Genomic DNA, 60,948 nt, shown 5'->3' on the forward strand with positions numbered 1-60,948 from the left:
AGACTGTGGGTTTTTATACTCACCTGTCTGTTCATGATGATTTCAGTGGGAGGTTAGAAGAAACTACTAGTGAATTCCGTGCAGCACGACCATTCTGACTATTGCTGTTGATATTGATGTTGCATACTTTTTAAATCTACCAAAAACCTTTTCTGGAAACAGGTGAAGGATTAATTAATTATCAAGACAATAAATATTGACAGAAGGTAAGAGGGTCCTTCAATCCATTACCTTAGCTTTGCCTTGGCTATGGGGCTTTGGGGTTTAAAAGACCAGCTCCAGAAAGAAAAGGCATAAACCAGTCAATTTCCCTTCAATCTCAGAAAAGTAATAAAATAATGTGTGATTGTCAAGTGGTGTCATTTAGAATAACATACCCTTAGCATCAGAAGGTGGTCAAGGAGAGGAAATTGAAAAGAATCTGTGAAATATGCAATACACTACATCCTTGAGACATTCTTCTACACGCTGCCAGAAAAATCCATCAAAAATGCAAATCTGCTTCTTCCTTTCCCCTACTTAAACTCCTCTGATGGTACCACACTGTTTTGAGGATATCAGTCCACTCTTCTTAGCTGGGTGTTCAAGTCTCTCCATGATCTGTCCCTGCCTACCTCGCCTACTCCCCAGCACACACTCTAAGCAACAGTCACACTGGGCTATGCACATCCCCTGAATATCCCATGCTCCTTTACCCCTCTGTGCCTTTGCACATGTTTCCACACTGGCATGCCTTCTCCTCCCTCACCCATCTCCCCCTGTACTGGCAAACCCTTCCCTGGCCCTCCCAACCCGAGCTGGTCCTCTCCATCCCCAGTGCCCTGCTGTAGCCAGTGCAGGTCTCTATTTTGCACATATCCCCATCTTATGCAATGCTTTTTTCCATGGTTGACTTTTCTACTATGCAGAGAGCTCCTAGGCAGGACCAGTGTACACTATACTGGCACTACTGGTACAGTGCCCATCAGTGTTGATTGTTGAAAAGACACAAAGTTGAGCACTGACTGAACTTTTAGAGTTGCATCAGAAGCGAGAAGCAGCTTGGTTATCCACAAAGTAGAAAGTCATAGAGGTGGATAAAACCTCATAATACATGTTGAGTAGGATGTGACTACATAACTTTTTAAACTAAAAGAGAAAAGTCAAACCAGTGTGATCACACAGGCTTAAAAGGCATGCCTTTTCCAGCTTTGTGACTCCCATGCGCACCATAGCAACCAGATTTCTATTTCCGATATTATTTCCCAGTAAAAGGAACCAGGACCCCCTGGAGGACAACTGATTCCACGGCTCAGGAAAAATCACAGTGGGTCTGGTCTGCACTTACTGATAACAGAAAGCGAGGATGCTTTCAAGATGTCAGGGGGAGGGGCTCCCACTAGGGAGGATCAAAAGGCAGGATAATACTTATGTTTAATTAGCACAAGTGAAGCCTGTGAAGGGCCATGACAAGTTCATAAAATACTTAAAAGAGAAGAGTTAATATTATGTGATAAAACAGTAGTTGTAACATCAAAGAAAGATGAGTATAATAGGATTAAAACAAATTTATATTTATTTCAATAAGTATCAGAGTATTAATACAAGGGATTTTTTTCTCTTAATTATATGTTAGTAAAAAGGTTTATTTTATATATATGTAAGAATATACATCTGTATTTTTTATCTGAGTGAACAGGAAAAAAAGAACAAAATAATGTGTTCAGAGTGGAAATATACAATCTGAAGGGCAAAGTTAGAAAAATGTCTTAAAAATTCTACCACAAAGAATAATGTTTAAAAACCAAAACTTGAGATAGCTTAAGATGTTTTTAAGGAAAAACTGCCTGTGAGGAACTTTTCTCAATTAAGTGTGAAGTAAAATACAGTTTAAATAAATTTAGTTTTATTACTTCTGACTAGATATGATTTACTTACTGGAAGTCCTTAGAAGATCTTATTCAATAAATATGAAAGTTTAATAATATTTTTGTAAGAATGGATACAAACATAACACAAACACATACACACAGATGAATTGTTGTTTCTTTGAAAGTAGTCATATCAGAAAGTTATGTGTTCATTATAAGGTTACCATTACTTAAAATATTGTTATATCACTAATTTGGAAATTGTCTTCAGAGCTAATTTATAAGTTTCAAGAATATAAGTCCTATTTCTTTATTCTTTTCTTGTATCTCATCTCCTCTCCTCCCTCTCTCCCTTCCTCCTTCTTCATTGTTGGAAATGGTATTACTCCTTCCCCTTGCAAAACACACACGTTAAAGACAGGAAGGAGCCTTCTCCTCACAGCTGCCAGGCAGAGGGTAGCTAGAGCTGAGAAATTCCAATGGCAGCCCCTGAAGATCCGCCCATGGCCTCCAGATCCCTGGGGCTGCCTTGGCTCCCATCCTTCCTAAGGCCTAGTGGTTCAACTCTTTAACCATCTTCTTTTGCTGCTCTTTATTTTGCTTTAGTTAGCCAAAGTTTGTTTCAATAGCTTGTAGCCACAGAATCATAACTGAAACAACTGGTTTAATCGCCAAATTTGACTTCATTTGATAGATGAGCAGACTTAGAGTCAGAGAGGAAAAGTGATTTGCCTGAGGGCACATGGATATTCTACAGCCGACCTTGATCTAGAACTCAGAATGAATCACTCGGATTCAGAGAGCTTTCTCTTATATCACTGCCTCTTACATTCAACAACCCCCGACCTCACCCCAGATGCACCCAGCTGCTGAACACAAAGATGCTCCCATGTGTAGGCTCTGTGTCATAATTCATTTTTCTTGAAAGTGGGGAAAAGAAAAGCACCAGGAAAGGGATTAGAGGAATAACTAACAGATGAGTCATGAGTTTATGAAATGCAACGCTACTTAGGACTTGCAACTCACCAGACAAAGGAGACAAAGCACCTACACGTTGCTCTGGGACCCCCACTCCTGTTTTCTGAGACTGTTCCCAATCTCTGTCTTGCTATAGAATGCAATTGACTTTAAATTTATGTTTTAATTGTAAATATAATGCATTCACATGGTAAAAAGTTCAGCTAATTGGACGTGACCAAAGGTTCAAACCACAGAAAACAAACTGCTCTCCCAACTCTAAGGTTCTGGCCTCGGTCTCTGCAACTGTGTTCCATGCCCTGAGGGCTCCAGCCTTCCCTTTGAGCAGAGCCTTTCTCTCAATGACCTGGGCCACTGTTCTGCACATATTTTCCTGGAGAAACCTTGGAAAGAGTGTTTCTGAGCAGAACGGTGGGTGAAAGCTTGATGGGCATTGACTGGGGAGAATGCTGTAAGGAAAGGGGGAATTAGAGACAAATCTTTCAGGAAGTTGCCTGTAGAAGAAAGCGGAGAAAATAGCTATGATTTATTTAGCAAACACTTTAGATAATTTCTTTTCTTCTTCTACCAGGATAAGAAAGGGACTTACTTATCCCTCTATGCCTTATATGTTATTTAATATCTAAGTTACAGTGGAAATGGAAATGACATTCAGGTAATTTGACTAAAATATGCTCAATTTTTAAAATTATGCTTGTGTCTTCAAAGACATTTCACTGAATCCCAGCTGACTGTAAATAAAGGCCCCAAGTTTTCATTTTGAGTATGGTATTTTCAAAGGGAAATATCAAGTTGCATGTAGAGAAACTACAGGCTGGTTTCTATTCTATCTCCTTTGCTGCCATCTAGTGACAATTCTAGGTCATGTAAAGAAATGTAAGAAGGCCCAGTGTCCAGGGCCAATGAAGACTGTGTGACTGAGCACTTTCCGTTCCCTTCGCCCAGGGAGGCAGTGCCCTTATCCGGCTGGAGATGTTTCCCATTGAGCCTGGAGATTTAATCTGCAGATTTGCACCAGCGGTGACACAACCTCCTCAAGGGCACTTGCGAAACACGTTTCTGGGTCCTGTGCAAAGTGAGGCAAGCGGATTCCTGAAAATGACAGCGCAGTCCAACCACAGCTCAAGTCAAAAGCCATGAGCACATCATGAAAAACAAACCCATCACTGAACAAATATATGATATGTTTACATTGCAACTAAATATTTCACAGTGAGAAACAAGTCTTTTCTGTAAAAATGTGCTGCAATGTGTGTATATTATTTCGTATTTTGGGGATTATATCTTTAGGACTAATTCCTAGAAGCATAATTTCTAGGTCAAAGAGTAAATCCATATACAAATCTGCTGGATGTTGCCAAACACCCTTCTGTAGCACCTCCAACATTTTGTATCCCCATCAACAATGCGTGAGCTTGGCTGGTTCTCCGCAGCCTCGCAACGGAGTGGGGTTTACACTTTAGGATGATTCCAAATTGATGGGTAAGAAATGGTACATCCTTGTACTTTTAGTTTGTTTCTCTTATTATTGTTGCTGCAGTCTAGATCCAGCCAGGAAGAGAGAAACCAGACCAATTATTTTAATAGAGAAAACTGAATTCGGGTAAAAGGCTAAGCAGGAATTGGTGGACTAAGCAGGCAAAGAGGAACCAGGAGGAACAGAGAGAAAGTCTAACCAGCTATATTAAAATTCTTCATAATTGGAATGTATAGAGTGGCTTCGGTATTCTCACTGAACCATAACTTCTCTCCATGACTGTTTGCCCCTGAATCGTGATATTGCCCTCTCTCTGACTCACTTGCTCAAATTCTGACACTTAGTCTTTTAATCCAACTGAATAGAGATGCTTCTTATATACTAGGGAACCCAGTTAGAGTGCCTTGAATGTAAGGATATGACCAGAGGGCTCTCTGGGATTGGAGGAGAAGGATATTCATCTCAGACAGTTTGTTTAAATCAGCATGCCTGTCCCAAACTCCTGAATTTTTAAAAATCTGTGCCTGAGAGGTCCCTTGACAAATTAGGAGGCAGAGTGACACATTACACAAGCCACTGAATACTGCAATCTTGACCCAGTTTCTGAAAGACTCCATGATGTAATCAATAGCAATATATCTCATGACAAAGATAACAGAAAAGAAGAAATTTACAACAAAGTTGATTCATGTATATTGATTCAAAAACTCTGAACAAAATACTATCAGATGTTATAGTGCTAACAATAAAATAATATTAATAATAAAATGCCATGACTTAGTAGGTATACATTCTAGCATTTATTCCAGTAGATTAACAGGTATGTGGGTGAAAGGAGAAAAATATAAATTACCATCTCATAAAATAACTATAAAAGATTTACTCTTGCTTATATGTAAAGACATGAAATGATTCTAGGCAACAGTGCTGCTTGTGCATGATTGTGCTACAAGAAATGCAACTAAAAATTGTGTTTCTATAGTTTTTGTCTTTTCTCATCTTTCAGCAGCAAAATTTATCAATTTCAAACTGGAGTGGATTATTTTACACTTATTCTGAAGAAAAAAAAAACCTAATTGTTTTACCAGATACGTCATTGTGCTTTATCTGAAAATGACAGAAAAAATTTCTGGGTTATGAGTTTTACTACAAAACCCTGAATTTAAGAGACAGCCCAATACTCTTTTTTCCTAAATAAAATTAAAATAGATAGCCCCTTAGTCACTAGGGTGGTGAAAAAACCTCAGTCCTATTTTGGAGTTCCCCTAACAGCTCTAGAGTTACCATCTAGGACCTTATATGGTACTTGGAAATTGGAGGAAGGTGCTCGGGCCTCCAGTTTATCATGACTGCCCTTGGGATGTTCATTATCTAAGCTAGTTGGTCTATCTAAAATCAAGGTGAGGGTAGGGATCAGCTCCCTTGGCACAAAGGATCTTGCTGTTTCAGGTGAGTCCTCTGGTGCCCACTCATCGTCCTCTCACTGGTCCTGTCACACTCAGACTCTGCATGGTGGAGGGACACCCATCCTTTCTCCCACGTCTGAAGAAGGCATATCAGCCTCAGGACTGATTTTTCTAATCCCAGGCGTGATGTCACAGCACATTCTGGGCTCTCTAGATGAGCGGATGTTCACCCAGAGCTGCAGAGTCACAGGATATGAATAAAACACAAACACCTTTTAATGCTGCCTTTTAAGGCCTAGTGAAAAAGAAAGGGAAGGGTCCCCAGCCAAAAAAGGAAGTTAAGTGGTAGTATTTTTTGCCACTCTTGGAAGGACTTCAGGAGGAAACAGGGAAAAATAGTAAGAGAGGCAATGTTTCTCAACTATGGAGTCTCGCAAAGCTGAGTCTTTTCTCTTCAGGCCACTGAAAAGACAGAACTTTCGGGACTGGATGACTGGGTCCTGACAGGCACAAACAGAGCAGATGGGTATCAGTTGGGATAGGTTGGGTTATGTTGTGGTACCAAATTCACTCTGAAATCTCAGTGGTTTAACTCAACAGAGTTTATTTCTCATTCTCATATGTCCGATGCAGGTTGGCAAGGGACTCAGGAACTATCTGGAATGTCCCCTCTACTATAGTCTAGGAAGTGGGATCACAGAGAATCACACAACAGCTTTTAAAAGCACCAAGTTTGCTTACAGTCAAATGGCCAGAGCTAGTCTTGTTTCTCACCTGACTGCAAGGGTGCCAGGAAATGTGGGGGAACACTTGGGTCTTTGCTCATCAAGCACTCATTTTCCCCCTTCTTCCACATGGAACACATTCACCTTCCTTCCAGGGAAGACACTCTCAAATCCATACAGTCACTACAACAATCTGAAAATTCAAGATCTCTGGATCATCTCTAGATCAGGCATGGCTGTATCTCCTATTTGTCTAGAGCCCTACTAACCAAGAAGATCCACCACGTGTGCTCCCCTTCACACTCTCCCAAACATGGCAGAGGGACAGAGTAATGTATGACCATGCTCAATAGTCGACAGAATAAGAAATGCATGGGAGACCCTGATGGGTGGCAATTCTGGTGCACTGAGGGCAGACATCCTGAAAGCCTCCTCCTGGGAGGTGGGGGCATCTCCTTGTTTAGGTTTTGACTCCGAAGTACCAGGGGATGAATAAACGCTGCTATGCTTAAGTCAAAATAAAATGTTTTCATTATGATTCATTATACTTCGTATTTTTGCTGTATAAGCAACTTTTCTGATAAATTTGCCAACTCTGGGTCCAGATTTCATTGAGTTAGAGGGCTTTTTCTGTAATCACTCTCTGCCTTGTGCTATTTATAGCTTGTTGTTACTCAATGGTGCATATTCCCTGTATTCTTCACATTTCTGTACATTTTATCTCCTCCTGAATTACATGTTCCTTGAAGATAGGAAGGGTGTCTTTTCTCAAATACCTGCAGCACCTGGCACAGTGACTGCTAATATTCACCAGGGGCTCAACAGACTTTGCACTGAGCTAACTGCTAACCATCCCTCACTTCTTTACTGCAAGTCTCTCCATCCTCTGCATCTGAAACACCGCACTGTCAGGATTCTTTGACTCTTCTGATTATTACTTCTCTATTACAAACTCATTTCCTCAATTGTAACCATTCCTCAATGTTTAATCCTATGATAGTCCTCTCTTTTCTCTACAGTATCTCAATTGAAAATATTATCAGAAGAGTGATATTCAAAACAATTATCAACCAACATGGCCAAGGTCCTGTCCAATCACAGGTGGACCCCTACTGTTTTGGACATTAACTCTTCAATTACTGAAGGAGACCGAGGGGTTCTGGGAAGGACCCAGGTGGCTGATGGAAAACAGGAGTGTGGCAGTGCTGATGGGTGATGGTAGGAAGCACTGGGGTGCTAGGGGCAATGACCAATTACCAACAAGCAGGGAAATATTTCAAAATTTTAACAAGTGGCTTGCCTTGACCAAGGTTTTCTGGCTCAATGCAGCCCTGCTTACCCCTGTAGCTTCTTGCAGGCAACTCGAAGTGAGGTGTACACCCAATAGAGATCTTTAATACGCTGTATACACGAAAGTGGCTACTACTGTCTTCCAATCTAACTCCACCCTTCTCAGAACCAGAGATGCATGTTTGCATGTTTCAGGCTTCTCTCTCTTCCTCTCCCACACAGCCTTCCCCTTTCCTTTCTGAACACTCGCCATGGCATACAGGCTTTACCCTTCATAAGCTGTAGTTTTCAACCTCAGAGAAAACAAGGGAGGAGTCACTGAATGAAATGAGGACAGAGGATCAGTATATGTAATCCTGGCCCTTTGCTATTCTTTAGCTCTGGGTATCTATCTCCTCCCGGCTTGAGGAGGCCCAGTCAATAGGGGGCAGCAAGTGTGTTTTGTTTCATGCTCAACTCCAGGGTGAATACTGCTAAGGCCACGTGTGGGACCACAGTCAACACCAGACCCAGTTAGACTTTTGGTTCCACCAAAATACTTTCCAGTAGAAGACTTCACCGTGTTCTCCCTACTTGTCAGCAATTAGAGGACAACCCTTTGTCTCTCCCCGGACCACCATTCATTTTTATTAAGTCTTCAGAAGAACTATAGATCAAGACTTGTAAAACTGTCCTTGGAGTAGCTGAGTTGAACAACTAAGGTCTGCACGTAAAACAGAACCTAGCTTTTGATCCCTATGGTTCTCAAGGGACAAAGAAATCCAGACTCACAGACATCGATGAAACCAAGGTAGACACAGCCAGGGAGCCAGGAGAGCTGGAGGCTGTGTGGAGAGTCAACACTCATTCCTGTCCTACTCTATTCTGGCAAGTCTCCTCTCTTTGAGGGCAGGGAGATTGGAGTTGTCACTTTCATTTTTGATGCCCATAAAGGTGGATTCATCTCACATGTTCTAGGATAAGGTAACAAGATTTTTAAAATAGATATAGAAAAGGCCATGGACCTTCTGGTCCCATTTGACCTTGAGTAAGTTACTTGAACTCTCTTGAGTCTGTTTCCTTATCCAGACAATGGGAATATCTGTTGTGGACTGAATTGTGTCCTCCCCAAATTCATATGTTGAAGCCTTAACTTCCAATGTGACTGTACTGTTAGATAGGGCCTTTAAGGAGGGAATTAAGGTTAAATGAGGTGATAAGTGGGGCCCTAACTCAATACGACTGGCTCCTTTTAAGGAGAGATACTAGAGTGTCTTGCGCGCTTGTACGCTGTGTTTGCATGCATAGAGGAAAGGCCATGTGAAGACACAGTGAAAAGGTGGCTACCTGGAAGCCAGGAAAACAGAAAACCACCCTGCTGGGACCTTGATCTTGGGCTATTGGCCACCAGAACTGTGAGAAAAATGTCTATTTTTTAAGCCGCACAGTCTGTGGTATCTTGCTATGGCAGCTTAAGCAGACTAATAAAATAGCTAATGTATGTAAAACACCTGACACAGAATGGTACAAATATTAATTTACTTCAATAATTTCCATGCTTCAGACACAGATATTCATTTCCTGTCCTACTTTGCCACCCAGATTAGCATCTTAAGATCAGTATTTCCTAAAAAAAATTTATCATCTTCTCCCCCAAACCTCCTAGTCACCTAGCCTGGAAACCTCCATCACAGCGTTTCCTCTCTTGCTTGTACCTCAGATCTGATGTCTCCAGGTCTGTCCATTCTGTCACCACAGTGTCTCTTACTTTCGCCCCTCCCCCGCGCTCCCCACTCCCCCCACTCCAGAGCCCTACTTTAAACATTTGTTCCTATTTGGACTATTCTAAGAGTTCTCTTGACTCTCAGTGACAACAAGTGGTTTCCTTGACCCAAGTCAATACCTTTTCAGATCATCTAGCAACAGTCTCTCCAAATAACCAACTTAAAATCTCTTCCAAAACTTCATTGACTTTCCAGTTTTGGAGGATCTGAAATTGCTTGGTCACAAAATTGATATTAAAAAAAAAAATGTGTTTTAAAGTCTGAAAAGTCCTTAAAATGTTCTAGATCTGTTTTTTTTTTTCCTTTGAGGAAGACTAGCCCTGAGCTAACAGCTGCTGCCAATCCTCCTCTTTTTGCTGAGGAAGGCTGGCCCTGAGCCAACATCTGTGCCCATCTTCCTCCACTTTATATGTGGGACGCCTGTCACAGCATGGCTTGACAAGTGGTGCAAAGGTCCGCACCTGGGATCCGAACCAGCGAACCTGGGGCAGCCAAAGCAGAAAATGCTAACGTAACCACTGCGCCACTAGGCCAGCCCCTAGATCTAGTTTTAACAGGAAAAACATAGGGCTTTGAGTCATTTAAAAGTTGGATGTCCCACAATTAGAAGGACCTGCAACTAGGATATACAACTGTGTACGGGGGGATTTGGGGAGATAAAGCAGGCAAAAAAATAAGTTGGACGTGACATTAGTTTTCTAAACTATATAAACTCTACGTATATATGTTTTATAATTCAAAGAGCATAAAAGAAGAATCTAGGTCACTAAAAACTAATCATCCAATTTAGGAGAGGGTCAGGTAAGTGGCCTTCCAGGTCCTTTCACACCATGAGAATGTCTGATTCCTTAAGGTTTGATGCCATTTTATACATTTGTTCTTTCATTAATTACGTCATTCATGCATTCAACAAACATAAGCGTGTACACAATGTGCAAGGCTAAAGAATGAATTATGCAATGAGCGATGACTTCCAAGAGAACAGAAGATTGAAGAAGCGGGATAGGGATGGAAGATGGGGGAAGAAAAGTTCTAGGTGGGACTCTCCAGCTAGTAGGCATGGTAGCTGATAGCCAGGCTGAGAACTTTCCAGAACTAACTTCTTACCTCTTTCTCTAACCTTCATTCTGAACTTCCCTCTTGGCCTTTCTTCAGTAAAACTTTCAGTTGAATAACTGGTATAAGCCAAGAGCTAGCAGATGAGAGGAAGAATGAGAGAAAGAGATTGAAATATGGATCATTACAATTCAGTTTACAGGAAGAGCACCTAAGGAAGGTTCAAGGCTTCCTGGAGGCCTCTCAGAATAGATACTGGACAAAGCAAAATAAACAAAGGTACAGAGCATTTTGGAGCTGCTGTCATTCAGTGTGGGGCAGGGAATGGAAGGAGGTAAGACTTGAGGCCCAAGGTAGGAGGTCAAGCCCTACAGGTCCAATTAGCCAATTGGTTGGGTCCCTTTGGGGGAATGTTTCTTCTAGCTGGTTGTTACTTCTCATTGGATCAATTTCTAACCTATGCTCTAACAAACTTCTTGCATCCCATCTTATCAAACTATTCCACTCTTAAGGTTGATATTTAAGGCTCTCCTGGAGGCCCATTCCAGGCTTATCTCCCACAACTCTCTTAGATGAACCTGGACTATCTATAAAGTAGGTATCTGTTTCCTGAGAAGGATCTGTTCTCTGAGTAGATCCTTCTGTGCTTTGCAGCTTTCACTCCACCTTGTACCTCTGCCTCTCCCCTCCCCTCATTCCCTGGTCCCCCACCATGCCCTCTCTCCACCCTACCCCCACACAGTCACACACAGAGCCTTCACATCCTTAAAAGTCTAGACTAGGTCTGGCAAACTGGTAAGAATGGTTGTGACTTTTAAAATCTGGATTTCTGGTTTCTCTTGAAAAATCAAGAGCCAGCATATCTGGGCCTGAATGTCAGCAAGGTAACCACTGGCTGATACCGAGCCAGGGTTATCCTTTTGGATGGGCATGTGCACTCCTGTTCACAGCACTCTTCTCGCTCCACTCATTTACACTGGCTGCCTGGCCTCGATAGACTTTTGGGTTTCTATTCCCTAACCTAGTGTAAATCTCATCCCTTGAAGATCCTTTCCTTCTTCCCTGTACCAGATGTAAATTCTCCAGTTTGAATGGGAATCACACTGTGTATTCATCACCTCTTTTAATATTACTTTTTAAAAATGTTAATTTACGTTTCCTACCAGTCTTTTTTACATGGCAGGTGCTCAACAAATATTTATTCCCTCAAAAAAATGAAACACTTTGCTTTCCTAACACAGGGAATAACACTGCGTTTATGGCTATGTACTTCTACTTTGAAGAGGTACTCTCACTACCTGTCAAAAAATTCATACAGATTCTTATATTTCCCTTAGAAACGTATTAGATGATTCTTGCCCTTTTTAGGTATACCTTTCTCTCCAAGAGTCTTGACTCAGCCAAAATAAAACAGAACTCACTTTTAAATTTATGGGATAAAACTTTGCCACTGACAATTTCAGATTTGATTCAACAGCTTCTCCGCCTCCAGCTCCCTAATAAGTCAATCAGAAAACAATGTCCCAGGCTCTCTGCCTGCATTACTTCATTTAATTCTACCTCCACAACTCAACCATCAGTATCTTCTTCAATGTAGTCAAGAACAAAAACTCAAATTGCCCAGTTGCTAGTTAATTGAGATGTAAACCTAAGTAGGTTTACCCCAGGGCCCAAAGTCTTCATCATTAAATCCTGCCTACCCTTGTCAAAGGTTTAGTATTATGTATGTATCTGACTTAAACACCACTTTATCTAAGCACATCACTAACCCCCAGTAATAGGCTATAGCAGTGGTTCTCAAAGTGTCCTGCACAAGCATGTTACTATGACCTGTGAGCATGTCAGAACCCTAAGTTATCCGGCTACAGCCCAGACCTACTGAATATGCAGTTCTGCGAGTGGGCCCAGAAATGTTTTACCAAGTCCTCCAGGTGACAGTGATACGTACTGAAATTGAGAACCACTGGGTCAGAGGTCCCTCCTCTGTGCTCCCATAGTGCCCTATACTTATTCTAGTTTTTCATTTCCTCTACTTGACTACTCACTTAAGTTCCTTTAAGCTAAAGCTGCCTTGATCACTTTTATTTCTACCGCATTTATTAAATGATTGAATAAATAAAAGAATGTGGAAGCCAAGCATTTTGTTTTTTAAAGCTTGGCACCTGAGTTAACATCTGTTGCCAATCTCTTTTTTTTTCTTTTTCTTCTCCCCAAAGCCCCCCAGTACATAGTTGTATACTCCAGCTGTAGCTCCTTCCAGCTGTGCTATGTGGGATGCCGCCTCAGCATGGCCTGATGAGCAGTGCCATGTCCACACCCAGGATCCAAACTGGTGAAACCCTTGGCCCCTGACCTGAAGTGGAGCACGAGCACTTAACCACTTGGCCACGGGGCCGGCCCCAGAAACCAAGCATTTTTAACAACACATCTCACTCGCTGGTGTAGGATTGAAGAAATTTCAGCAATATTTAAAAAAAAATACACTTGGAGCTTTTTTTCCCCCCTAAATAAAACATCCAGATTGTATATAAAAGGAGCCTGCCAGAAGAATAAAAGGATTCAGAGTTTGGTAAACCTGAGTTATGGTGGAAATTCAGACCATTGAGGGGCAGCATATTTTCATGCAAGACTGTATTCAAAGAGGCAGTGCCTACAAGACTCAATTTCTAGTAGTGCAATATTTCCTTTACTCATTAATGTAAAGCAGCTGTGATATTTCTCTCTTCTAAGATGCTCACAAAAGTAGCATAAAGTAGTAGTACCACATGCTAGTTACCAAAGAAGGTCACCATAAATGTTAGTGACCTATTTGCTCTGTTTTAGGGCTCTAAGAAGAAATGCAAACCACAGTCAAACTGGGAATACACCTAAATCTGAAGAGTTTCTGCTTTACTTTTATAAAGTATGTGGAAGTCCATTTAGGATAAAAATGAAAACTAAAAAATCTAATATACACAGGTTTTTCTGTTGCCCTGTGGTTGCTGTCAAAATTGGCAAATTTATTAAATTTGAGAAAGTGATGTTGGTCCCAGTCAGAAGTTACTCCAGACCCAAAACTGCTATAACATGGATGGTAGATCCTCAAAACGGCCCTAGGCACGCCTCTGCTACAGAGTGACTTGGGTGTGAGTAAACACAACACTTGCTAAGCCATCAAAGATCAAGTCTTTTGTGAAAGATAACTGCAGTTACCTCACACCCACAGGACATTTTGTGGACACCCTGTTGGATGAAACTGTTGTCAACAAGGCCATCTTCTATGACTTTGCATTCAAACGCAAGGCCAGGAGGGAGGCAAAGTTCAAGTCTGAGGCAATCAAAAATAGGCAAAACAAGTGATTCTGCCAAAAGCTGTGATGTTAGATGTTGCCTAAATTATTAAGACAACTTCCCAGGAGAAAAATGAACAGAAGGCAGTAGTAAGCAAAATATCCCACTTAAAAAATTTTTTTATAGTAACCGTTATTAATACAGCAGGAACTTGTATGATTATAAAAGATACAAAAAAAATCAAAAGAATGTTAGCATTCAATAGAAATTAAAACCTGAGCTGAAGGTTGATCAGAATGTCTGACACTTGGCATTGTTCTGATGGAAGACACACATTTACTAGACTCGGCAAATAATTCACATAATTCACAAAAAGTTAACAGATTTCAAAATCTACACATTGAGCTACAAGCACTGACATTTGAATTAAATGACTTTTGCTGTTGACAAACATTCATTTAAGATAACCAGGGTTATCCTAAAGCTCTCAATGGGAAACACATAGAGGTTGAAAATTGTTAATTTCTAATTAGCAAGTGGAGATTGTTTCGGTAAAATATGGTTTAATTATTTATTCATGTAGATCTAAAAGGCTAGCTCACTTTGTCAGAGCACAAGAGAATGCCAAAAGAAATCAAAGCCATGGGGATGGACGGATCAACATAAACCCATCCCAACTTCCAGAAAACAAGCGACACCGAGTAAGACCATCACAAAGAACGGTATTGGTAGGAATAGGAGACTTGTGGTCTAATTCAGTTCTCACTTTGGCTTCTAGAGTGCCTTTTTCTAAGAATTTGGTGAAAAACAGAGAAATTCTACACCTTTAATTAATAATTGTCCATAAGCAGAAGAGAAGAAACAAAAGAAAGCTAACATACAGTGATGGGCCTTGTTGATTAAAAATCTGTGAACATGAATACATTTTAATATATGGATCCTTGAGTGATACTTACAAACAAACGGTTAATATACTACAAAAACTTTACAAACACAAAATGTCCTTATCTGTTGCAGAACTCCAAAACTAATGGAATTAACTTCTCCCTTTTAAAGTACTGATTCCACAGAAAGCCCTAAAATCGAGTTGTCATTGGAATTCCTGTACTTTTACATGTGTCATCAAAACAGGATTATTTTCTCATAATGATGCAGGAAGCAATTTCAAATGAGGTCAAGGATCTTATATTATCTCAAAAGATATTTTCAGTTCCTTGTACTCCATGTTACACACACAAAAAATGAGGACAGCTGGACACATGTAATTTCTTTCATACCAACCTCATTAAACTCCCAATGTCTCCATGCTGGGAAAGGATACCGTACTGAAGTGGTCTATTATAAAGTATCTCCAGTTCTAAAACAGATACTTTTTATTTTTTTAAAAGATGGCTGAAGTAGTGTCCTCTACCTAGCGGAGACGAGCCACTGACTTCCTTCCTGTACCAGCCTTCCAAGATGATACCGAGTGCGTCTTTGCCCTAATATTCTTGCCCCGGGTCTTACGAGGCTTCTCTTCTTTGTGCACCTTCATGTGCTGCCTAAGATGAGAGCTCTGGCTGAAGCACTTGCCACATTCACTGCACTGGTAGGGCTTCTCCCCCGTGTGGGTTCTCTGATGTTGAATAAGGTGGGAACTCTGGCTGAAACAGCGGCCACACTCATCACACTGATAGGGCTTTTCTCCAGTATGAATTCTCTGGTGCTGAATGAGATTCGAGCTCTGTTTAAAGCTTTCTCCACACTCATCACACTTATAGGGCTTCTCCCCGGTATGGATCCGTCGATGCTGAATGAGATTAGAACTCTGAAAGAAACTTTTCCCACAATCAGCACATCTATAGGATTTCTTTCCAGTATGGATCTTCTGATGTTGAAAAAGAGTTGAGCTCTGACTGAAACTCTTTTCACATTCAGTACATTTATAGGGCTTCTCATCCAGGCTTCTTCTCAGTCTACTCAAGTTTGAGATAAATGGAACAGTCATTCCCCATTTTTGCCGCTGCCGGATGGTTTTGCGCTGGTTCTCAGAGGCTTTTCCGTGGCTTGAGCTCCGAGAAATACCACCCTTAGGTTTTCCTAATCTCATGGTGAAGAGCCAAATGTGTTAAGAGTCTACTCTCTTCTTCTGAACTAATGTTTCACTTCCTAGAGCTACACAGCTCAGAATTTTCTGTGTGTAAAGGAAAAAATAAAAATACAAATTATGGGCGATTAATTATTCAGCTTTAATACCTCTTCAACACATCAAAATCGCGTCCATGTTTAAATTAAAAATGTATTCAATACATATGGAAACAAAGACAATTTTGGGGAAAAGATATTTACAAAATAATTTTAATAATTCCAGAGTTTAAGCTTAATAGCTTTTATTATGCTTTATCAAATGAGAATGTAATTCTGAAGGATTAAAAAGTGGAGACTATACCTTAATGGAAATAGAAGACATAACTCCAAAAGACAATCAAAATTTGGGTAATAGACTACCATTATGTTTTAATATTTACTCCCACATTAAACTTCTACTTACTGGTGACTATCTAATTGAGGTGTTCAACTTAGAAAGAAATGACAAACCATACTACTTGACTGAATATTTCTGTTTATCCTGATTTGTTTAGCCATTCCATTTTCACAACTATAGATAACAACTTAGCTTTAACTTGATAGCATAAGTGGTTTTGAAAGTAGGACTACTCTATAAAGAGTGATAAGTTGGGGCCGGCCCAGTGGCGCAGGGGCTCAGTTCCCACGTTCTGCTTCTGCAGCCTGGTGTTTGCCTGCCCGGATCCTGGGTGTGGACCTACGTGCTGCTTGTCAAGTCATGCTGTGGCAGGTGTCTCACATATAAAGTGGAGAAAGATGGGCACGGATGTTAGCTCAGGGCCAAGCTTCCTCAGCAAAAAGAGGAGGATTGGCAGCAGATGTTAGCTCAGAGCTAATCTTCCTCAAAAAAAAAAAGAGTGATAAGTTTCCGTAAGTCAATTCAATAAATACCAGATGACAAAAACGTCAAAGAGATGCTGTATTATTATTTTTTCTAGATTCTAATGATTCAAGAAAAAGGACAATTCTTTGAAAACTTGAAACAAGAGGATTGTTTCTGGAGAGAGAAACAAAAATTTCAAAAGACGTTTTACCAGATGGCAAAAACGTCAAAGAGATGCTGTATTATTATTTTTTCTAGATTCTAATGATTCAAGAAAAAGGACAATTCTTTGAAAACTTGAAACAAGAGGATTGTTTCTGGAGAGAGAAACAAAAATTTCAAAAGACCTTTTACCAGATGGCGAAATGAAATTGAGTAGACAAAAAGGCCATAGGCAGAACACAAGCAAAAGAGGAGGAGAAAGCAAGTTTACATGTAAAAATAGGACAGAATTTTAAAAATGCCCAAATGCTGCAAAAACTCAAAATTCCAAAAATTAATTTCACTCACTTGCTTATAAGGTTATTTAAAATAATGGCCATAAACAAACAAACAAGCCACAAACTCCAAATAGATGACAATGTAGGAGAAGCTAAGCTGTGAAAATAAGATTACTGCAACTATTTTCCACATCCTGTGTCAAGAAGCAGACTTTAAAATGGGAATAATTGCCCTGGAACTCTGCATAGAGGCTTATAAAGCAAAGAAGAGGAAACACAAATTACATCATTGTTCTCGCCTTTCCTTCAGCTCATTGCATAACTGAGACTCCAGGCCTGATAGTGCTGAGAACTTTATCTGGGATTTAATAATTCTATCTGCTGTATCACAAAGAGCGAACTGCATAAAACAAAATTACAGAGAGCACTATTCATTCCTCAACTTTAGTAAATACTTATAGAACATCTATTACAAGGAGACATTTATTAGGTAATGTTACTGTTGAAAAAATAGCTTTAACGGTAATTATACATTTTTAAAAACTACATATATTTCTTATACGATATAATTCCGATCCGGTGGGAAACTCAGAGACTATCTAATCCACCTAGAACAATACAGATGAAGAACTCATACTAACAGGTGTCCTTTGTGCTACCTTTCATAATTCCCATAGCAGCTTTATGCGGTTATCTGCGTTTTACAGCTAAGAAAAGGCAGGCATACAGCTGGGAAGACTTGGGCCAGGTTCCCAAACCCAGCGGCCCACTGACGGGCAGCCCCACCTTCTAGCGCCAAGTCCAGCGCTCGGACGGTGCTCAGCATAACTGGACGGCAAGGGCGGGTGCGAAGGTAAACTTGAGCGACACGGGCTACCAGTCGTGCGAACCCGCGTCACTGCACTGTGCCTCAGTTTCCTCCTACCTAAAACTGGGATGACAATAGAGCTGCTGCATCATCAGAGTGTCGGAAGCTTAAATGAGTCAAAATCTGTAAATGGCTCAGCACAGCCCTGCGGTGACCGAGTGTTCGTTCAGTACATGCAGCCGGGCAACGCGCCGCACGGCGGAAGGACTGCGGCCCAAGGGACCTGCGCGGCCGTCTCCCGCCGCAACTCGCTGGGGCCCCGTGAAGGCCTCCGCCCCGCTGCCTCTGCCACCGCCCCCGGCCCGGCGCCGAGCCCTCCCTGCGGCGCGGGGAGCGGAGCCCGAGGCAGCGCCCGCCCCACCGCGCTTGAGGCAGCTCGCGCCCGGGCGGGCCACTCACCGCGGGGCCGGCCGCCGCCCTCTCTCTCCCGCTCGGTGCCCTGGCCCTGCCGGAAGTGCGGGCTGCGGCTCTTCGGCGCCACCGCGGTCGCTCTAGGAACGTGGCGGAGCGACCCTCTATGGTCCCGGGCCCACCTGAAAGAAGAAACGCTTCGTTGCGTCTCGTTTTGTTTCCCTCTCCCGCCCCTCGGAAGGCCTGCCTGCTGGGGTCCCAGGACCGCCAGGCCTGTGGCCGGCTCCTCTGCGGAGGAGGAGCGGCCGGCGAGCTGCAACCTGGGTCAGTCGCGGCTTCTGAAACGCAGCGCCAGCCTGCCCATCCCGAGACTTCGTTCTTTCTACAAATACTGAGCACTTATTAATTATAAAGAGGGACTTTCGGAGAGCCTCAACTGTTCCTATTTTTCATGAATCACCTCATTTAATTATCACCCAGAGGCCCCTGCAAGATGGACATGATCCTACTCATTTTACAGCTAAAGAAACGGAGGCTTAGAGAAGTTTGCTGAAGTTCACACGGTGTAAGTGGACGACCAAGGATTGGGACGGGTCTCTCGCGATTTAAAACCACCTCCTTGCTTTTCTTTAGTAACGATCTTTCCCGCTTCTCCTCTCCCACAGGCTCCTCTTCAGCCAATGTGGCGGCGCTGCGTCCGTCCTCTGGTGGCCTCCTTCCCCTGCGGACCTCCTCCAGTTTAACGGTTTCACATGCGGTCTCTATGTGCTGAAGACTCCGAATTGGCAACTCCAGTCTGACCCTGGGATGCAAATATTACTGAACTGTAGATTTGTATATCCAACTAGTTACCCAGTACCATTTGTATGTGATGGACATCCCCCAAATGAACTTCTGATAGTCACCAAGCCTGTTCCTTCAGCAGCATGCATCCCAGCAAATTGATGGCAACTCCTCCATCTTTCCAGTTGCTCAGGCCAAAACTCTTGATGTCATTGTTGTCTGTTTTTTCACCCCAAACCCAGATCCAATCCATCTGCAATTTTGTTGGCTTTATCTTCAAAATATATCCAGAATTGAGCCACTTTCAACACCTCCACTGTTAGAACATCCACCAAGCTGCTGTCATCTCCTGTTTGGATTATTGTGTTGCCTTCCTGACTAGTCTCCCTCTTGAGACCCACGTCAGATCATGTCATTCATTTTGTTCAAAACCCTTCACAGACTTCCCATGTCATTAGAGCAAAAACCGCTGGCCTCATAGTGGCACACACAGCTGTCATGATCTGTCTCCTGTTCTTGGTTGGGTCTGCAATGCTGAGAACAGCAGGTAGCAGGAACTCAGCCAGTATTTGTTGAATGAATGAATGTACAGGATGCCTCATTGTTTACAAGTGCCTTTATATCTATTCTTTGGTCATTCATCTTTACTACAGTCTCATGAAGCAGGGATCATCCTGTCTTGCAGATCAGTAAAATGAAGCTGAGAGAGGGAGACTTGCCTGAAGTGACACAGAGAGTTGATGGCAGAGGCCACACTAGATCAAAGGTTCAGACTTCAGTCTGGAGCTTTCTGCTCTGCAGATGGCAAAGCATGAAACTGACTAAGGCCTAGATAAGGAATTTCCAGTCGGTAATCTAGATAAAAGCTAGACTGTTACAAAGATTAAATGAGATAATGTGAGGCACTTAGCACAATGCATAACACATTGATATTACTTTTATTATTATTGTTATAAGTGATTGATGCTAGTGGTTGGAGAGAGTGGGGGTATGGCCAGAGATAGTTTAGGAAGTTTCAAGAGCAAATATGACCTGCTGGGACTGTTTGCTCTATGCACATTAAAATAGTAAGATAAAATTTATTCAAAAATATTTGATTAGTAAGACAGTCATTAATTAAATCTTTCCCTGTCCCACATAAAGGTGGGTTATCCCTTTTTCCTGTACCTGAAAACCATCGGGCCAGCTGCAGAAGACCCAGAGATGTGTAGATTAGAAAGGGAGATAATTGGGTAAAGAAAGATGAATTTTAAAAAGGAGAGAGATGAAAGTCAGGAAATAAAGGGGTGTGGGTGGCTAAGAGTGGACAGAGCAGAAGGTAAGGATGGAGAGAGGCCAGAGATAGAAAAGGATATTGGGTGGGGAGGAGGAGGAAGAATAAAGGGAAAAGAAGAAAGGGGGAGAGAAAACAGGGAGAAGGTTGTATGCCTTCCATTACTTATTAGTATAATAACAGTCGGCACTTACTGAATGCTTAGCGTGTGGCAGGCACTGTCCGGAGCATCTGTAGTACCTCGTTCAAGATTCCTGTGGTATGACTGTTCCTGAGCATTTGCTCTGCCTTTCTCGGATTTTACATCCCTGTTTAGTGCTGTGTGACTTTCAGTGCCTCCTAGCAAACGATATGTCGTCCCAGTGATGTTGACTTTACATGTGACTAGCATTGGTCAATTGCATGAGAGTGGACGCAAAGTGTACCACATCCCAGAAGCAGCTTTGGGTCACTGTGTTCCTGCCACCACTGTATTCTTTCCCTTTGCCTCAAGAATAATATGTCCCAAACAGGAGAAGACATGTGGAGCAGAGCCATATAAGCCCACCTGCAGCCACAAGTAACATGTGACAGAAATAAATGCTCTTGTTGTAGCCAGTGAGATTTTTGGTGGTGGTCCTGCAGCAGAGCCGACTAATACACCTCCCACAACTTTAAGAGATAGGAACTGGTATTATCCTCATTTTATAGATGGGAAACCAGTGGCAAGTAATTTGCATAAGGTCACACACTCCTAAGTGGCAGAGCCAGGCTTTAAAGCCAGACAGTCTGGCTCCAGAGCCTCTGCTCCTGACCTCTACATAGCAGTATCTCTCAAATGGGATTCCAAGTTATTTTAAGCAAATTAAGTTATCGAAAATGGTCACACCTGATATTTACAAAACAAAGGGGAAAGGGGGTGGGGGTTGGAGGGATGGACAGTCAGGGCAGCAAAGATAGGCTATGTCACCACGTTCTGCTAACAGCACATCTTTCGAGGGGAACTGGGCCAAGAGAGGCCAGACCCCTTAATGGCTGGGGCTTCTCTGGGAAGCTGCACCCAGCAGGGGCCAGTGTGCCCCAAGCCCTGTCAAGACAGCTTCCTTTTATTATGGCTTTGTCCCCTGCATCCCTACTCACAGGCGCGCAGGTGCGCTCACACTCGCACGCACGCACGTGCGTGGAAAAGCATGTCTCAACAGGGAGCACTGCTGCCTTGGGTCTGCATTTGGCAACAACAGTGCAAGGGAGGCCAGTCACATGTGTGGCCCACGTGCAGTAACAGGAGTGGTCCACCTCCCATGAAGGGACCCTGGACAATGGTTCTGTGCACTGTGGACAGAGTTTTGGGACCTCTCTCCCAGGTGAATCTAGCAAGCAAACTGCATAGGCTATGAGTCAGTACAGCAAAATCCATGCTGTGCTGTGAAGCAGCCGTGCAGGCCATCTTCAGCCTGTGTCAGAAGGACCTCGCAACCCCACATAAGACACCAGCTGGACAGATCCACAGCAGGGAAAGATAAAGGGTAACTCACTCTCACATCTCCCAGCTGCATTTCTTAGAGATTGAGAGACTAATTAAGCACCCTGGTCCTTGCCTCCCTCCATACATCGATAACATCAGCATCTCTGTACTCGTTTGATGTATAACCAAAGAATTCTTACGTTACCATCAATGTATAATCCAGAGAAAAGCCCAGATGTACTCTATCCCTTTTTTGATATTTTTGAAATCTAGTTGTAAGTTTTTTTTCTTCTTCCCTGCACGTGCACTGTGTTGTACACACAGTGTACAGATGTAAGCTGCACTTAAACTCACACCCCTCGGAGCAGCTCCATCAGATCACGCTCTCTGTTGAACTGTTTTCCTGGGGTTCAAACTCCTCACGCTGGTTAGTGAATAAACTTCTTCACTAATATCACCCAGGCTCTTTATTTCAGTCGACACCATCAAGCCTGAGACTTTGCTTTCTGTTTCTTTTGGGTCCTCCAGGAAAGGAAACTTGGGGAATTCCCATTCCTGGGTTTGCAGAAAACATCTCACAAGCCAAGCCAGGAGGGAGCAGAGCCCCACGCCCACGGCTGTGAGTCCAGGGGCAGGTCAGCAGCTGGCTTTCTCGCAGACAATCACAGCCCCTTGGGCCTAAATATACCACATGCATTTGGTTGTTTTTATACTCAGAACAGCTTGGCTCTGACTGCACTTCCTGCCTGATCATGGCTGAGGGACTGCAGGGCGGGGGTCTGCTGCCCACCTCGGGCACCTGACAAGGATATGGCCGCTGCTCTGCAGCTGCAGGGCACCTGTGTCCTGCCCACACAGGCACACTGCATGGCAGGCTCCTCCACAAGGTACCTGCTCAGATCAGATAAGCCTCCTGCTTTGTTTCCCCGGGACGAAAGGTCCAGATGTGTCCTGGGTGAACCCATGGCTTTATTTTGATAGTGGGAAGCTCTTTAATCCATTTTCTGGTAAACATCCCCAGCAGGTAGCATATGGTTATCACCACGAGAAAAACAAGCTGTTTTTTGATTCCTTCTGGTAATTTGTTCTGGGCAAACCACCCTGTTTTTCCTGAGTCCAGTCCTTTTGCAATCATGTTGACTTCATCCTGTGTTTGTGATTTTCTCAGTGCCTGAGGCCTGGCCTGGGAGGAGTCCTGTTTTAGGAGAGGACACTCTCTCTCAGGAATCTTCACCTTGTCGTTGGATCCATTTATTACCTGAGATACCCGTTAGCGAAGGAGCCTGTAAGAAATATTGTCATCTCTGTGGAGAGAGGACAGTGGAGCGCCCACAGAAATCAGCAGGAAACCACAGAGCCTAGCAGGGAAAGTCGGAAACTGTGGTGTCTTTGTGAGCCGAATTAGCAGTTTTTCAAGTGGCCTCTGAAAAGCAAATATTTTGTTGGGAAAAAGATTTGTTAACCCCTCAGATGACTATAGAAGTGTACATTTTCCCCTTTCCTGTGCAACTTGCTAGTGATTTTTCTTAGTTATGATATTCAGAAGTTAGTTTTGAAAACATCTATTTCAAAAGTGATGCTTACCTAGACACGCCTTAACTAATATTGTAAAACTGCAAAAAATTTTGAAACAAAAAATACCCCATACTGAAAAAGCAAAATCGGTGCATGCTTACAGAGGGGCTCCTGATCAACGGCTTCCCATGTGTCAGGCCCTGTCTGCTCCCAGCTGGCCAGTGTCTCTCAGGCTGGAATGCCACACACACTGTCTTAGCCAATGTGGGCTCAGTCTCAGGCGTCCTTCCCAGGACCTGTACCGGCTCCCTGCTCTGCTGGTCCCCTGAGCATCCCTGGTATCTGGCCTGCTTCTCCTGATGAGGAGACCCTTGAAAAGAGGGTGGACTGTGGCTCTGTCTTTGTCCCTCTAGGGTGGAGCACAGGTGTGGCACAAGGCAGTCACTCAATTACCGCTGAACAATGGCCTGGCAGTTGTCCTAGACCTGAGGTGGTAAATACTGGCTGGGGAGTAAAATGACCTGGGGCAGCCTGTTTGTTTTGTTTTCCACCCTCTCGTAGGCCCTGGCACCATCCCACTTGAGTCCCTGCCTGGAAGATTCCTGAGGTCCTCCTGATGCTGAGATTCTGCAATTCAGGGTGATTCTATCACTCATCTTCCAAGCTGCCCACAGACCCACACCAATGACTCCTCCTCCATGCCCAACGGGGGCCTCTGTCCCAGGCCCCACATCAATTCCCAGGATATGCAGGGAAATGAAGGAGTCATATCATGTCAAGAGCAGCAGGCTGCGGCTCAGCTTTAGCTCTTCTGCCAAACTTGGCCATAAATACCATAGGATAAGAGTTTCAGGGGTTAGAGCAGGGGGTCAGGGTGGACACGCACAGCAAAGAGAAAGCTTGGTCCTAATTCCAGTACAGCACACCTTTATTGAGCACCTAGGAAACTATGCTGCTAAAGGAGAGCACAGATAACAGAAACTGCGGCTGGGCCTTCCCCAGCCATCTCTCTGCATGTCTCTGTGACAATGGAGCGAGTTGGGGGAAACCCTGAAAAGTAGGTCCACATGGCATGGCTGCCCCAAGCTCTGTTCTTTATAGGCGCTGATGAGGAGCTGCTGCAAGAAGCAGAGATGGAATCTCCTGTATTTGGAAGACTTTATAGTTCTTCTCTTTAAATTTGCTATCCACAGGCCCCAGTGGGAGAAAAATTTGCTCTGTTTTGGACAAACACTTCACATGACAGATGTAAACTGTTGCATAGTTTTACAAAGACCTTCTATTTCATTCCAGAAATTCTCCACCAGCTGATAAACCCAAATTGTTCAGTATCTGGTCCCAGGGAATTCAAAGTCCTTTCTCCTCAAACAGGCATTACTCCTTATCTTGCTCCTTTGAGAGTGGAGGAATGCAAGCCCAGAGAGGGCAAGAGGTACACAGGTGTCCATGGAACCGCAGCAATGGGGACTGAGCACTGCCTTCCCAAGGTGCTGCCCGGCAGCCCCTGGACTCTCATCTACAGGGGAGGCATCCTTCCAATGCCACCTGGGCTACCTCCCCCATGTGATCAAATTGACATGTTTCTTGCAGCACGCTCCCTATAAGAATTCCTTACTCACTGAGGAAGTCCAGAGCGAGTGCTGCAGAGAGAAGATAGGATGCTTGTGCTCTTATTTCTAGTCTGACCTCTGCTGCCAGGGTGCTGGGCTGTGTGAGGTTCATGGGGTGACATCAGAGGCTTGGAGGCCAGGGATGCCATGGTGAAGTGATGGGTGGGAGGAGGGCATGTCTCAAACCTGCTGGCAGCCCCTGCTTTTCCTGGCAGAGCTTCTGAGTGGCAGCATGAGGCGAAGGCAGACAGGAATCATGTAGTTCATATGGATGATGAGGACAGGGGCTTGTGGCCCTGCAGAAACTCTGAGCCAGGCACTGGGAAAGCAGATGGAGCTCAGGGCCCAGGGGCTCAGTCATCTACCGCTCCCCTGAGCAGGAGAGATGTGGAGAGAATAGGACTGGCCACACCATCCAGCCACATAATGTGGCTGGTGCCACAGCTTCAGAGCTGCTCACTACACAGGCCAGTCTATGCACAGACCCCACCAAGCAAGTTCCTAGCTCCTCAGACTTGGGTCTGGGCCCTGTGAGTGCTCACCTTGGAGCCAAGAGCCAGGGACATGGGACTCATGGGACTCAGGCAGGTAGACAGGTAGAAGCATGGCTGCTGGATTCCTCAGCTGGTGGCCATCAATCAGTGTGACCAGTCAGGGCCCGGCCACTGGCACTCAGTGTACACTGGCTGCTGGGGGCTTTGGAAGAGGCAGATGCTGTCCGGCTACTTGGCCTCCACTAGTTGTTCCAGGCGCCGCAGCATCGTCAGACGCAGGGCTTGGAACCTGGAGAGAGACAGAGCCAAGAGGACTCACTGACACTGGAGGGGACAGGGAGCAGAGCAAGGGGGTGCACAGATGCCTTGGCCAGGAGACCCACAGCTCCTAAGTGGCTGATTAGCGGCCACCATCTCTCCACCACCAAGGACAGGGAAGAGCCAGGCCCACACCCTGCGAGACCACTGTCTTCGAGGAGCAGTCAAACAGGGCTGCAGACCCTGTTAAGCTTCAAAGCAGAATGCTGATGTTTCTATCCCAAAGATTTTCCAGTAGAAAAAGGAGCATGCTGGAGTGGACAGGGCAGCAGAGCAGGGATCAGGAAGCCTGTGTTCAAGCCTGGCTCTCTAATAACTTGTGTTACAACCTTCCTCATCTCGGGCCTCTGTTTCCTCTCTGTACACTGAACAGACTGACCAGGTGACCCCAGGTTTCTTCCAGCTCCAAAATCTTACAGTGACACTGCTGACTGCATGGTAGACTGTGCCCTCTGATGGAGGTCTCAGCTGATGGCCCAAATGGGGTCTGACTGCACAGATGGAAGCCTAGGGGGGCTGTGGCTTTCCAAGAATTATTCAGCCAGAAGCCAGAATCTGAACCAGTCCTCAGACTACAGGCCCTCCCAGTGAGCAGCCTCCTTCCTTCCCTTCCTAAGAGGGACTCTCACCCTGGCCCTGGCTGAGCACCCTCCACATGTCCCCTCCATGCTTCACCTTCCAGGGGGAGAGAAATCACTGGGACACGCAACCCAGCTAACCTCACACAGCCAGGACTTGACATAGCTTCCCCAGGAGCCAGCAGGTGATGCCTACTCACCTTTCCATTGAACGGGTCCCCTGAAACTGAAAAGCTGGTGCAGGGAGTTCCAACCACCACCACTTTTTGGTAGGCTCAGAATTCCCACTAGCACAAAAGGCCAAGACCAGGCTGAATGTGCATGGAGCAGGCCCTCTACTCAGCTGCTCCTCCAGAACTGTGTCATCGGCAGAACTCACAAGCCTGGTCCAGCGCCCACCCATGCTCCTGCCTGACCCGCCTGCCCAGTTTTCAGCAGCTTCTGTCTCTCCCGTGCTGGTGAGATGCTGAGGCTGGATGGTCCGACTAGACTGCATGCCACCATTTTGGCAGGCTGTCACCCCAGCTTGGTGTCAATAGGGGGGAGGGGGCCAGAGGGCGGTGCTGGGGAGCAAGGGTTAGCAGGCATCCTTGAGCCAAGAGCTGTGCAAGGGCACCCGGTGCACTGGAGGAAAGAGCTCTCCTGGTCCCAGCCCTGGGGTCTCTGCCCTGCAGACACGACCTGATGTTCAGGACCCATGACTGGCCCTTTAAGTGCTGCTTACTTCATGGTCAGTTTGATTATTTCTCTTTCCTCCTCTTCTTTTAATTTTTCAACAAAACTGTCCAGCACCGGCATTTCAAACTTAATGTACTGAGCGACCTAGAAAATCCAAGAACATTTTAATGTGTTTTAAATTAGAAGCCAAAAACATGTTTCCTTTTCTTTGTGGCTTCCATAGTGGCCAATTCAGCACCATCTAGTCTCCATGGAAGTGGCCACCCCAGCCCCTGCCCCTCAGGGCTGTGTGTCCCAGGATGAGAGGATGGGGCCCATTCTTACTGCAAAGAAAACTATTGCCCCTGGGAGGAAAGATTGAGATGAATATTAGGAAAAGCATTCAATAGTTAGCACAGTCACACTGGGTGGTCTCTGGGGAGGGGGTGGGGAGTGGTGGGAACACTATTGTTTCTAACAATGGAATGAAGTGCAATAGCTCTGAATGGCCCCAGGGATACAGGGTCACTGGTCCAAACCCTATAGGTCTTTTCTGTGCAGGGGAGTTTGGAAATGTGCTCCTGGCCTCTCCAGGCCTCAGGCTGTGGTAAGACTTAGACACCTAGTTCCCTTCCACAGGCCCTGGGTTAGACACCTAGTTCCCTTCCACAGGCCCTGGTTAAGGACGTTTGTGTGGGTCTTTAATGAAATGTCAATAAAACACACTCCAACAGAGGAAAAGGTTCTACCTGCCTAAGGGGAAAAGCACAGCCTTGGTTTTCTAGGACCCAACTTCTTGTTTCCCCTAAGCCAGCCAATGGGCCTGGCGGTCACTGACAGGAAGAGGGAGGGCTGGAGCCATCCCCATGCTGGGCTTGGGGCCCTTCAGGACAGCCGTGTGACCCCTGGAGACGTCACCTGAGAGGGCTCTGGCCAAGGTCGCCTTCAGAGCCCTCAGGAGTCCCCCATTCTGTCACCTAGGCCCTTCCTCAGGAGTAGGCCTCCAGGAGCCTCAGCCCCTACTCACGTCATGGGGGACTTCCTCGCCCAGGTCAGCTTCCATCAGGAACATCCTGGCGATCTTCTCACAAGGCCCATGCAGGATTCTGGAAATCAGCGGGTACTCACAGTCTTTTAATTTTGTCCGCTCTGAAAAAGAAGGTGATTTGGAAAATTCATGGGGCATTAGGATTGCCTCTGTTTCATCCAGGATGGGACTGTGATAGAAAATGGATGTCCAGGGGGCCCAGGAACCTTCTCCAGACCTCGCTGAGAATGTTGCCCTGAATGATATATGATTGTGTCATTCAGCAAAGGCCCAGCTCAGAGAGGAACAGGAGCCGGAGGAGCAGGAGAGAGGGGAGAGCGGACATGGGGAGGCCAGGCCTGCTCAGTTACTAGACTGAGCCGTGCAAGTGCTGCAGAGAGCACCATGCAAGTTCTCCAATGCTTCTCAGGGGGTGAGGAGCTTCAGCTCCCTGTTGCAGACCCCCACATCCACCCTGAACCCCTCCCAACTGAGTGAGGCTGGAGATGGCGGATTCCCACGTGGTTTTGGTGGGATTCTGAAAGGGTTGAGAAATGTGCCTAGGTTTCGGCTGGGGAAAAGCATTTGTGGTGGGGGCATGGTGTGTCTTAAGGCCAGGAGGACAGGTTGCCCTGTGCCAGCTGCACACGCCAGCACGGCCCTGAGAAGAAGCATGATTGGTGAGCTTGCCAAATGGACAGAGACTTTTGTTTGTATGATCTGGAAGCAAAGGCAGATGCTTACCCCCAGACTCGTGTACGATGTAGAGTGCAAACTCACTGGGGCCATTTTCCACCTACAAAGGCAGCGACAGGAAGTCAGACCATGGCTTTTTGAGACCAGAGAGACAGAAAGGGACCCCTGGCAGTAACCACACCCCCAGTGCCACACACACAAGTCCCCAAGGACCCTCCCCTCTCTCTGCTTCAAATCCCAGAGATGCCAGCTCAACAGGGGAAACTCTACTAGACCTTCTACCCAGGAGCCACAGGCATCTCCCCCTAGTCTTCGCCAGCCCCTCCCCAACCACAACAGCAAACAGCAGCGTCAGGGCAAGGCTGCTCTGGCTGGACTTACTCGGAACTTGTTCAGCAGCAGGGTGAGCACGTGCAGAGTTGTCATGGTGCTGTTGACCCTCACATTGGTCACGGATCCATAGGCAGGAGTAAATACGGAGGTCTGTACAGGGAGCGGGGGAAATTCAGGGTGGGGCCAGAGGGGACATGGGGCTCACATCATGCAGGGTCTGGGCACACTGTCGGCCTAACGGTGCTGAGCAGACTGAAGCAGCAGGCAAACCTGGGCTCTGGGAACACCTGCGCCTGTCATTCACATAGGTCCACACACAAGCTGTGCTCAGATCTGGGCGCACTGGGGAAGCTATAACAGCTCATGTCTTACAGGAGACTGTGAGGGCCAGCTCTGTAGATCCTGGGAACCAGTGCCGTGGTAGTAAGTCACAAGGGGTGGGGGGAACCAGTCTCTTCCTCACTCCTGCTATTGATCAGATCACCAAATGTCTGTTGATTCTAAGGCTGAGAGTTCTCAAATCTGTCCACTCCTCTCCAGGCTCCCTAGGGGGCCCGAGTAGAGGCCCTCAGCTCACACCGCATCAGCTTCCCAACTTTTCCCTTTCCAGTCTCAGCCCTTTCAATCCACTCTCCAGACTGCTGCCCAATAGAACAACCTTTGGGAAACCCTGCAACTAGAAGTGCATGCTGGACCAGCTGTATCAGTGAACAGACTCAGGCCCCTGGCCCCAGAATTCTGAACCAGAATCTGCATTTTGAGGAGAACGCCAGGTGGTGCCATCTGCACAGTACAATTTGAGAAGCAGTCTTATGGCATGTTCTAGTTAAAAATATCTGAATGCTCCCCATGGCCTAAAACAATGCCATCCATGGCTCTGCTCACTATGATGCACATGTGGTACGAGGATTCCCTCCCAAGCACCCTGTGTTCCAGCCACATGGCTTCTTCAGTTTTGGGGTCCCATTATATTCTTTTTTTTTTTTTAAAGATTGGCACCTGGGCTAACAACTGTTGCCAATCTTCCTTTTTTTTTTTTTTTCCTGCTTTATTTCCCAAACCCCCCTGGTACATATTTGTATATCTTAGTTGCAGGTCCTTCTAGCTGTGGGATGTGGGACGCTGCCTCAACATAGCCTGACAAGCAGTGCCATGTCCGCACCCAGGATCCGAACCCTGGGCCGCTGCAGCAGAGCGCGTGAACTTAACCACTCGGCCACAGAGCCGGCCCCCCATTATATTCTTAAAGGTACCTTGCCTTTGCCTATGAGATGTGGTATATGAAGTCAACCAGGGAATTGCCTGAATCTTAGTAAGTCCTCAATGAACACTAGCCAGGTAGTAAACCTGTAAGCATTTTACATATAATCTTTGACTTAACCTCACAACAGCCCTTTGAAGTACCTGTCACTAGCCTCCTTTCTTAGAAAGGACACAGAGGCTTTGAGAGGTTAAATAGCTTGTCAGGGGCATCCATCTAGAAAGGGCAGAGCCACCGAAGCCCCATGCTTTACCCCCGTGGCACTTGGGCCTCCCTGAGAGATCGACTCCCCTAAGGTGAGCTCCTCCTCGCTTTTCAAAACGAAGTTCATGTTCGCACATTCCTCCTCTATGGTCCTAGCTCTGCTTTCCTTAGGATGTTACTGGGGCTCTGGGTGCACGAGGGACTTGCTCCACGCCCCCAGCTGGTCCCCAAGTACCAGAGCCAGACTCAAACCCAGACCTGCCTCCTCCATAGATGAGGTACAGAATGACTCTGGGTTACACAGAAAGCCAGACTAGGCTTTCAGTTTCCAAGAAATATGGAATAAATAGAGGAGTCAAGCTATGTCAAGGAGAACAAAGGTCTTGTCAACAAAACGTTGTTAGTGTTTTTTCTGCCTGAAGCCTTTTCTCAAGATGATATCAAGCAGCTCCAAGTAGGAACAAAGGTCCGTGGCTGCTGTCCCATCTCTAACCACAATGGCTTCTCTCTGATAGAACACATCGGAATCCAACAGGCCAGGGCAAAGCAGTGGGAATCATAGCAATATTACTGTGAATCAGCACAGTTTTGGAAAATGACTAAGTAAAGTAATAGTACACCGTTCTAGCAAACAAAACGCAGAACAACCACTGAAGGAAGTCAATTTTAGGAATTTCTTTTTCTTAAAATTGTTGCCTGTGACTCAAGTACTCTGTCACCTGATTTCTAAGGACACTGACTCTGAATGGATGTAGAGCAAGGCGAGAGAGAAGGAGCCCCTTACTCACTCAGGAGATGTGAATCAACTGTCCAGCATGCCTGAGACACTAGTCCATTTCCTAGAAGGCAGTCAGTTTTCCTGGAAGAATGGACCCATATTCCTCAGGTAGATCTGTTACTAGGAGGTAAAGCCCTGACTGGGTTACAGGACAGTGTGTGCAGTGTCAGGCTGGCTGGCTGAGGGGCCCTTCCTGACAGAGTGCTCCGATGGACATGAAAGGCTGTGATGAAAGCCCTTGCTATTCATTTCTGTTCATTTCAAAGGCTACAGAGTGCTCAGGCATCTCCATGTCCCTGTGACATTTGCAATCATTAAAATAAGGTTTAATGTGCCAGACATACCTCTCAGAGATAAATGATCCCTTAGAGGAGGGGTGGATGTACTGAAGATAAACCCTGCTATTCGGTACCTTGAGTTATGGAGCAAAGGCTCTTTCTTTAGGAACGAAGAACTAGGAAAGAGCCTAAAGCCACGCAAATATTCCTTTGAATTTTTTAAAATAATTCCTTAGAGTAGCATATCAATATCTATACAAATACTAGCGACTGGTGCTTACTTAACACTTTACAGACTAAACTCCTTTTGGAACAAGATTTAAAGAATACCCAACGCAGATCATGGTCTTTTGGCTGATCTAAACTATTCTTAATCTCTGTTTAACTCCAGCCCTGCATCCCCCTCACTGTCTCAGGAAACTCTGCTCTCAGATAGTCCCAGGTTTTCCTGGACTGAGCAAAGGCAGCCCTATTGCCACTCACTACCACTCCTAGCATGGAGTGGAAAGGAGGTCCTGATAGTAAAGCAGGGTCCCTTCAGCTTGCCTTCCTGAATTCTTCAACCCAGAGTCCAAGGCGCCCCAGGAGAGGCTTGAATGGCTCCTACAGGCCTCACCTGTGCAACTGTTCTTCGGCTCTGCCCCCAGACCACCCTCTATCCTGGCCCCCTCCCTCTCCCATGAGTCATCATCTATCAAGAAGGGCAGCCGCTTCAACTGGAAACCTCTGCTTCCATTTCCCAGGGCTGCAGGATGTGGCCCTGTTACAGGACACTCCATCTAGGACCCCACCCAAACTGCCACTCATGCCATTAATAGTAACAATCAACGTCTCCTTTTACAGTTTGGTTTGTTTATGGAATGATGTCATCTGGGGAAGGAGATCTTTTCCTGAGGTCAGTACAATACATACTCGGACAAAAGGCTAAGTGCTGGGAATCGGGAGCAGTACAAGTTCTCTGGGACACAAGCACGCACCTCTGGGCACACCTCAACCATGGGCTTAACCTACCAAGCAAGAATGCCAGCAGGGTACATGATATTCCCACGAAACTATCAATCGAGCTCGATGGAACCCTCTAGAAAATTGCCTAATTAAAGATAAACTTGGCATTACTTTCCAAAACACCATGCGACTTGTGAGAATGGATTGACAGTGAGTGTTTGGTGGAGAAAATACAGGCTTTGGGGTCATCAACTGGAATGTTATTTTGATGTGACTTTGGTTAGGACAGTTCTCCTCCTGAGTCTGTTTCTCCTCTCTGGCAGGACATGGGTATGACTACACCCGCACAAAGGGCCATCGTGAGAGTGCACTCTGACATGACTATCCTGGGGCCTGGCCTACAGAAGGCCCAATAGTTATGCCCATGCTTGAGGCTGGTTCCCTATGGTCTCAGCTTCAGGGCCCGAGCAAGATGCCAGGCTGGGATGTCACCTTATGGTTGTAAAAGTGCCCGTTGATGGAGAACCGGTGTCGCCGGATCTTCTGGGCCTCTCCAGGTGTGCGGCACCTGGGCCTCCTCTGGATCACACAGGCTGCATCGCTCTTGGTCCGCATCAACTGTGGCGTCTCCTCGTCCTCCTCCAGGGCCTCTGTAGCTAGAAACAGATGAGGGGGTTAGACCCAGGTGGAGCAACAGTGACAGAGAACTGCTGTGCTCCAGCAGTGGTACTGTGTGTGGGTCTTGGCTCCCTGGAGCCTTGTGGTCACACCACGCTGTAGCAGGAGGCAATGCGAATGCTGTTCCTGTCATAGAGGCTGGGGTCCAGCTCCAGCGATGCCCACTTTGCAGATAGAAAAGGTGACTGCCAGACATGATGACCTGTGTCACCATGCCACATGGCCATAAGTCTCTGGGCCTCCATCTCCAGGCCCCAGGACAGGCCTTTGGCAGCTCCAGCCCTTTCCTCTGAGCACCCACTCTGGGACGTGCCTTTCACTGAGTGCATGGGAGAGTACAAAGAGGACAGAGCAGTTATGGATCCCAGAACATGAGGAAGATGTCCTAGAGGCTTGCAAGGCCAGGAGGGCACCATGCCCTCTACTGACGTTCTCTCCTTTCTATGATGCAGCATGGTGCAGGGGACTCAAGCAACCTACATCAAACAGCAGCACCTCTACAAGCCTCTGCTGCCCTTTTGGGAAGTGAGGAGTCGATGAGAATGCCTGGTACTGAGGGGGTATTTAGCAAAGGGTTGCTCCTGATGACAAATGAAGCCACTCTTTGCTACTCCACAAAGCTGTTCTTCAGAAATGGTGGTCATGAGCCAAGCTTCTCCTCCCCTACCCTGGATGAGTGAGACAGGGTCCTGGGTAGCTGGAGGCTCCACTTACCTGAGCTGTCTCTGGAACTCTCAGCCTGCTGCATGGGCTGAGCACTTGGCTCCTGGGCAGTGACCCTGAAATCCTGAAGAGGTGGCTCCTTTCTGAAAAGAAACAATCATGGTGCTCAGAGGGCTGCTGGTAGAGAAAAGTAGCTCAGGCCAAAGAGAAGAGGCTGGCTGCCTCTGTGGACAGGACATGGGCAAGAAGCAGGGTAGGCCAAACTGAGGCCAGGATTTCAACTGAGTCAATGTAAGATACTAAAAGAAAAGCAGAGGATTGCCACAGTGTCTGCTGGAAGGAGAGAGTCTGCGTGCAGACCTGAGTGGCCGGTGCTTGCCTGCACCGCACGGACACATGCAGTGCCCGTGTGCTCCTGGGCACCAGGCTGAGGCAGGCCGGTGTCTGCGAGCCCGTGCCCAGTGGGCCCTCTGGGCATCCCTAGCCCTGGTGGAGTGTTGGACAGGGGCAACCTTGAGGCGGCCAACTTCCGGGCCTCTGGGGAGGGTCTCCAAGCCAGGGCAGCTGGTGCCGGGCTGGAGAAGGAATGGACGCGATGGGAACTAGCCCCACATTGAGAGGGAGTCAGGGAGGAGCAGAGAGAGCAGTGGAACCCACTCTGAGAGACCCCTGAGGGTCCTGCTGTGACCGCTCATGTGACTGCTTTTACCCCAGGGAGTAGGAAGCAGGAGTGACACTTGCAGCCCTTCTAAGAAGAGCATACAAACTTTGTGCTCTAAGTCTGTGTGGCTCAAAATTCACTTTTTGAATTTTGAATTTTTTGTCTGTAACTAGGACAACTTGGGATGCACCACGGGTGTCAACGTGCTAAGTGGCCTCAGAGCAGCAACTTTACTTGAATTTTTGAAGAGGAAGGGGTTTGAATTTCCTCCTCTTAGAAGGATTTATTACATGCAGAAACAAGCAAAACTCAGCAGCTACCTGCCCTTTCTCGCGAGTCAGGGGGAGAGGAGGCCAAGGCCCACCAACAAGAAGACAGGTAAGCATTTCCTCCTGAACAAAACACTTTTCTGATATTAAAATAAATCTGATATTAAATTCTGATAAACTTATAAAAATGAATTCTGATATTAAAGTGAAAACAGAGCAGTAGGAGGCAAAATTTGTGTGATTTTTAAGAAAGAATGGGAGGTGCTGAGAAATATTCATCAGGCAAAGGGTGGGGAGCACCCTGGGCTACAGCCCTTTCTCCTTGCAGTCAAGGTGGCTCCTGTGAATGTTTGAGAAACACAACTGGAGGTGATGGGAGCCTGGAACATTCTCCAGGAGGAAGGAGACTTGGTCGTCATGTAGAAAGATCACCCTGGGTGAGGCTGCATGTTGGCAGGCGAGGCTGTGGGCTGAGGCAGCCAGGGGGTGACAGGGCTGAGGCTGGGTAACACTCCCAGGCTTGTGCCCATACAGGAGCAGGGCTTTTGCCCCGAGACTGAGGACACCACCCTTCAGACACCCCAAACAATAAGCTCAGGTTGAACAGGTGTCATGGAGGCCCCCTGACCCCGCCCCACCAGCTCAACACTTACGGGTGGCAGCTTGGCCGTCCGGGCATCCAGGAGGCCGCAGAGAGGTGCACTCGCTCCCTGTCATCCTGTATCTGGAGCCGGATGGGCCGCCTCAGTCCCCAGGCGATATTGAGGAGCCCCTCAATGATCAGAGCCCCTTCTTCCTGTAGGAACCCACAAAGGTCAGCCTCTTTCCCAAGATCAGGTGTCCTCAGGGGTCACTGCCTCCATCCCCGAGCCCCCTCAGGACCCAGCCCCTCATCCATGGGACTCCAAGTACACTTGGGCCCCCAAACATACCCTCTCCTCCTGAGGTCCCGCATCCCCCGAGGGAAGGCTCACAAACTTCTACGTGCTCTGAGGCATCAGGCCACGGGGCCACCAGGCCAAAAAGAGGAAGCCTGAGGCATGCCCTTCCACTGCTCAGCCCATGCCTGGTGAGAGGCATGGCCAGGAACAGAGTGGCTAAGTCAGGTGTCCCACAGGAACCTAGCTGATGTCCGGCAGGCATGTCCATAAAGCATAAGGAAACACATTCCTGGGAAGCACGGTCGCGCTGACACCAGTGCAGCACAGGCACCTCTCCACCCACCACCATGCCTGGTCACCATGGTCACCAGGTCCTGCTGGGAACGTGCCGAGGACACTGGATTTCATGCCACCAGAGCAGAAGTGGCTGTTCCTTCTCAGCCCTACCCTTCTCCCAACACTGTTCTCATTAGTGGGCAGAACCCACCCCCAGATTTCTAAGCTGGCTGCTTTCCCGAGGCCCAGTCTTGCTGTTCTCACCACCTGGGACATTGCCAGCCCCACGTCTCACCACTGACACGCACACTTAGAATATCTACAACAGCTCTCATTCCGTGTCCTCAGCCAGCCTTGATTTCCCCAGGTCTGTGGATGGCAGGGCTACTCACCTGTTGCCAAACCCTGAGGTCCTAATTGACAGAGCTCTCCAGAGGCTCTCCTAGCCAGCGCCCACCAGCACCCCTCAGGTCCTTGATTCTGTTTCTCTGGCCTATTTCAGCCTCCTGTTTATGCATGACCATGTCCAGGCTCTCTGTGCCCAGCCAGGCTGCTCTGCTTGCAGCCTTAGAGCATCTGCCAGAAACCTTCTTGGCCTTACTCTTCACCAGAGCCATGGTCCTCCCAGCTACGTGCTCTTAATCTGCTTTGATACTAGTCTTTTGGCAATGAACTTTAAGCATCATTTTCCCATTGCTATCTCAAGCGCCATTTTAGGTTCACAAATCCTGTTTCTTTCTCCTTGTTGGCACTGAAAGCCCTGTAAGGACAAGGGCCTTGTAGAGAACTTCTTTATATCCCTGGCAGCACTTACAGAGGCGTCCTGCAGTGTTGATTTCATGGGTAGTTAGTAATGGTTTAAAACTCCCTGCCGTCTGATCAAAGTTATCAAAAAAACACATACCTTTTTTTTCCTCTTTTTTTATTTTTCCTTTTTCTCCCCAAAGCACCCCCGGTACATAGTTGTATGTTTTTAGTTGTGGGTCCTTCTAATTGTGGCATGTGGGATGCTGACTCAGCATGCTCCGACGAGCGTTGTCATGTCTGTGCCCGGGATGTGAAGTGGGAAAACCTGGGCTGCTGAAGTGGAGCACGTGAACTTAACCACTTGGCCACAGGGCTGGCCCCCAAATGCTTCTTTTTCTTTCTTTTAGTTTTTTTGAGGAAGATTAGCCCTGAGCTAACTACTGCCAATCCTCCTCTTTTGCTGAGGAAGATTGGCCCTGAGCTAACATCCATGCCCATCTTCCTCTACTTTATACGTGGGACACCTACCACAGCATGGCTTGCCAAGCGGGGCCATGTCCACACCCAGGATCCGAAGCGGCAAACCCCAGGCCACTGAGAAGCGGAACGTGTGAACTTAACCGCTGCACCACCAAGCCGGCCCCTACACATAGCTTTCTGAAATGACCTTGAACTATTTGCTAAAAAAGCAGACAAACACAAAAAAACAGAGCTATTTGATAACCACTGATGTTACACAGGCACAGATATGTAACTAACCCTCCCTATAAAGACTAGATTGATCCGTGGAAGTTAAAGGTCTTACAGGGTTAGCAAGAAAACCCAAAGTGGGGTTCAGTTCTTTGTTCTCAGTCTTGGGTTCGGATGCCCCTGTCAGATGTCAGCACTTCATTGAAGAGAGCCCAGCCCCACCTGGAACATCTCGGCAAGTTCATTCACGCAGACCCAGCAGCCCCACACTGGACCCTGGGTGGAGGGAGACGAAGCAGAGATGGCCCCGGTCATGAGGCGCTCATGTGGGGGGAGGAAAAGAGGGCACAGCCGCGGCAGGGGCAGTAGGCTGGAGACACCAGGGCCAGGCCTTCAAAGATGCTGCGGGCAGGTTCTGGGGACCTTGCAGTGAAGAAGGAGGCAGGAGGAATTGCTCTGGGACTAGGAACGAGGGGCTGAGGCTGAGCTGCTGCTTCTGACGTCAGGGATAAGCTGTGCTGGGGAGTGGCTGGCCCGATGTGACTCAGGCCTGATGTCTCTGCACAGGCAGCTTATGTGCCCCTGACTTGTTCCTCCATCAGAATGGAGGAAAGGCCCTGTCAGCCTGCAGCTGTCTGATCAAATCAGAGGAAGCCAGAGGTCACAGCGGAGAACCTTCAGGCTACTGGGCAGCCCTCACCATACAGGCAGAGAAGGGCGTGTAAGTGGAGGCAGGATGAGACCCGGGTCCTGGGGCCTCGCGTTTCCATAAGCCAGGAAGTCATTCTGGGCCCTCTCTCTGTCCCAGTCAATATTTCCCTCCTTAGCTCAGCCTATTGACTAATTTGCTAACGTGCTAGTGAATTCAGAGAGTCAGAGAAAGAGATAAAAGGCTCTACAGAAGCATCCAGACAGAAAATCTGTCAAGGTGGGAATTGCCACATCTAGTTATAATCCTGATTACCCAGCTCTGATGGGCTTCCTGGCCCCACGCTTTTGCCCATGAGGAATACCCCACCCAGAATGCAAGAACTTGGGACCGCCAGCCCCTCCAGTTTGCCTTAGGAGTCTGGGATCAGCCCAATAATCAGACCTCAGGCTTGGGTTGCTATCTCAGTGGCTGCTTTCTGTCACCTGTGGCTGAGGACTGCGTGGATAATCTAAGAAGTCTGAAAAAGTGCATGGCGCCAATTCTTTACCAAGAGCTTTCCTGGGACCGCCTATCTCATCCTCAGCCGCCTCTGTGCTGGTCACCCCTGGACATCTGCAGTGGCTTATAATGCTGCCCAGATGCTCCCTGGTCTCCCCATTAGCTGCCCCTTTAGCCCATGCACAGTGGCCAGGCAAATCCTTCAAAGCAGAAGCCAGACTATTGCACCCTTGTTCAAACACTGCAGTGTTGTCCATCCCCCTCAGAGGGAAACCCAGGGACCACACCAAAGTCCACTGACTTTCTCCCACATGGGCCAGTCATGTGGGCCCCTTGCTATCTCCTGAGCATGTCCAGTACACTCCTTTCAGAGGGGCTTTGCACACCCTGCCCCATCCACTGGGAACACAAACCTCTATTTGTTCAGATCCCTGCTCAATGTCCCCTCTTAGAGATGACACTCCTGACACTCTGCCACAGCTGTCCTGTACTTTTCTTTGCAGCTGGTATCAGTTCCTGAAATTACAGCACTGATCCACAAGCACTTGACCATCTCCCTCACTAGAAGGAAAACTCCAGGACACAAGGACTTTATTCACTGCTATGTTCCCTGAGCCTAGAGCAGTCACTGGTGCACAGGAGAACTAAGTAAGATACCTGGGAAAAAAGTAAACAGACAAGTTCTCCTTGGAAAGCACCACACCTGGGAAGCAGCAAGACCAGGACCCTGCAGGCTGCCCTTGCCTCAGAGCAGGCCCAGGGAGCTCTGCCTCAGCCACCTCCAGGCTGAGCCCTGCGTTGCCATGTCTGGCAAGGCTGCCTCACAGGTGCAGGCACAAGGCTCTCCCAGAACTAGAGCTGGGCAGAGTGTTCCAGGGTCGTAGGGTGCTGGTGTAATCTGTAGTGGGGAACTCTTCTAGGGGGTGGTGGCAGACCCTAGAGCTGCTTGTGGGAGCCCAGTGCAGCTTCCTCCTCCTCTCCCAGTGGCCTGAGGTGGCCAGGAGTCCTGTCCACCCCGCCCCGACCCTGCCCTGCAGAGTAAACACTCCCAGAGCCTCCCACAGGAGCAAACACTCTCCAGGCTGGCAGCTGGGCCAGGCCCCACCCACCAAGCTGTTTTCCTCTGAGAGCCTTCCCAGGCTGCTATTTTTGGCCCTCGTGACAGTAATTGATGGCTGGTGGAAAGATACAAAAGCAGCTGCCAGGTCTGGGGGTTTGCAGACAGCTCAGGGAAGATTTCGCTCTGGACAGTGGCACAGCAGACAGAGGCCGTGGCACATCGTCCTCACCGACCTCCTGCCGGCGATCCGACGCGGACACAGGGCTCTGACTGCTGGCCCCCCATCACTCTGCCCTAGCTTCCTGGGGACTTCCCGCAGACTGCCCTTGCTCATCCAGCATCCCTGCTAACCCCCAGACCCCCTCTGCCACAGGTAAGAGAGAGCAACTGCCCTCTGGTTTGAGATAAAACAAAAAGGCTTTGTGTATCTTTGAGGGTGGTTCTCTACCTGGGACTTGCACAGCCTCACTGCGGATTAGAGACCAGTTAATGGCAGTGATAACAGCTGTAGAGGGCTTTATATTTATAAAGGGATTTCACATGAGGTGTCATTCCATACATTTCTCACAACCCCTGTGTGGTGAGTATTTATAACCCCATTTTATCAAGGAGTAAGTCAAGGCTTAGAGAGGTGAACTTGCCAAAGGTCCCCAGGTCAGGAAGTGGCAGAGCCTGGTTTTACCCAGGTTTCCGCTGACCCAGACTGGGTTCTCTTATCTGTACAGGTTCCTAAACGATAGTCTTAGGTACGTGGGCTTTTAATATTAGCAGGAAGGAATGCCCAGGGGTTTGCACCTGGTCTAGAATCTGTAGGCTTCACAACACTCAGGCACAGGATTCACACAGGCAGCCTCAGATGAGGGAGGGGACACGGGGGTGTCAGGATGGCATGCAGACTCTCACTCTCTGCCAACCAACAGGTTGCTGCTTCTCTGTCGCTGGCAGCCATGAGGTCCCGGCTTCTGCTTTCTGTGGCCCACCTGCCCACAATCCGGGAGGCCTCGGAGGAGATGCTGCCCGGGGGGCCTGGGCAGGAACTTCCAGCCTCCCCCAGCCTGGATGACTATGTGAGGTCTATCTGTCAGCTGGCGCAGCCCACCTCAGTGCTAGATATGGCTACAGCCAGGGTCCGACCCAGCAGACCCCACCGGACAGCCCGAGCCTGCGAGAAGAGCTGCCCCCCTGGGTCCCTGCAGGACATCACCACCCACTTCAGCGCCCAGCAGCCTGCAGCGCCCAGGCCCGGCACTGCCGACCCCCTGGACTGGCTCTTTGGGGAGTCCCAGGAAAAGCGTCCAAGCAGGAGAGAACTGCCAAGGATGACTGGTCCTTCTGCTGAGCCCAGGGGTCCACGCAGACAGATGGACAGCAGCAACGCCTGGAGGGCCCACAAAGGGAGGCTCGGTGATGCCAGGATGCCCAGACACTCTCTAGCAAGACCACTGAGGGATGGGCACCAGGACACCCCTAACAGCCGCTGCCCCAGCAGTGTCCTCAGAACTCTCTGTCTGCAGCTCCCGGTGATCCATGAACTCTGACCCCTCCTCAATAAAGGCTTCTGTACCGAACATGCAGGTCTATGTCATCTCCCCACCCTCCCTCCCCTGAGGTGGGCCCTGCCCCTGGCAGGTCTCTGGGAGGGAAACACCTTTCTGCAGGGGCTGCCTGCTTTGGCAATTTACAGCAAGACCCCTACTCTGAATAGGATAACAGCCTATTTCACGTGATGTGATCCGGCTCACACTGCTCATTACTGGCTGATCACCTTGGGCAAGTTGGTTAATGTCTCTGTTCCTTGGTTTTCTCATGGGTAAAGTGGGGGAAATTAATGGGACCTGCCTGCTGGGCTGTAAATGTGATAAAACCCACACACCTCATGAGGCGCATGTTACAAGCCCATACACGGAGTAGCTGTTGTCTCTGTGGCTGCCTCAGAGGACTGGAAATGAGGTTAGGTGAGAAGAAGCGAAGGTCTCAGCCCCCCACTGGTTTCAGAGCGAGGCCCTGGGCACTCCCAAGTCAGCCTCTTGGCCCCCACCCTCAGAGTCTGTGTTCCAGGAGGCCCAAGAGAAAACATGAGGTCTCAGCAAATGTACCCACTGTGTTTCAAGGGACCTGTCCAGGGGTGCCTGGGAGAAGCTCAGTGGCTCCAGCCCACAAGTTCTGTTGTGTCATCAAGAGAGTTCTCCCCATGCTGAGGGCCAAGACAGAAGCTGCACCAGCTCAGCCTGCAGGGCGCCCAACGCCTGGACCAGATGGCCCCATCCCCCTTCATCCCCACTCCTACCCCCTCCACCCAGGGGGGCTCCCAGCTGTGGGAGGAAGCCCAGGGTGTTGTCCAGATGCCCTGCTTTCAGGCAAGTCCAGGGACCAAGGCCTCACCCCACAGAGGCTCAGGCCAGCCTGGGCAGCCCTGGGTCCCCCACAGCCTGGCAAATCCCCGTTCCCGGAGGCATCCGGTCAGCAAGGAGGTAGGGGTAAGGAAGGAAGGTAAGGAGAGGGAGGATTTCCTTCCTCAGAGAAGCAGGTGAGGCATCAGACAACTCAAAAGATATCAGGCCTGAGGACCTGTCACCCTGTTCCCTTGGGCCAGGCTGGAGCTGGCTGACCACGGCTCGGGCAGAAGGGACAGAGACGAGAGGAAGAGGACAGAGCTGGGCCGGCAGCTGAGCTCACTGCCTGCTTCAGTGGACATTCAAACTTTTTTCTTTTCTGGCTATTTTTAAATTTCTTTGGACTTTAATAACGTTTATCTGTCCTCTTACATGTGTGTTTTGTGGAGAGGCAGAATGTAAATCAGATTTAAAAGAAGAAGTTTCAGACAAGCAACTTAGTTTCCTTATCTGTAAAATGGGGGCCCCAACACCTACCCTTCATACCTACAGGGCTCAGGGAAATGGGACAAGTGAACGTGGAGGTGGAGTTACAAGCACCATATACAAACGTTTGCATCTGTCACAACCAGCTGAGTCTCTGCTCAGCTCAAACCTGCGGGTCGCTGACCTTCTCCGGAAAATACATCCGGGGCAGCCTTCAGCCAGAACATCCTTAGGAGGTGGTGGGCAGGCTGACCTGCCGAGTGGGCGCCTGGCTGGTGAGTGGATGGGCTGGGCTTATTGGGCCCAGCCTCACTGCAGCCCCTTCCGTGAAGCACTGTGCCACTAGGTCAGAGGGAGGCAACTGGGATGATGTTGGCCAATTCCCCCCAGCTCAGAAACCACACTGCTGTATTTGGGGAGGTTAGAGGGCGTGAAGAGACCCTTGGACTCTGGGCTCCTCTGCTAATATCTCCCGATATGAAAGAAGTTAATGATACCTTCAAAATATGCCAAAATATTTTTTTTTGTTTTTGAATAAAGGGCTGTGGGAAGAAGAGGCTTCTGGCAGTGTCCCAAGCTCCTACAGGACAGAACAGCTTAGCAGAAAGTCCTCACGGGGTGGGGGTGGGGCCTGGGCTAAAGAGCAGTCTCATTTTCTCCCACCCACTACCGGAATAGGGAAGGCACACAACGCCCTACCCAGAGGGGCAGGTTGGGAAGCACTCTGGGGTGCCCAGGGAATATGTTCAGGGGCCAAGCACTCACCCAGGGGCCAGTGGTATGTCAACTGCCCATCGTTCCTGCCTTTAGGCCTCAGAAGAAGAGGGATCATTATACGAGGGAAGGGCATCCTGACTTTCTGCCCCCTGGGAGAGACAGCGCTCTTTCCTTTCACACATTGAGCAGGGGGCCTGCGGCTCAGGCTGGGGACTGGGAGTGGTGCATGCTCCTGCCACCAGGGGGAGCCTGCAGCCCACTGAGTGCTGAGCGAGAGGCAGGTGGGAGGTTGGGGCCACAGGCACACACCAGGACACGGGGGTCCTACTGTCTCTTGCTCACACAATTTGTCAAGGGTGATATATTTACCCACTGGTATTTACAGGGTCTGTTTTTCTCTTGAGATGCCAACCAACTTGGTTAAAATGCTTTGCTATCTTCAAATGCACAGATAGCTCCCAGATACTCATGCTTTTCATTGTAACACAAGCAAAATTATCCCAAAGGCAAGACTTAAAATGAAGGAAGCTAGTGCCTTGGCCTCCTGAGCGGGTAACCCCTCTCTCCTAGCCCTTAGGAGGCTGGGACAAGGTTCCCAAGGAAACACTTGCCCCAGGGCGTGCCCCCTGCCCACTGACATACTTCATCTCTCCAAGTTCTATGGACCCCAGACAAAGCAGCAGAGGAGAGGATGCCCCTGAAGTGTAGTGGTCTGGCTACAATTGCTCCGGGGAAGCCCCAGTGACAACGGGGCGGGTCTTCCAGGGACCCACATGGCGGTGAGAGAGCACACACCCGGTGCTGAGCCCCTCATCAGCCAGAGGAAACTTAGCTTGGGGATCGAGGGTGACAAACAGCATTCTGAGTCCCTGAGGCTTGTTGAGTGATATGCCACCAAGACCTCCAAAGACCTCCAAAGCTTAATGCTGGAAATGATACTGCCGTATTATAAACTTCTGTGCTCAGGCCCGGGAGCCACACCAGCGTCTTTTACCTACTACAGTGCCATCTTGGATGAGAAACTTAAACTCTGAGAACCTCAATCTCTTTGTCTGGAAAGTGGTCACTCCTACGTTGCAAAGCTCTTGTATTACAACTAATAAAACAGAGGCAAAGTATCTGGTGCATTGGAGGTGCCTGGAGAATCGTGGGTTCCTCCCGTCTGCCTGCAGTGCCCAAGGAGAAGTCAGCCTGGGGAGGCCCTGCAGCAAGTGCCTAGAATTGCAAGTTCCCCAAGGCCCAAGAGATCCCACGTCTGCAATCCGAGAAAGTGTAGAGGCCCTGGGTGGTGGGTGGGTCACTGAGGGATATGGTGTCCCAGGAACCAGTCATGCATTTCAGCCTCAGAACCCCGTGCCTCCCAGGCCTACAGCCTGTCTTTAGGGTGGTGGTGACCTCCCAAAGACGCACACTCCCTCAGACTGGGATCCTTCACTGTTAAGGCTCCAGAAGGTTCCTGAATGGTACTTTTTGGCTCCAAGGAGATCAATTCAGACCCTCACATCTTCTTTAGGGTTAGGAAGATGAAAATCCCTGCTGTGGGATGTTAACTTCCTACCTCTGGCAGCTGTCAAGGATACCTCTTCCCTATTGTGGGTCCCCACTTCTCCAGGTGGACTGTCCCTTCACATACAAATACAGGGCACAGGTTTGGGGCTTCCCAGCCCCACTCCCCACAGAGCTGTTCCTACAGAGGGGATTGTCTTGGGGAATCCCAAGAGCCAAGACCAAGCTCTTAGACTAGTGTTTCTGAAACTTTGCCTTCCATCAGAATCCCCTGGAGAGCTTGTTAAAACACAAATAGATGGGTGAAGAGTTTCTGACTCAGCAGGCCTGGGGGAAGGAGGGTGATAGGAATTTGCATTTCTAACCAGTTCCCAGGTGATGCTGAAGCTTGTTGGTGTGAGGACTATAGGTGGAGAGTCACCATGGTCTTAGATCAATCCCTGAATGGCCCAGGGCTGAGCAACAGGGCCCAGCAGAAGACCCCAGCCCATGCCTTCAGCACAAGAACCAAAGTGAGCCTAGCTCCTCACTTAACAGCACAGATCAAAACTTCCCAGCGCAGTGGAGCTCAGGACTTACCCCAATTTACCCCACACCTGTACCTGATGGCTAGTCATCCCACACCTCTGCACAGGTATCACCCTGTGCCTGGCCCACAGGATGCAGAACCAGGTAGGCACCTAGGCCTAGGTCTGCGGGTTTACCACCCAAGTAAGAAAAGAGACAGTGAAACCAGAGAAAGCAGGGCAATGGGATCAGAACCTGCAGGTAGCAGTAAGGGCTGAGCCAGGGCAGGCTGATAAGACAGATGTCAGAGACCACTCCGCAGGGGAAGAACATGAGGAAGGAAGCACAGGGCAGCATGGAGGGGATGGGGAACAAGTTGTCAGGGCTGGCCCCAAGGCCCTGTGCAGAGCTTCAGGTCAAGGGGAGGTGGACCCTGAGGGGTATGCCACCCAGGTCATCACACACAGCCCAGCTCTGCCTGAACCATGAGCCAGCAGCCTCCCTCCCATTTAGGCTGCTGAACCATGACACTGGCCTGGCCTGGCTGACTGGAGGCTGATGGAGGCAGTCTGGTGAATGGGTTCCAGTTGGCCCTCCTTCCTGGTACTGACTGGCAATCCCTAGCTGCCTAGACATCAGGGCTCGCCCTCTGGTCTGGTAACTGAAGAAAGATGTGTGGCTGTCTGAATAACTAATGGAAGCCAGGATTAGTGAGCAGAGTGGCCTCTTTCTGGATGAGGTCTCTGTGGGTTGACCTGGGCTTGAAGTGCCCTTTCCTGTGTTCAACAACAGAAGGGGGACTTGGATGCCACTGGTCAGACTGACTGGCCGGAGAAAGTCCAGGAGCCAGCCCGATCTCACCCTCAGACACCTCCCAAATAAAACATTACCACTATAAGACTCCCCATTAGGTTTTACAAATAAATTGAATTAGACCAAGATGGGGCCCAATGTCCCGAGTGGGGTTCCCACGTGAAAGGCAAGACTAGGCCTCTGCTTGATCTGCCTGGTGAGTGGTTCCCCGAGCCTAGGCTCTGCTGGCCACTCCATGGTGTCTGTTTGGCCTACAGACACATTTTGTTTAGCCCATAAGATGTTTCAAGGTTTGGGAAATTCCACGTGAAATTCCAGATATCTAACTTCTTTTGAAAAATCAGAAAGGGTCTGGCTGTACTTAGCCCACATTCCTGCATAGCAGTGATGAATTTGATCTGAAGGCAGCAACAGGCTGCCGACAGGACACGCTCTCCAGCTTCCTCCACTCCCCACACCTGCCCTGCCTCTTGCATTCAGGCCTGCCTGGCCCTGTGAGCATCTTTTGGGGAGCTCTCCTCCATCTCAAAGCTTTCCTCTGATGTTTATTATGATTGACAAGCATGGAGGCTGCCTTCACGCCTCAAGTGTCCTGTAAAATTGGAAGCCAGGGCCCTGTGCTGAGTTCCTTATTTGCGCTGTGGGATGGGCAAAGAAAGGATCGGGCTGTGTGGTCTCAAATATTTCCAACTCCAATATCCAGGCAGTTCATGTAGGCAAAAGTGCCGGGTGGGAGGAGAAGGGCCACAGGTGATTTCCACCTGCTCTGAACTCTCCCAGGGAGGCTCAGGCCCTCAGCAACCCGTACAGGACCTCAAAGGAGAGGTCCTGACTACTGGGAACCTGACCCCCGACTCAGAGGACAGGTGACCTTATAATTCATTATCTGAACTGGGACACTTCAGAGAGTGCAAGGGATAGTCTTAACAATGACCCTGGGTGGGAAATAACAGGTAGAAACCAGGGCTGTCTTCAGCAAACCAGGATAAACGGAGACCCTATGAATAAAGAGAAACAGGCCTTACCTCTCGGTGTCTCAGCTGAAAGCTTCTGCCCTCATGATAGCAGTTGTAGGTTTTCAGCAGGCTTAAGAGCTCCGACCTGAAAAGGTAAAGGCACACACACAATCTTGGAGCACGGCCAGGCCTTGCACAAGGCGTTGGTTTCACTGGTCTCAGTTTCCTGATTTGTAAAATGGGCATAATAGTCCCATCTTGCCAGCCACACATAATCAGTTGAGAAATAAGACTCTGCCATCAGACACACACCTTTTAGTCTTCCAGAGGACTTCTCAGATAAGCCCTTGTGGAAGGCATAGGAGTGGGGCTGAGAAGGAAGCGAAAATCACAGATGGGCCACATCATTGCACAGCCAGGGTGTTTGCACACTTTCACTATTACAGATAAGAGTGCCTGACAATCTCCCTGAACTTTACTCCTGAGTTACTTCCTCAGAATAAATCCCCTGGGCTTGGATTACTGGCATTTTAACGACTCTTGCTTTTTCCCCATATTACTTCTACAAGGCCCTGGTGTGCTGCTGTGGGGCCACCATGAGAGGCGCCTGCCTCTTCCCCATCCTGACTTTCTGGAGGTATAATCAAGGGATGAAGGTGACAGCTGTGGGAATAAGATACTGAAGGCCCTAAGGAGGCCACTCTGCCCAAACGCCTTCTCCCAAGAAGAAAGGGAAAGCCACACTTGTCCCTCTGCTGGCATGGAGCAGAGAAAAAACGAGAACAGCTCCCTGGTCTCAAGCTGGGCTCTGCAGGACAGTGCAGTCCCATAGACATGAAATGTGAGCCATGCATGTAAGTTAACATTTTCTAGTAACTATATCACAAAAGAAAATGAAATAGGTGAAATTTGTTTTAATAACATATTTTATTAAACCCAATATATATAAAATATTATCATGTCAACATGTAATCAATATAAAAATTATTAATGAGATCTTGCTCATTATTTTATTTTGTAAGAAGCATTTGCCACCTGGAGCCTCTTTTATAGTAACTACACCTTTCCAGCCACAGGTCACGTGCCCGGCAGCCACATGTGGCTGGTGGCTCCACTACTGCATAGCACTGCTGTAGAATCTCTTTAGGCAGTGATTTCTCCCACACTCAAGTGACCCAATGTGTGGATGAGCAAAACTTGCTCTGGTGTTCTGGTGTCATCTGTGTGTGACATGGGGATAATGGCAACTGACAGGGGAAGCGATTTACAACTTCATGGCATTAACAAAGGAGGATTCAATGTTGCACATTCACTGTGCTTACAAGTGAGTCAATGCTGACCATAAAATTATTAGGATATGTGTACATGAAATTAATCGTGTTATGGTTATTATTATGACTTTTAAAAATATTGTTACATTGGTCTTCTTATAAAATTTAAATAAGGAAAATGAAGGTAAGGGCAGTTTGTGAAATGATAAGATGGAATGCTGCCTGTTTTCTCAGGGTCCTCTAGCAGGAGGACCCCAGGGGGCAGGTCCTCAGCAAAAGCTAGCCCATTTCAGGAGGCTGATTTGTCTTCAGGGTGGCCAATAGGAGCTGCTCAAATTTAGAAAATATTTGGACTCAAGACATAAAAAAGCAAGATAAAATAAAAACTATACTGTTCTTTAGTTCAAAAATGAATTTGAAAAAGTATCCCCAAAACTTTTTATGATGAGATAGAGAATAAAGAACATAAGCAAAGTCAAAAATCATTATGTCAATAAAATACACTTTTTTCAATAAAACTCAAAATCAGGGGCTGGCCCAGTGGCGTAGCGGTTCAGTTCACGCACTCTGCTTTGGTGGCCCAGGGTTCGCAGCTTTGGATCCCAAGCAAGGACCTATGCACTGCTCATTAAGCCATGCTGTGGCAGCGTCCCACATGCAAAATAGAGGAAGATTGGCACAGATGTTATCTCAGGGCTAACCTTTCTCACACACATAAAAAAGAACAAAAAAAACCCTCAAAACTGATTTTGAGGGTTTTTTGTTTTTTCCTAAACTGTTTAACACAATAAGAGTGTTAGGATTGCTGTAGTTTTCAAATAAATTAAATGCCATCTCTGCAGAGTCACAGAGGGCATTGTCACACTCTCCTGCTTTTGTGGGCCCGAGAAGGCAGGGGTCAGACTCACGCCCCAAAAAGATATTTCACTTCCAAAGAGACAGGCTTCCAAAAGAAGTCCCTCATCACTGTCCATGGGGCAGGCACGCTGTCCTATCTATGAAGAACACCCAGAATCCTTGACCCAAAGGCTGCCTAAGGCAGAGGAGTGGCCACAACAACCGCACGTCTGAAGCTCCCTCTCTGCTCACAAAGGCTTACTTCAGAATGGACTTGCTGTTGCTGATGGGCACGTGAGAACTGGGTGGACAATCTTCCTTCATCTTCTCCTCTTGTTTGCAGACTCCAAGTTACCTGCTGGGAAGATGAGGAAGGATGTAGAGACAGGCGAGCCTGGAGGAGCGCTGGCCTGTGCAACACCCAGAGTCCTGGTGCAGAGTGCGGGGACCTTGGCTTCACCTCCCACCTCCCCACTCTCTCCCACCCTCCACCTCCACTCCCCGGCACAGGGCGGCTGAGGTTGAAGGGTCAGGCCGAGAGGACTTAACACGGCCCCACACCCACACATGTCAGTCAAGCTCCCCCTGGCAGGGCAGGGTCAGAACTGCTGAGCCAGGCCCTATCAGCTCCCCTCCCCAAAACTGTCCATCAGTCTCCTAAATGGTTCAGACCACATGCCCTCTTCCCTCAGCCAGGACATCCTGGATGATGGTTTCTGCCTCAATAGCTCCTCCAAACCTCCAGATCACCCTGGGGCTTTCTCCGCCATTCCCACTGAGCCCAGTGGTAGCTCCATTGCTGCCTTTAGAGTCAGTACACCTGAGCCAGCTCTCCTAGTGATGGGTTCCTTGGTACTGTACTCACTACGTGCTGGACACTGTGTTGAACATTTTCTATGAATTAGCTTATTTACTTGCAACAACATTATGAGAGAAGTACCATTCTATTCCTGTTTTATGAGTGAGAAAACAGGGACAGAAGTTAAGGACTTTGCCCCAGATTCTCAGTGGATAAGTAGTAAAGTCACTGAACACAAGCATTTAGACCCTAGATTCTGGTCTCTTAACCCCTTCTCTATACTGATCTTGGACAGTGACTTAAACCCCCCGAGCCTTCCTTTTCTCATCTACACAGTGGGGTAATCCGTATCCTACAGGAGTGTTAGTGGATTCACATATCTGTTCATATCTCTTCCCATTCACGACCTGGAAGGGTGTACGGAGCTTCTCAAACTCTCCCCAGGGTTTCTTTCATGGCGGGTAAGTCCACTAGAGCCTTCTCTGTCTTCTTGGCATCTTCTGCACAGACTCCTACTCTACTCTTCTCTCTCCACATTACCCTTGCCGAGGACCTTCTCTCATCAAAGCCCCATGTGTCAGGCAGTGAGCCTCAGCTTCACATACATACACACACACACACACACTCTCTCTCTCTCTCTCTCCAGTCTTAACCCTGCCTCTACCTCCCTTCTCCCAAGATGCAGTAGGAATCTGAGGGGTTAAGTTACACTGGCAGGTGGCACAGACAGGGCACACAGCCTGCCCTTCACACCACAGAGACTGGCTCCTTCACAAAAGCCCAACATCTGTTCACACAAAGCTGGCTCAGTCATGTCTTTCCAGCCTGTGTGTGTGCAAGTGTCACTGGGAGGCTCAAGGTCAGGTCCAGCTGCTTTCATATTAATGTCCTCAGAGTGGATGGAGCACCCCATCCCCTTGGGCACCGACTTTGACCAATCCAGCACGCTCTCTCCCTCTTGTTTGATACCATTCACAAACAAGACGAGCCTGCCTCCTGGGGTAGCACCAGCCCTGAATGAGTACTTGATTCTGGAGGCAGAGGAAAAGTGGAGAAGGGGATGATTTCAAGGAGGTGGGCTTCCCTGTGACCTCAGAATCATCCTATAAATACCTCCCCTCTGCCTCGATCCAGAGTGAAGCAAGTCATGGCCTAGACAGAGGGCAGGCCACCTTGTGGGGCAGGCCCCCAGCAGTGGCCAGCAGCAAGGCCCTTCCTCCACAGGGCAGAGGGAGGAGCACCATGGGGGCTAGAGCTGGGGACCTCCAGCTGCATTCTTCTCAGCCTATTTCAAAATAGGGTTTCAGTTCCTCAGCACCTCAGCTCTCCTGTGGAAAAAGTGATCTGCCAGGCTCCTTCTCTGGGTAGTTCCTCAAACACTTATGATGCGGAAGCTGGCTTCAGCACAGGCTAAGGCAGTGTGTCTGGGTTTCTCGCTCAACACTGTGTCTGTGGGTCTGTGGCACAACTGTCTTGCTTTAAGCAAGCGCATTATAGGAAGGGCTGGATTTACTCAGAAATAACACAAGGTGGGTGTTTTCTCGCCTCCCTCTATAGCCAACTTCTCTCCTGCTCCTCCTCACTTCCTGCTCTGAGCTCCAGCCTTCCTGAGCTGCTCACAGCTCCTATCTAAAAGGCCCTGTGCTTCTTCCTCACTTTGAGCTTTTACGGCGCTGTTCTCTGCTCAGAACACAGCCTGGGCCTCATCCTACGCTCTCAGGTTAGCTCCTCCAGGAAACCCTTGGGAGCAGCCCCCTCCTGTAACGTCAGCAGCAGCTCCTCTCTGCCCAGCACCTGCTCCTGGCTCCTCACCGTGCCAGGCACAGCAGGGCCTGCCTCTTCATTTGACTCCCCCAGAAGAAAAGGAGTGTGGTGGGCAGGGATGTTGCTTCTCTGCCTCTTCTTTCCAGTATCGAGCATTATAAGAGTATTATAAGAATATTGGAAACCTCATGGGATCTCCCAAAGTCAACTTTCCCAGAATTGTGCACATAAGCACCAGAACAAATCGTGTACACATCTCCAGGGGCCAGGGAGATGATCTGGCTGAGAGACACTGGCCAGTGGAGTCCACTGGGAATTGGGGGACACATTCCTCCTCTAAAGGGGCAGCTTTCCTGGTTTTCAGGAGAAACTAGAGATCTAGATTTGGGGGGCTATATTTCACCATTTAAAGCAAGGTGATGTGGCAGAGAAATTTACTGCCCCTGGAATGACCATGTGATGGCTCACATTCCAGCCCCCTGCAGCTATGGGGCCAGGTGACGAACTCTGCAAACAGCACTGTTTTGTGTCACTCTCAGGCCAACACATTGAAGCTCATGCATGACCCTGCAGCTCTCCTGTCCTCCACCGTGGTGACTCAGAAAGCCACATGTTCCAACTGGTGCAGCACATGGTCCTCCTGGGTCCTTGAGTGCCTCTGTGGACCAGAGCCCTCTGCCACCCACAATGGACATGAGTGAGAAAGAGAAATAAACCCCTGCTGTGATAAGCCACTGGTGTTTCAGAGATTTGTTACTGCAGCAGAAACTAGACTATCCTAATATAGTAAATAATTCCATTAAAATGAATACATACAGTTAAAAATAAAACGTAGCCAGAGAAAACATACTTGCAAGATAGATGCCCTTAGTGGGGCTCCAGTTTGTAACTTCTGATTCGCATCATGACTCAGTTTACAATACTTTCACCCTCCCACAGTATGTGGGGAAAATATCCATTCTGCTCTACGTAATAGAAACATTTATAAGTGGAATTCTCTGTAAGTCAGTCAGTGATTAGTTATGAATAGAAGATGTTTCCTAAAGAGCTCTGGGCTGCCCCAGACCTGTGTGGCTTCAGTTGCTTGCCTTTTCCTCTCTGAGTCGTAATCTTCCCATCTGTACTACGAGAATATTAATCTACAATGGGTTAGAAATTTTCTCAACTGTAAAATTCTTAGTTCAAATGGAATATGTATGCAAATCAGATTAAAGGGGGCTGCTCTGGTTGACAGTGAGGCGGGTGGAGGGAGCTCCATCCAGGGCTTTGCCTCGGGCTCCAGTAATACTATTAGTAAAGCACTGTGCTGAGTAACACATGAGATCCTCTACACTGGCCTTCCGGAGGAGTGCTTCACCCTCAAGAACCTGCTTATTTAAAGGACATGACCAACACGGTGAGCATTGCCAGTCAGAGGTGGATGGCATCAGCTAGGGGAGGCTGCTCAGAGGGAATCAGGAGGAAAGTGAAGGAGGGTCCTGGATTGCAGACGGCAAAGTGAAGGGAGGAAGAGGAAGGCAGCTCATGGGGTAAACAGCTCAGTTTGGCATGGACTGAGAATAGGGTACACCATCCAGGTGAGGGCAGGAGTTAAGTGAGCAGAGCTGAGGGAAGCAATGCAGGGCTCACTTCAGCAAAGGGTGCTCTTCCAACTTACCGGGCAGGGTCCAAGCCTTACGGGGTGATAAACTTGACCCCACAAAAAAACAGTTTCTCCTTTGAGAGAACCACGTATTTCTGAGTCCTCTGACATTCACTGTCTGCGTGACCCTAAGCAAGTCACGCAGTCTCTCTGGTTCTTACATGTCCCATCCCTCCACCCTAAGCAGGCAGCATCTCCATCTCCCTGAGCTCCAGACCTGAGCTCTGGTACCTCTCACAGAATTCCACTCCAAATGTGAACACTGTGCATTTGAGTCTCCTTTGCCAGACTGAAGGTTGACATGATTTTCATTCATTTTGATACTCCCCATGTCTTTCGAGTTCTAAAGTAAGCTGCAAGTGGCCTAAGAGGCATCCTAGAGATAACTTGATGAGAGAGCTTCAGAGGAGGGAGAGAGCACACACATCCCTGCAAGAAAGCAAAGGGAGATTTCTCTCCATTTGGAGCATGTTCCTGAAACGTCCCCTTAAACACTCGCCTCCTTGTGCATTGGGCAGGCCTTAGAGAATCTCTAATGGAGTGTTTTTCAACCTTTCATAATAAGCACAATCTTATCTTTAAATAAAACCCTAGGCAGAAGCCCAAAACACAAATGGATTAAGGCGAGGCTGCTTTGGTTGAAGCAGGAGTCAGGGAGAGGGGAGGATGAGCTGGGGCCAGACTGCCATCCAGGCACAGTCTGAAACCACAGAGTGACAGATGCAACTGGGTAGGCCCAGCCCAGTGTTGAAGGAGTCCAGCCTTCTGTGTCCTGGTCTGCTCCCCTCCCCCAGGCCCCAGAGCACACAGCTCAGGGCTCCACGCTTGCTTCCCTGGCTAGAGGGGGCTCTGTCCCCACCCAGAGGCCTCACTGCAGCCAGGGCCCCCTGTTCCCCAGAGGAGAGGCCCCAGGGCAGTGTGCCAGCCATGGTTACCTGTCCCCAGTGAGCAGGCAGTGACTTGTTTTCGCTTTCCAGTTCAGCGGGTACTCCGTCAGCTGGGTGGAAGGGCTGCTGAGGACAGCTGGCACCACAACCTGTCCTCACCATTGTCCCTGGCCTTTGATTTGAGACAAAGGACACTGAAGCCCTTACAACTGCTAGGCTTGTCCCATCTTCCCTCTTTTGTGGTCATGGAGTTGTGATCACAGAAGAAGGCAGTGCTGTGGCTCCTCAGGTCCCCACTGCAGCCCGGTGGCAAAGGAGAAAAAGACGGCTAATGAAGTGCAGTTTTCATGAAGACTATGCACTGCCTGCTTCTTAGTCTTTCAATGCCCTCTCTTTCAAAAAATGATGGCAAAAATAGATGGTCATTGTTGTCCTCACTTGGCAAAATGGAAGATGCATCAGTGCCAAATTACAATGTCCTGAGGATGTCTGTGAAATCTGAGAGCTTGGTTACCCCTGTTCTGACATTTCATAAAATTAGGATTCTTATTTTCTTATTTAGGCATGATTAAAACCAAACACATAAAGAAAGTGACATGAGAAGCCAAAGAAAGGAGGACAAAGCATGTGGGGCACAGCTGGGGGCCTTTTGGCCCAGTCTGTTCCCACTAGAAGGAGGCAGGAGGTCTCCAGGGAGAAGGCATGTGCTGGTGACACTGCCATGCATTCCTGGGAAGCTAAAGCTCCCTGCTCTGCAGCCCATGGCCACAACTTTCAAATGCCAGCCAGGGACAGCAGGACAGCACTGAAAACAAGGAAGCTTTAAATGAGCCGCCCTGGCACCTGTCAGCCAGCAAATGGCAGGCGGTTGGCCAGGGGAGAAGCTGCAGTGCCTGCTGGTACCAGCTGCCTCTGAGAGGGCATCTGGCTGGACACAGGCCACTCCTCAGCAATACATTTTTGCTGAGAAAGCCAGCTTCTGGGATATGGATGGCAAGCATCAATTCAGCAGCTGCAGCTCCTGCCCTCTTCCACACTACTGTCCTCATCCCTCCTCCCTGTGCCACCATCACCTTGCTCTGGCTTGGCCACACCCCTCCCCACCCCAGCAGTGATGGCTAGGAAGCCCTGGGAGGACACTGTGCACAGCCCAGAAGGAGGTGATGGTGGTGACCGAGGGAGGGCAGGAGAGGAGGCCACAGAGCTACCAGCCACCTCTACTCACCACCTTCTCTTGGGCCGACCCCATGGACCGCAGCTTGCCTTTACTTTTTCCTCCCCACCTCCACAGTCCGGGGCTCCCACCAGGTCTCGCTGAGCCCATTCTGGCACCCAGGCCTCCCTGACACCGTTGCCCTTCCTCTGAAGAGCCTGGCCCTTTGCACCCATGCAGACTGGCCTTCCTCACAGCTTCCTGACAACCCCAGCCCAGAGGCAGTGCCTCACTCAGACCCCTGTGGCCAGATTTCTGGTTTCTGACCTTGCTTTCAAGGCACAGCAACCTGGGGCTAGAAAAGCCATTTCCAATCCTCCTGCTCCCACTTATTACACACACACTCCCTGCCCTGTGGAACCGTCCCTCCCAAATCGGGCTCAGCTCTTGCCTAGGAAAGAGGGGATCTGTGGCCACAGGAGTCCTCCTAGCCATGCTTTTTGGGCTAAACAGGTGCTCAGAATGACCACTAGCCAATATCCTGAGGGCCTGGGGCCAGGGGAGTGGCCCAGGGGACAGTCCCTCGAAGTGCTGGGTGCCAGCTGCTGCAAGGCCACACTGGGCAGTCCGTACGGCTGCCCCCAACTGTGCTATCCACTGCCAGGCCTGTGTGCCACATGCAGCTGCTGGGGGTGGTCTCCTGTGACATGCGGTGTGTCTCAGAAGTCTTCTGGGTCATGGAGCCCTTTGGAGTTTCTTGAAAGTTAACATTCTCTCCCCAGAAAAATCCATGTGTGCATGAGTGTGTGTGTGTAAATATACACACACACTGAATTTGCACACCACTGCAGGGGGATCAGGAAGGCCCTGTTATGCGCCCCTAAATCCCCAGATTTCAGGTTAAGAATTTCTGCTAAAAGGTGTCGCAGCAAGAGAGGGGAGGCAAAGGAGCAGCACAGACAGAGAAGTCTGGGTGTGAGCTTTGCTGGGGCATCAACTTAGCCTGTGGCTTCAGCATGTCGTGCCATCTCTTAGGCCTCAGTTTAGCCAGGATTGTACTGGCAGCTGGTCTAGTGTCTTCAGGGCTCTTCCCAGCTCTGGGGCTATGGGGCTGTAGGACACGCCGCCCCTAACCCCCAAGGTCAGGCAGGGCAAGGGGAAGGGGTTCCAAATGTCTCCCTCAGCAGTGCATCCTGGGGAAGGACGTCAGACAGCCAGAAAAGGTGACTGAGCAATCTGCAAGTTCCTCTTTAACAAGAGTGAAAATACTGCAGAAGCTTTGGGAAGTGCAGCCACTTCCTATTTGATTTTAACTTACTTTAAAACAATTTCAAAATATTCTCTGTGACAGGATAACCACCCAGCCTTTGCAAGGATCTGGGTTCACAGCTCTGCTCTGTGATTCTTTAGCTGTGTGACTTTAGGCAAGTCCCTTTCCTGCTCTGAACCTCAGGTTCCTCATTAGCTGAATCACTGACTGCTGCGAAGGTGAAGGAGGAGGCACGTAAGATGAGTTTCATATGGGGCTCACCCACAATAAACAGCAGCTCCTCTTATAGGTCATAATGTGAGTCAGGGGCTCCGGAGATGGGAATGTGGGACTCAAAGAGGATGACAGTCCTCCCAGGAGGAGCAGCTGTGAGCAAGGACATATCACTGAGTTTACTCTCAAAACCAGGACCCAGGTCCCCAGAGGCCCAGTCCAGAGTGTGTTCTGATAGACCTCAGAGTCCCCCTTTGAGGCTTTGCATTTACAGGATCTGAACTGCAACATGTCCCAGTTCTGCTCAAGTTCCTTATTATGTGTCATTGTCCACCTGACCCTGACCCAGGGGGACCCTGAACCTTCACTCTGTTCTTGACCTCCAGGCCACCCACTGGAGTCTTACGGTGGAAACACGACCCCACCTCCCAGCTTTCACACTGACACTAGAGTAAACTGTGGCCTCAATCTCACTTCACTGTCAAGTCTTGAACCACCAGCACTACACACAGAACTAGGACAAGAACTAATGACAACAGTTAGCAAACACTGGCAACGTGCGCAAACACACCCTATTACAACTTCCAGCCAGCAGTTTCTCATCTAAGTTTAACACGCTCCATGCTCCGTTCCATCTTCTCTCCCTTCTTCTTCCCCTTCTCCTCCTCCCCCTCCCCCACGCCCTCCTCCCTCCCTCCCTCTCCCCAGCACCTCTGCTCTGGTCCGGGCAGCTCAGGAATTACACAGGGGAGTGGGAGGCAGGCAGATCTGCTCCTATCTGTACCTGTTAATTCTACCAATTCCCTTACAGTTCGTTTGTTTAATCATGGCTTCTGGCAACAAATTCTGATTGTGCCCTGGGCAGCTAAACTACAGAAAAGCCAGCGAGGGTCTCTTCTGCCAGGGCAAGTGCATGGCTGTGGAGTCTAACCTGCTTGGGTTCAAACTCCAGAATCCCAGCCCTCATTTGCTGCGAACTTATTTAATTTGTTTGTGAAGTAGGTTACAGACGCTCTCCCTACAGTGTCTTAAGAAAGCACTGGCACTGGCTTGGCACTGATCCTGTGGTGAGAGGAGGCCCTCCCCCCCACAGGGCCATGCCAGGTTAAGGAAAACACTGAGGCAGCTCTCGGGAGTTGGAAAAGTAGGACTGAAAGTCTGGAGGCTCGGGGAGAGCAGGGTGGGCTCTGCCGCCAGTGGGTGAAATGAATGAGACCTGGCACCATCAGCCTCGGGTTCAAATCCTGACTCCGCCACTGACTCATCTGGGTAAACCCGACGATTCCACAACTCTTTAACCCTCAGTTTTCTCATCTGAAAATGGAGATTATGAAAGTATCAGGGCTGTGAGAAGTAGGTGGCATACTGTGCTAACGCCCTTAGCACAGGTCTGGGAAGGAGTCAAATCATCTATAAATAGTGTTTGTGAGGCAAATCCCTCTTTCTGCTATAATCTTGGCGTTGGTTTTCACCCATGAAATCTGAGAGTTGTGCCAGAGGCGCTTCAGGACTCTCCCCCCAACTCTAAGTTCAATGCTTCTAGGATGTTGGCTAAGAGGAGAGACAAGGTGGTCAGACGTGTATGGAGCCTGCGGCGGCCTCACCTGTCTTGCTCAGGTTTTAGCCCTAAAGGGCCCTCCCCTTGAAGAGGTGCCTGGCACACTGCCCACTGTCAGCATTGGGCCCAAGGCCCGGGATGCGCCAGCCTGGCAGAGGGAGGGGACCCCGCGCGCGGCAGCCAAAGGGCACCTAGTGCCCGGGCTCCACCACCTGTGGCTGGGGGTGCTCTGGGGCTCGGGGCGGAGGTCTCGGTGCTCCGTGGACGCCCCCGAACTCTCCTGCCCGTGCATCACTCACCGCCTACACATCTCGCAGTCCAGAAGCCTCTGCCCGTGCTGCGATCTCGCCGGCACCAGAGCGGCCTCCGCAGCGCCTACTGCCCAAGGCCCGGCGGGTTCCCAGCGTGGGGTCCTCCCGTCCCCGCCCCTCGCCCAGCGCCAACCAATGCACCGCCCCGTCTCTCGCTCTCCGCCTCGCTCCCCCCGCCCCTCCCCCCGCGCCGGCCAATGGTGCCGCTTCGTCCGGCCCGCCCCGCCCCAGGCACGCCGCGCAGGATCTGCTCCAGGCGGTGCCCAAGGGGTGGCGGGGGAAGTTCGGTCCGTCTAGTGCTGGGAGGTGTCCTCGGACCGCCTCGAGGGCGCCCGGAGACGCGCGGGGGCAGCAGTCCCGGCTCCGCAGGGGTAGGGAGGGTGTGGTGCGGGCGGTGGCAGGGACCCTGGGGTAATGGGACCTTTGGGTTTCCAACAAAGGCCGCTGCGTGGGCGCTGCAACTGCTAGCGTGCCCGTGGCTGGGGGGGGGGAGGTTATCGGTAAAGCCCGGAGCGTTGTTATTTTTTGCTCTTTATGTATGTGCTGCCCTGCTGTTTGCTTGGCGTGAACTCTTAGAGCTCCACCACGTTTAAGAAATCGGATCCGATGATAAAGAGAAAAGGATAAACTTCTATCCTAGTCACCTCCTGCCGGACGAGGATTTGCTGGCGCGGAGGCAGAGGGGACAGAAGACCACAGGCCTTTTGGGGAACTCGGAACAGTTCAGTGTTTCTGGGGTGTGAGCATGGCAGGGCGGGGGAGGGGTTAAGGAGGATGTTTACAATTTTTGTTTTATCTCAGATTCCCAGTCCTGACCTTGGGATGGATCTCCTGTCCTCTGCCCCAACATAAATCATTTTAGTTTCATTCAATGTGTGGTTCCTAATCTTTTTAGCATCACATGGCCATTTTAGAATCTGATATGGGCCTTCTAGAAAAGTGCGGGTACCCACATAGGCAAAGAGCAGCTGCGATTTGAGTCTATGGGCTCCTGGCCCCCCGTTGAGAGGGGCTGGGCTAAGCATTCTTGTTACGATTGCTGGATTCTGGGCAAAGAGATTGGGTTGCCGTCTGTTTCCTGCCTGACCTCCCCATATTGCAACCCTTCTGGGCATGTTTCCCCACTTGCAAAAATGAGGGGGTTAAAGGTGACCAATACAGGGATCCTTCAGGTCTATGATGAATAATGAAAAGCAGTGGGATATATTGAGGTATATAAGGAAGCCATTTGGTTTAAAACTAATTTGGCCTGAACTTGTTTTTCCAGAAAGGCCTGACGTGGCATGTTGGCACACATTGTACATCTGCTTTAGACATTTACAATGTTCCAAAGCCAAGAATGATGCCCTGAAGATAGGGATCTTGCCTACCCCATATGGGCATTTCTTTAAGGATAAGCATGTCTTCCCAGAAGCTAAGGATTAATTACTCATCTGGTTTAACTCATCTCCTGACCACTGACCTGCTGACCAGCGACTTGCTGCAGTCACCTGGTGAACACTGACCTGCTGTGCTACCAAAGTATCTCGTGACTGTAGTACAAGAGATCTTCCTGTCACATGTGATGTATGCTCTTTGTTCCAATGATGAGGATCAAGGCTGCCCCTGCCCCAGGGAGAAAAGCCCAAGGCGTCCTGCCCTACATACTGATCTATATCATCCTCGGGAAGCACAGGACGTCCTGACTTAATCCGATCTGAGTCTTACCTAAAGTTATAGGACCACCCAATAACCAGACCCCACCTGCACTGATACTATTTTAATGACTTTTTTACATAATCTTTCCTTTGTCTTGTAAAAAGATAATTGACATACCTATGCCTTAAATTTAGCCCTACCCTCAACCAGTGTTTGCAGCTCTTACTGCCCGTGGGTCCTGTCCCCTTGCTGCTCCATGCTATTCTCTGAATAAAAGAGCACTACTGCCAAACCTCGAGAGTCCATGAAATCTTTCTTTCGACTCCTCGGCTCACCAAGCCTACATCACCAAGATGGTATAGAACCACGTTGTCCCCCCACTTCTTCAGAGAACTTCCTTTCTTGGTTGAAAAGTTCTCCTGGGCTATACTCCTCAAATTGGTTCATCATAAACTCCCCTCAGTTTTGATTTTTAGATTGATTATGGAGTATTTGCGTCAACATCTACCTGTGCATGAATTCGTGAAGAATGGCCTATTGTCTGCCACTGCACGGCATCCCTGTGGTCAGGACCTCTGCTCCTGCACAGCCCAAAAGTCTAGAGATCAAAGCTGA

General features: G+C 48.6%; 4 protein-coding genes across 8 annotated transcripts; 2 read left to right on the forward strand and 2 right to left on the reverse strand.

Annotated features, from left to right (window-relative positions):
• Positions 1-12,751: 12,751 nt before the first annotated feature.
• On the reverse strand, positions 12,752-19,147 carry ZNF22 (zinc finger protein 22). Of its 4 annotated transcripts, XR_011496063.1 has the most exons (3): positions 19,019-19,147; positions 18,452-18,585; positions 12,752-15,988 (listed from the first exon to the last, which is right to left on the reverse strand). XR_011496063.1 is itself a non-coding variant. In XM_014859711.3 (2 exons), the coding sequence occupies exon 2, from the start codon at positions 15,902-15,904 to the stop codon at positions 15,227-15,229; it is 678 nt and encodes a 225-aa protein (XP_014715197.1). In that variant the 5' UTR covers positions 15,905-15,988; positions 18,452-18,585; the 3' UTR covers positions 13,516-15,226. The 4 variants fall into 4 exon arrangements, 3 of the variants coding, with proteins under 3 accessions (XP_014715197.1, XP_014715199.1, XP_070347620.1); XM_014859711.3 differs by lacking the exon at positions 19,019-19,147 and having other exon boundaries at positions 13,516-15,988; XM_014859713.3 differs by lacking the exons at positions 18,452-18,585; positions 19,019-19,147 and adding an exon at positions 18,110-18,248 and having other exon boundaries at positions 13,516-15,988.
• Positions 18,121-19,209, forward strand: LOC123280618 (uncharacterized). The gene is made up of 2 exons (XM_070491520.1): positions 18,121-18,968; positions 19,069-19,209. Exon 1 carries the CDS (start codon positions 18,121-18,123, stop codon positions 18,796-18,798), a length of 678 nt encoding a protein of 225 aa, XP_070347621.1. The 3' UTR covers positions 18,799-18,968; positions 19,069-19,209.
• Positions 19,210-25,200: 5,991 nt separating this feature from the next.
• RASSF4 (Ras association domain family member 4) lies at positions 25,201-58,834 on the reverse strand. 2 transcript variants are annotated; one of them, XM_014859706.3, is made up of 11 exons: positions 58,684-58,834; positions 49,361-49,453; positions 47,060-47,135; positions 35,522-35,664; positions 33,990-34,081; positions 33,090-33,253; positions 29,180-29,281; positions 28,847-28,898; positions 28,103-28,224; positions 27,143-27,240; positions 25,201-25,811 (listed from the first exon to the last, which is right to left on the reverse strand). In XM_014859706.3, the coding sequence occupies exons 2-11, from the start codon at positions 49,420-49,422 to the stop codon at positions 25,751-25,753; spliced, it is 972 nt and encodes a 323-aa protein (XP_014715192.1). In that variant the 5' UTR covers positions 49,423-49,453; positions 58,684-58,834; the 3' UTR covers positions 25,201-25,750. The 2 variants fall into 2 exon arrangements, with proteins under 2 accessions (XP_014715192.1, XP_070347619.1); XM_070491518.1 differs by having other exon boundaries at positions 49,361-49,456; positions 58,684-58,819.
• On the forward strand, positions 39,909-42,986 carry DEPP1 (DEPP autophagy regulator 1). Its single transcript, XM_014859710.3, has 2 exons — positions 39,909-40,045; positions 40,593-42,986. The coding sequence occupies exon 2, from the start codon at positions 40,620-40,622 to the stop codon at positions 41,208-41,210; it is 591 nt and encodes a 196-aa protein (XP_014715196.2). The 5' UTR covers positions 39,909-40,045; positions 40,593-40,619; the 3' UTR covers positions 41,211-42,986.
• Positions 58,835-60,948: the final 2,114 nt, after the last annotated feature.

Source organism: Equus asinus, chromosome 2 (genome assembly GCF_041296235.1).
Source record: "Equus asinus isolate D_3611 breed Donkey chromosome 2, EquAss-T2T_v2, whole genome shotgun sequence".
In the NCBI taxonomy this organism is placed as follows: domain Eukaryota; kingdom Metazoa; phylum Chordata; class Mammalia; order Perissodactyla; family Equidae; genus Equus; species Equus asinus.

Coding starts and splice junctions, on each gene's coding strand:
- ZNF22 (XM_014859711.3), bottom strand. CDS start 15,904: ATGAGATTAGGAAAACCTAAGGGTGGTATTTCTCGGAGCTCAAGCCAC.
- LOC123280618 (XM_070491520.1), top strand. CDS start 18,121: ATGACAATAGAGCTGCTGCATCATCAGAGTGTCGGAAGCTTAAATGAG.
- DEPP1 (XM_014859710.3), top strand. CDS start 40,620: ATGAGGTCCCGGCTTCTGCTTTCTGTGGCCCACCTGCCCACAATCCGG.
- RASSF4 (XM_014859706.3), bottom strand. CDS start 49,422: ATGAAGGAAGATTGTCCACCCAGTTCTCACGTGCCCATCAGCAACAGC. Junction 29,282..33,089: donor GGCACTTTTACAACCATAAG/GTGACATCCCAG, acceptor CTCCCTGTACAG/ACCTCCGTATTTACTCCTGC. Junction 28,899..29,179: donor TGCTGCTGAACAAGTTCCGA/GTAAGTCCAGCC, acceptor CTGCCTTTGTAG/GTGGAAAATGGCCCCAGTGA.